General features: G+C 37.4%; 2 protein-coding genes across 2 annotated transcripts; both read right to left on the reverse strand.

Annotated features, from left to right (window-relative positions):
* Positions 1-9,232: 9,232 nt before the first annotated feature.
* On the reverse strand, positions 9,233-36,442 carry LOC129275773 (uncharacterized). The gene is made up of 5 exons (XM_064109136.1): positions 36,389-36,442; positions 34,364-34,487; positions 19,752-19,877; positions 13,568-13,896; positions 9,233-9,292 (listed from the first exon to the last, which is right to left on the reverse strand). Exons 1-5 carry the CDS (start codon positions 36,440-36,442, stop codon positions 9,233-9,235), a joined length of 693 nt encoding a protein of 230 aa, XP_063965206.1.
* Positions 36,443-37,400: 958 nt separating this feature from the next.
* Positions 37,401-43,180, reverse strand: LOC129276547 (uncharacterized). The gene is made up of 3 exons (XM_054912924.2): positions 42,977-43,180; positions 39,646-40,243; positions 37,401-39,206 (listed from the first exon to the last, which is right to left on the reverse strand). Exons 2-3 carry the CDS (start codon positions 39,778-39,780, stop codon positions 38,526-38,528), a joined length of 816 nt encoding a protein of 271 aa, XP_054768899.1. The 5' UTR covers positions 39,781-40,243; positions 42,977-43,180; the 3' UTR covers positions 37,401-38,525.
* Between the last annotated feature and the right edge of the window lie 28,909 nt (positions 43,181-72,089).

A 72,089-nucleotide genomic window follows, 5' to 3' on the forward strand; every position in this document is an offset into this window, starting at 1 on the left:
AACTGATCCCATTTAGCTGATGACACCTTCCACACAACGCCAATGCTATTGATTCAACATGATGCTCTGCTATGAACTAGTTAGTCAACCCCCCCCCCAAAAAAAAAAAAAATGGAAGCATTAGCAAAAGCATAACAAAATGAGGTGTGCTTGATGCATCGCCTTCAGACAAAAATGGGAATAAGAGCTTCGGAGAAAAACATCATTTTCCATAAATTACCACTTCAAACCTGATGTTGTATAATAATCCCTTTCGTTCGAAGTCCATTAAGTAATCTCTATCACTTTCTTATATTTTCTCCCCTTCTTTATTCCATCTCTCCCTTGTATGCTTCTCTCTTTTGTTTTCCCTTCCTCCCTCTTATCCTTTCCTGCAATCCCTCTCTGTATCTTTCTCTCTCTTTCCCTGTCTCACCCTCTCCATCCCATTTCTTTCACCCTCACCACATCTCTCTCTCTCCCCCCTTTTCTCTCCCCATTTCCCCTTCCCTCCTCTTCCCCTCATCTCACCTCCCCTCCAGACCTCTCTCCTCCCTTCCCCCCTTTCCTCCTCTTCCCTCTTCCCATCCCCTCACCTCATCTCTCTCTCCCCTTCTCCACTCCCCTTTTCTCCCCTCCTTTCCCCTTTCCTCATCTTCGCCTCCCCTCCGGACCTCTCTCCTCCCTTCCCCCTTTCCTCCTCTTTCCTCCTCTACCCCTCCTCTACCCCTCCCCTCACCTCCCCTCCAGACCTCTCTCCTCCCTCCCCCTCCCCCTCCCCTCCTCTCCCCTCCAGACCTCTCTCTTCCCTTCCCCTCCCCTCCTCTTCCTCTCCTCTTCCCCTCCCCTCCAGGCTTCTCTCCTCCCTTCCCCCTCCTCTCTTCATCACCTCCCCTCCAGACCTCTCCCTCCCCACTTTCTCTCCCCCTCCCTATCTACCTTTCTCCCCTTCCCTTCCCTTCTCTCTCTCCGTCCCTCCCCTCATCTCCCTTTCCCATTTAAATTGTTACCTATTATAAAATAAATATTTTTTCCCTTTTAAATTATTCATGATCTTCACCTGCATCTGATAATCGACCTAGTATAGGTACATGATCTGAGAAAGAGTAGATCTAGGGTTGAAGTTTTGCAGGATTAAGGGGGATTCTGAATGCAAAGCTGAACTTCTTCCCCTAGAGGCAAGACTAAACTAAAATCTTGAACAGAACTTTGCATTTTTCTCCCACATACAGGGATAGAGGATTTGATAATTTCCTATAAAGCATAACAAATAACAAATCTATCTACATCTTGTTTGAAATGGAAAATTACTAGTACATTAATGCTTTGTATATATCCTTACATGCACATCCACATAGAATACAATAAGAACTTTTAACTGCTTACATTTAGAACATGCGCCTCTTTGCTAGAGGTTTTCTGATTTAATGGATTTCTTTTCTACTCCAAAAGCACTCTCTTATATCTGGAGCATAAACCCATCCACACTTAATGCAAAACAATAGCGCAGCTCAAACCTAAACATCATATTTCTCCTGGGAATTTGTATGTCTAGACATAGTACAAACATTAGAATTGCATAAGAATGAGAGGGAGAACAGAATATGGACAGAGAGAAAATTAAAGGAATAGGTTGGCTAATGAAGCGGAAGGTAAAACAAAAGGAAATTTGACAGATTTGATATGCGAGAAGAGTGGAGGGGGAGGGGAGGGAGAAAGAGGGGAAAGGAACTATTTCTTTGAAATGCGAACATATCGAAAGAAAGGAATAGGGCTAATGGTAGGAGAAAGAGGGGGGAAAGTACAGGGACAAGGGGAAGGGGGGGGAATGCCCCCACCTCATTTCTGCTTAAACCCAACTTTTCCATGATTTTTTTTCTACATGTACTACCAAATTCACTAAAGTACAGTCAAATACAAGTAGTCAAGAAAGGTGTTAATAGCAGTACAAGATGTCAGGCAACCACTTTCATTCCAACAAAATTTACATGCATAATCATATTCTCTACTAACATTACCAAAAGTATACTATTCAAGTATTACATCAAAATAAATCTACATTTACTTTATAAACAAATCTTTGGCCACTTTGGCAAATACAAATTACCTCGTCCAAAGTATGATGAATTCAAGTTCACACAAGCGTATCTTAGAAGTTATTAACATGATCTTATTTTTCTCCTGATGCTCATGTTCCCTTCTTTCAACAACGAAAGCACTAGCAGGCAAATGGGTGAAACTTGTAAATGTAATCTTGGTTATAACTAGGTTTCCGAGTGGATTGATAGACAATGTGGTCAGGGCCAGATTGACCACAACTGTTTGTGTGTAGAATTCAATATCATGAGGAAATTGATGGGAGAGTTTTGGCCATCTATTCATTTGCATCTTTTATCAGCTCTTGGGATGTGTTCATACATTTAACTAATATTGAATAAAATAAATCCATAGGCCTGTTTTTGTACACCCTGGTTTAATTCAAACTCTAGTCTAAAGTTGTGGTTTTAACCATGGATAGCCCATTGTGACGCAAGTACAAGTTCAATTTATGAGTTCATTTGACACTCAAATAATTTGTAACTTTCTGGAAATAATGAGTAAAATAGTTTTCATCTTTTAAGCATGGGAAGAGAATACAGTAAACATGATTTTAATCAGAATGTAATCAAATTTGTCACGTTTGGCTTCCATTAAGAGTTTCACAGAGATGGGCTATGACACAGGCCATAGTAACTGTCTGGTCCTACGACCTATTTGGTAAGATATCCATTTATTTTACATATCTAGTAAGAAGGTTGGTATGTTCACCAACCTCATCTGTATGTTTAATGAGTTTCAAATATCAATATTAGTTACGATTTAAAAAAAGTGAATAATTCAAATTGTTTATATTTCATATTAGTCCTTCCAAACAGCACCTCTTATCAGCGTCCCATTTCTTAATTTCTTTCATTCTTGCTCCTGCTCTCTAAATCCCCAATTTCTTCACATGTGTCCATATCACTGGCATCCCCACAAAACAAGTTTAATATCCAAGAACTTTATAATAATGAAGCCCCTGTCTCATTCAATTTAGAATAATGAAGTTAACAACTTATCAATGCCATTTCAAATTTCATTTCATCCCATCAAAATTTTCCCACAATTCCAAGAAAACAACCCAATTAAAGTGTTCTCACTCCGCACAAAGCACGCCCTGAGAACGTGCCATCAACCATCTTGCACTCATCATGATGTTCTCCTTTACCCTACGCATCTGAACAAACCCCCTTTTACAGCCTCGGGAGGGAGGGCGAAGAAAAGATCCTAATTGAATCGATACCCGCGTCCCACCCCGGGGGCAGGAATCAGAGCTAGGCGTCGAGTTTGGGATCGGTTGCGCCTTGCCTGACGCGGTCTGAGCTCACTGGCCCCCAGATAGTGCGACATCTTCATCATCGAATTCCGCAGAGCCATGTCCCACTTGTTCAAGCAAGTGTTTAACATGCAGTGATTTAACCGTGGTCAATTATCAATGGTCAGTATTATGCACTTTCATTAGTTTACTCCTAATGCACTGTTGCTCTAACTTGCTAGGGCCAAAAAGTGGACCAAATATATGGATTGCTGTTCAATTCAAGAACTCTTTAGTGCCCATATTTCGAAAACTAACATATGAAGATAGACTTAATATGTGATGCACTTATGTGTAGCTAAAATATTACAATATTATTTTTTTCAGTAATATGATCTCATTACAGAAAAGTAACATGTAATTAGATTAATAGAAAATAACAAATTTAATCACTGTATGTTTCAAATTAAAAAAAAATCAAAATAATCTTGATTTCACATCATTTTATTTGGTCAGAGATCTCTGGAACATACATTAATATATATAAAAATGGATTCCTTGAAATTAATCGCATATCAAGGAATACAAAGAACTTATAAATACTATCTTTAATGTACTTTTATTATAATTTTTTTTATTCGGCACTTTCAGAAATAAAAAACAAGACAGCATAATTTTGATTTCACAAACATTAAATATATTGAATTATACAAAAATACTTTTCTTGCTACAAACAAAATATTTTGCGCTCAATGGATTTTGGGAAAAAAGGCGGACATACGTCTCACATAATACACCAAGCGCATGTTGCATCTATTTGCTAACAGCAGCCAAAGTAGAAATTCAAACACAGACAACTTTCATTGAATTATTCCGATTGTTAAAAAGGTTAATTATATATGTCCTTATTTGATAATCCGAAAAGCACATATCAGACTGATAGCAAACATACAAGGTAATCAATTATCAATCCAGATTAAGTACTGGATAAATAGGCTACTGAGCACCCCCTCTCTTTCTCTCTCTCCTTCAAAATTTATCTATCTCTTTGTGTATGTTTTTATCTTACCACTTTTTCCTCTCTCTCTTTCTCATATTTACTATCTCTCCCTCTCTTTCTCTCCTCCTTCATCTCACTCTCTCACTGACATATCTTCTTCACTGTTCACTTTGCTTATCTCCTGCAAAAATCATTTCCCAATTTTATTTTTATGTATTTTACCAAATCTTTCTTATATTAAATGCTTTCTCCCATTTCCCTTATATTTCCACATACTTTACTCTTCTCTATCCTCATATTCGTAATCATCCACGTCCCCCCCCCCCCATTCCATTTGTATTCTTCCAGATACCCTTTCCTCCCCTCCATATTCATTCTTCCACATTTACCTTCTTTTTTTTAATTTGTCATATTTTCACATCTAAAGTAGATGACAGGAACCAAAATCATTACTTCCCCCATTTTATTTCACTATCTCTACCATACATGTAGTTATTCTCTTCCCCCACATTCTCTTCCTCTCTTCCTACGACCCTCTCCTTTTTCTTCTTCGGGTTTCCCTTTTTTCCTCCAATTCCCCCTAAGACACAGGAGGTTCATATCTACAGCTGATAACACAGTTTATACAATTGTTAACCCACATCTCCACAGCCACAACCCGATTTAACAACTTTACGACATGTGATTTATATTGTAATTATGATGTATTCATAAACACTTGGAAATAGGTTTTGAAACATGGTGCGTGAGAGTTACCATATTATACATCAATGATCTTGCTCATGTTTGGATGAGTAAAGGGAGAAATAATAAATTCTGATTATTTTCATAGATTTGCTATTCATACAATACAATGCTGATTTCAAGCATTTGGGGGCTTTAATTTTACACCACATGAAAAAGATTGACTAGGAGTATCTATTTTGCGGTAGTTTTTTTTCTTATTATTAACCATTATCTTTGATAGGGTTGACTAACTATTTTTGTAATGACCTAAACAGTTAAGTCTCCTTACGTGTTGGATCACTAGATAATAAACAAATATAATGACAAAAACTTTTCATATTTTTTTAACATTAACCCGATTCTGCATGCAATATACTAGAACACTGCTTGGGGTTGTATTTTTTGTGACATAATGAATAATTCATAGCTGGCCGACAAATCCCTTCCAATTTCTGCTTACTTGTTCCTTTTTCCTTTAAGGAAATATACCATCAAAACACAAATTGTAACTGTTCTGTCCTGTCTTGTCATATGAGTAATAGTAATAATATATAGCATTTATTAGGCACTGATTAACTAAGTTGCGTATTCAATTGCGCACTATATATATTACCCGGCTTTAGCTCCAGCTGCTAAAGGCGCTTGGTGCATTCAAGGAATTAAATCCTCAATATGCTGCACTCAACCCGGGTTCGGTAGATGGGTACCTGGCATTCCTTGAAACACAGTGCAAGTAGCAGCTGCTCTGCTAAAACCGGTGTAATTACGCTGCATTACTGTAGAGCGCTTTAATTTTCTGAAGAAGTGTTAGAAGTGCTATATAAGTATAATTACTCTGTAATTTCATGTGGAATGTTTGTTTAACTGCAGGGTGCCTTGTTGGAGCAGTTTTTTAAACAACTGAACAGGCTAACCCTGCAGTACAAAATAAATTTAATAAATAAATAATAAATAAATGAATAAACTTAATTAAAGCTACTATAAGATACATCAAAAATAGTCACTTTCAACGTGGAACCCTATTTGGGCATTCAGCAAATACCAGAAATAATCATGCAATCTTAAGAAAATATAATGAATTTATCATGGAATGAAAGACAGACTTTTCAATAAACATCAAATCAGTACAATAGATTAACTAGAGATAATACCACTCAAACATGAATTACAACATTCTTTTTGAAGGAGTTTATTTCTTTAAGCCCCAGCCAGACTTTTCGTCTGTCAATTACACAATTTCCATCCATCGGGTCTGTTTGCCTATGCTCTTAGGAAAATTTGCCCGGCTGTAGCGAGGGCAAACAAAAGACTCGGTGGTGCGGAAGACATACTCGTGTCATACGAAGCAAAAGGGGAGGAGCGGGCAATTTTCATTTTTTATTCCCGACGACAACCGAGGCATGAAGACAGGGGTTTAAGTAGGGTGGAATGAGCAGTTAATGTCGGGTTACCGTGATATGCGCAAACACGGCCGACCGTTGGCACGCAACGGAATGATAAATATGTATCTATGAATAGCGAATGCTACAAAAGCATGAACAAGTGAATTGTATTGGTGATGATGTGACTTTGGGGATGGAAAATTTATGTTGACAATGAAAGGTATATTATTTGTGCTAAATTCGAATCTTTTGAAACTTGAAAGCAGATTGATTACAATGAAACTTTGGGGATAGGAAAACCATCGTTGACGATGAAAGATATATTATTTGTACAACGTGAGTATCCATGGGGGGGACTCAAAATCAGATTGATAACCATAAGAATGTGCTTCATATAGATCTGTGCAAATAAAGTTTGATTTAATATTTTCTATATATATTTTGCAGAAGAATGGAATATCAAATTAATATTTCATAATTTTTTTCAAACTATATTTAGACATGGATCTCAAATCGCATTAAGTTTTATATTGCAAGGCCTGATTATTGAATACTCAAATGGTAAATTTTCAGTGATAATAAGTGCAATTTCACTAAGGCTACCAATAAACCACCATGAAAATAAAAGTCAGAGAATATAGATAATAAATCCATCAAAATTAAACAAGGTTGATGAAAAGCTATCAGTGATTAAAAACATTAATAGCAAACCAAACTTCTGAATTCATCTCATGCAAGCTTCAACTTTCGCAAAATGATTTCTCGTAATGCAATCTTTGTAACATAAAGAAAAATTATAGTAATTAAGTGATGCTGATTGATGAAGGCAAATAAATGCACCTTTCCTCTGAAAAGAAGGATGAGAAATTATCAAAAGTGAAAGGCTTTCAGAATTATTTCGTTAAACGATGCTTCTAAATGCCTGAAGAAATGGCTCAGAATACACTGCCTGCCTGCAGCAAGATCTTGAAGTCCAGAGCACAAGATGGACGGCGATGTCATAAAATAAGTGTCTCATTTTTCACTCTCAGACAGAGATTGAACATAAATATTTGGAGAATGTTAACGGATGTGAGGTATGAGTGCATTTGTGCAGGTGCAGCATGTAAATTACATGTCAATTCTCATGATCGTGAATGACTCGTAATGTACAAAAGACTCGTAATGTACAAAAAGGGACCAAAATGAAACTATTTTCCATGTAATATAGGATTCTAAAGAATTTATAGTGCTTATTTTAAGGGGAGGGGTCCTACTCAAGTATTTTTAAAGATAATGTTCCAATCAAATAAAAAGATAAATCAAATTAAATCACTTTAATTCCAAAAAAAAATAACTCATAGAATGAAATAAACTGGTCAATTTTATCCATACTAAGAAGGGAAAAAAATATTTGTTTGTATTTATCTATAAACTAAAAGAGCACATTTTGAGGTGTAGAGTCTTTTGCAAATTTCTGATTTACTGGTCTATTATTCTATATCATGATTTTCCGAGTATTGAAATAATGATTATATAATTTTTCCATGAAAATTAATTTCAAGGTACATAGCTAAACCACTAAATTAGCAAACTGCAAATACCAATCACGGGTACATTTGTGTAAGACAGACAGACAAAATTGTGAATACATGAGATTATGAAATTAGGAGTCCATTTAGTTTTCAAGGTTTGCATGGAGTGGCTGAAATCACCTTAAATGGTATAAATTTCTGTATAGAGGTGCCAATATATATCATACTGAGATTAAAGTGTACGTGGTAAAAATTGCTTAAAGGTCTAACATGCATTCAAAGGGCATTTAGATCAATAAAAAACAGAACATAATTAGATGTGATATTTGTGCTATTTTCTGTGAACATCATTATTGAGGACTGTATATAAATACAATCCATGTATTTATGTGGGAATTAATTTTTTTTTAAGCGTGCTGTTTATCAAAGTAAATCAACTTACCACAATAGATTGTTGACAGTAACAAAATCCAATACTTTTAACCATGAGCAGGTTCTATGAATAAATCAAACTGATTATCTTAAAAGTTTTTCATTCTGAAACTGTCGTGTGATACAAATCTAACCAATCAAATAGTGTATTACAAACCATTTAAAACAATTTTTTTTTAAAACTCAGATCACAAATAATAAAGGAGGGATATGATTAAAATGTATAAAAATAAACATTTTTTTCTGTAAGTCATTGTAAATCAATATCAATTTTTTCTTCAAACTAATGTAACACATGTTTTGTAAATCATTTTCTGACCATAAAAGCTACCAAGACCGAAGATTAAAAAAACAAAAAAACATTGTAATTGGATAAGATCGTATATAAAGCATTTGGAATTGAATGACTACTCTTCCTGATAATCAAATTATGATATACTGTATGTTGCACAACTACATATGATACATATGATGTTATGATTGATTATATGAATTTGAAACTGAAAATGTGAAGATATGAAAAGCAGACTTAACAATGAGGGCATATATTATCTATAATAGATTATAATGATTTCTCTATGTGCAAAGATTTTAATGGAAGCCAAGGTTCTGATATGAAATGTTGTACCAATTCATATGATATTACGATTTCATGATTTCTCGTAATGCAAGAGCTACTGATACCATTTTTCACATGAAATATGAATGCCACGCCATATAATACTAATATTTAGCTTTCATGAGGATGACGACCAGTTTTATACATACAATACATATGACAAAACAATGATTTGCTAAAAGCAAAGACTTGCTTCAAATCATAAATATTGTTCAACTTCAGATGAAATAATTTCAAGGCAATAGATTAATTTTCAAACGATCCAATACTAACCTCACAAATTACAGCACCCATTTGCATGTCTCTCTTTAATAAAATGAATAAAATATTTGAACAAAAATTTAAATTCTATATCAACAATTTTCCAAAAACAATTTTGAATAAATCTTCCAAATGAAATATGACTGTTTTATAACAGGAAAAAAATCTCAGAAATTAGTGGTTCCGAACTTAATTTATCATTCTTCTCCTCCTCAGATTAACTTTTGTAATTTGCTATATATTTTTGTAATTTCATCAACATCTCTATCAAGTTTTCTTGATTTCAACTCTACAGTATGGCTCAAAGCATGCTTTCATATTCATATTTAATTTGTGTCTAATTTTAAAATTTCTCCTTCCTCTCCATTTTTTCTCCCTCTCCCACATTCCCCTCTCTCCCTCTATTTCTCTCCCCTTACCATCTGTTCTCCTCCCCTTCCACATTCTCCCTCCCCTCCTACCCTCCTTCCCTTCCCCCTCCCTCCCCATCTCCTCTTTCCCCTCCCCTTCCCCATTCTCCTCCTTCCCCTCCTTCCTTTCCTCTCCCTTCCCCCTTTCCCTTTCCCTTCCTTTCCACCCCCCTCCCCTCCCCTTCCCCTCCCTCCCCTTCCCTTTTCCATTCTCTCCCTCCCTTCCCTCCCCTTCCAATTCTATCCCTTCCCCTCCCTCCCCTTCTCCTCCTTCCCCCCTCCCACTCTATCCCTTCCTGAATCCCTCCCTCCATTTATCCCCCGCCACCAATCTCATGTTTTTGTAATTTTATCATTCAAACTTCCATTTCCGTTCAGGTTTAATTCCATTTTATTCTCTTTATTTCCAACATCTAACCCCTTCCTTCCTTTATGTTATATAATATTGTCCTGATTTAGTTCAACCATCTGCTTCTTTCTTTTATGTTGACTAATTCCATTTCCACCCGTCTTTGGAAGACACTTCTTCATTGTAACTCAATATGAAAACTAATTTTCAGTTTGCCTCCCAATAGCGACTTGATACACAATGATCCTCTCCGATTCCCTCTCAGTTTCTTTGACAAATCTGTTGTCATCCTGAAAGACGGAAATGGCTAAAAAAAATAATTAAGGACTATCAGAACATCACCTAGGCAACAAGTATCTACGCATAACAACATTCAGAGGTAGATAAAAAACAGCTGGCCAATGCAGGAGTCACATTATCGGGCTATGATTTTGCTGTATTTTGGGGGCTTTTGATCAGTCCCAGATTGCTTCCATGGGGAAAACAGATTCCTTGCATTTCATGCTCCGAGTCCCGGTCTAAAAATAGAGGTTTTATTCAACAGCTTAACAGGGACATCCAATTGTGGCTTGTGGCGTTACATGTAAACAAAACTCGTTTGGCCAGTTGTTGTCTTAAGAGCGAGAGTACGGAATAGACTGAATTGATTTTATTACTGAATCAGCAGCTCAACACTTAAAGAGGTTTAAAGAACAGTGTCGCTTTCAGAGAAGCCATTTACCAGTCTGATAAATTCAGGCAAGCAATCTTATGCAAACCAAAATTAAGGGATTTTCTTCCAACTTAAATATCCACAATTGAATCAATTTTATTGCTCAGATTTTGCAGTAGACTGTAAAAAAACTTGAACATGGTAGAACTTTGACTCTGGTAGCAAATAAATGACTTTCTTATAACGTTGAAATACCTCTAAAATATAACTCACAATGGAGATTTTAGATTTTACAGACATCACTAATCTTATTGCTGCCTGTGAACACTCTAAAGGCCTTCCTAGTCTGCAACCCACCCCTTTCAATTTTGCATTGCTTTTCTCTTTCAAAAGTAACGCATGTCCAAAACAATAATTATGACAGTTTTTCATGGTCTACTTTACTGTCTTGTCATAAACCACCAAATTATGTCAGAAAACTTTGATTAATTGGAAACCAGGGTCTTCATGACATAAAATCCAGGAGAAGCTCCTCCTTAGATAATCACCATCAAAATGTCACTATCAATTTGACTCAGATACCCTGACACTAACTCTCTCTCTCTCAGATTTGAAAATAATTGAAAGAAAAGAAAAGACTTCTTCAAAAGAAACTAGTTCTAAGATTTTTTTACACAAGAAAAAATGAAATTGGAACATTTTAAGTGGAGAGAGATGGAAGCTTCTCCTACGTAATGAAATTTGTATTTTCCTTTACTCTGCAATACCGGCAAATAAAGGCACAGAAATGAGAGCGATGCAAAACTGGAACATTAAGGTCAAACATGCAGCTGAATTTTCCAAGCCTGCCATTTGCAAGCATGAATCGCTTCAGAAATTCATTCCGCAATCACATTACATTGCTAAAAGAGCCGTTAACTGGTGCTTCGTGACTTGCACCATGTCACGGGTGATTCTTAGCGATTTCAAGATGGCTATGGTTCTATTCAGAAGTAAATGTATATCCGTGAATGCATTAAAAATCATGATTTCCATAAATAGAGGGAGGAGTATGCATTATGCTTATCAAATTAGACACACAGTCAAAGTCGTTTTGAGCCTGGTTCTTAATGCTGTTTATTATATACAGTATGCAGTATGTTACATGACAGTTTGCTATGCCATCAGCATTAAGTAGGTCTGCAAATGTGCATAGCCCTGGGGGTATGTGCACATCATTGTAAATTTCTGGTCAATGAAAAGAAAGTTGGTTTATCAAAGAAAGAATATTCTTATTCAAAAAGAGATACACCACCCTTTCACACGGTAAAAAAATTGTACTTTGAATGATGATTCCAGTGAAAAATATGGCTAATGGCGAATATTTAGCACGTGTGAAACCAAACTAGAACATGATTAGAATCACGAACGCAATCATTATTACAATGATGATTAAGATTCACATGTGAAAAGGCCCATAGATGCATTGGTAAGGACTTGACTTTTCTTTATAAACAAGCCTTACTTTAATATATGGTCAGTACACTCTTAATGGTAGTGATTTTTTTTGGTGATTGCTAAGAAAGCATGGATGCTTGTAAGAAAGCAACCAGAGGACTGACTGCTTAAGGTCCTCTCTGAGGGACCTGGTAAGGAGGATTTAAATGCCTTACCAAAGGGCACTAGCATACCAATTTGGAATCGTACACGGGTCACCGGAATACAAAACCCCTGCTCTACCAACGCAGCTATCGTGCCTACTCAGTGAGGTTATATATATAGTAAGTTACATAAATTGTAGTACAGAGTAAAGATATATTGAAGATTAAGTATAGTGACAAAACAAAGGTAATATCAATTAATCAAATAAAATAAATGATGCATGTAAATAACATGCCATTAAACTCCCTATGTCTGAATATTAAAAAAAGAATCTACCCAGCTAAGCTCTATCTGAGTAAGAATTTGGAATAGGTGAAAATAAACCAAAAATATTAAGAGAAAGCAGAACTAACTCAAAATTCTGTTGCCAATATTGATGGAAAAACAAGTTTTTTTAATTTTTTTTTTGCTTACCGTAGCTTTTCAATACGGTAGCTAGCATTTAGCAAAGCAGCAACATAGAGCAACTACAAGCATTTATCAAGTTTCTGCTTTTCCTGTTTGCCATGTTGATAGCAGAAGATTAACATTAAATGCCTTCTCTAATCACATGCAGGTTTTACTTTCACCCTCACATCTTGAAAAAGCTTATCCTAGATCCCATGCCAACGCTATCCCAACGCCAGTTCCACTGTATACGCGTATAAAGAAATGAACAGGTGCACCTTTGAGTGATAACATTAGGCAGTGCAGATCCAACCCAAACGGACATAATACTTCGGTCAGGTCTGCCGACAAACAATATGGACTATAAAATGGTATGTGTCTTACCCGTTGGATCTGCCCCTAACATTAGAAGGGCATTTCAAGAAGCATCCTGTCTGTAACTTTCACGGACACTGTTGCTTTCAGCCAATCAGATGCAAGGATTTCAGTGGCTTGTAACAACTGTCCAAGGATATAATCACTGACAACACACTTCATGAAATGCTCCAGACACTAGCGTACCTACAGGGGTGGGGGGCAGACTGCCCCCTCTGACGAGTCACAACCCTTGCAAGGGACATATCCCTGCCCCCCCCCCCCCCGACGAGTTTGGAAGACTTTTTTTTTTTTTTTTTTTTGCTTGTCAAATTTTTTTCTGGTACAAAATCCTTTATTTGTGGTTGAAGACCTTTTTTTTATTTATTTTTTTTTTTTTATTATTTTTTTTTTTGCTTGTCAAATTTTTTGGCAGACGAATTTGCCCCCCCCCCCTGTGGAAAATCCTAGGTACGCCACTGGCTCCAGAGTATATTCTTGAGGAGCACGACAAGGATCCAGCTTACCTTTGCCTCCTCCCTCTGCGGAGCCTTCTCCATACTGTACGTGGAGACCATGGATCTCCTGTGGGAGCTGCCAACATGATTGCCTCCTGCGCCCCCTCCACTGCCCCCTCCTTCGCCGCCCCGCTCAACTGCTCCCTTGGGGGAGTGGTCTGTTGCATCCACGTAGCTGTGGACCATCTCCTCCTGTTCGCTGTCATAGGTGTCCCATTCCTCGGAGCCCCAGGAGCAGTCGGAGCAGTTGTCCGATTCGTAGAAGTCCTCCAGGGGAATCTCCTCCTCGGGTGGACCAAGAATGTCCTCGTACAGGAGATCGTCATCGATGAAGAAGCCTGCAGAGTGAGAGAGTTGGGCAAGAATTAACTTCAAATGGGTTTGATAACGATCAAAGTGTTTTGATATGGATTTCACAAAATGTGCAATACAAGACTAACTTATTATTATCATTACTACTGTTATTGATGTTCCATGCCCTTTTATGCATAACCCTTGGCACTAAACATTGGGTGAAGTTTATGGCCCTTTCTGTAAGATAAGCATTCATTAGAAGTTATCAAGGAAATATGTTAGCTTTGTCAGTGACTTAATAACAAAACTTACACCCCAAATATCATGATTGTGTCATAATTCTTCATAATTTTCTTTATTCTGTTTATTAAACTCGGAAAGGAATGTAGTAAATGTATATCAAAACGTTCTTTGAAGGTCGAAGTTCTCTTTCTCCCTCGCTCTCCATCTCCCTTTTTCCATCATCTCTTCCACATAATTTGTATCTCTTTTTCTCTCTGCCTCTCTTTTTTTTTCTCTCTCTCTCATCATCTTTCCCTTTCAGAGTCCCTCTATCTCTTGTGCTTTTATTACGTGACTGGAGGATGAAGTTCCTATAAGCTTGACGATTCATCACTTTCTGCGCAGTTTAAGTTTAATCAGCCCTCCAGGTGTTTGTATCTACGTGTCTCTTTTGAGATCTGTGATTAAGCCCATGTCGTCTTCGCTGAGCTCTGCCCCACTTTCTCACCATCTTTCATTTGAAATCCTCTCATTCTTTATCTTCTTTTATTTGTTTTCTCATGTCGCTTTCCTATAATCCTTACCACCGTGTGTCTTCAATCAAATATCCATGGGTATTATCAATGTCTTCAATGATGAATGGTTCTCTATTTCCATTTACCTCACCCCTTACCCTAACCATCCCACCCTTCCCTCTTCCCAGCCATCTCCCTCTTATTTCTGGCTCTCATTCTATCTTCCATTCTTCTTATCCAACCCCCTCCCTCTCCAACTCTCATTACTCCTCTTTTATATAAAAGTTACATAGTGCTTCTGCAACTTTTTGTCCCCATCATTCCCACATTTCCTATAATAATTATCTCCTGATAGTTTCACATTTCCAAGATGTATTTTTATGTATTTCTTTTACATTTGTATTTGTTGCCCCCCCCCCTCATTCTATCCTTCATTCTTCTTTCTTTCTCTTCTCCTTATTCCTCTCTTTCTCTTTCTTCTTGCTCTCCCTTCTATCCACCTCTCTCTATACCTTCTTCTTCCTCCTCTCTCACCGTTTTTTTTTCTCCTTCTCTCTTACCTCTCTTCTCCCTCTCGTTCCCTATCCGATTTTCCCCCTCTCTGTCTTCCTCTCCCTCTCTCTGCCTTCTTTCTCTGTCTCTTCCTGTCTCTCTCTCTCTCTGCCTTTCTTTCTGTCTCTTTCTGTCTATCTCTCTGACTCTGACCCACCAACCTACAAACCTCCTTTGTGAATTTCCCTCCCTCCCTCTCTCACCCTAAAAGCTCCGACTGCTTCAAGTTTAATCAGCACTTGCAGTGTTGATTTATGAACTTCCATTCCTCATCAATATTCCCGGATAAACAAACTATTCCCTCCTCATCCTCCCATACAAAGACAACCTCCAACGCAAAAAGATGGCATCCCTTGTACATACCAGTCCTCCATGTTCTACCATCTTCATCGTCATGGCGATGGAGATGTAAAAAGGGCCTTAAGGGACCTGGCAGCGAAAGGGGAACCCATCTACATTTCCCATGCGGTTGTCACGTCTTGTCCGATGTTTAATTGAATTTTCGTGGAAAAGTGAAACGGAGTTGCATCCCCGCAGGAAGCTTTCGGCCAACATAATGACATAAAAACTAACCACTTTTTGTTAAATTTCAGCCTGCCATCTCTCTTTCGAAGAAAAAATACAGTTTGGAGAATCACAAATATTACCACATAATTGACTAGTTTGTCTTTATTTGCAGATATTCAATATCTGTGAAGAAGATAAATTCTGTGGAAATGTCTAGAAACCTTGCTGATTGTCCATTGTTAGTTTTCATGTCCTAAGGCATCATCAATCAACTGTATTTTAATGAAGGGATTGCAACACAAGAAAATCATTTATTGTTAATTGTCTCTTCTTTTTTTTGCATTTTGGACATAATTCCCTAACAGTTTTTAATCTTACCAAGTTTTTAATAATATCATCTCACTATAGCAAAACCATCAACAACAAAAATAGCTAGCAAATGGATCTTCTAATTTCACTAAGCGACAACATATCCAGCCAATGTGCATGTTCTTAAAATGAATGATTACTGTGAAACACTGCACCATTCTTTTACTCTATAAAACTCTTGGTGATGAGACACCTGTAAAAATGTGTATAGAATAATGATAATAATAATAGGCATTTATATAGCACCATCTATCTAGAAAATATTCTATTCCGAGGCGCGTTGTTAATATTATTATTACCCAGGCTTTAGCTCGAGCTGCCTTTCAGCGCTCATGCATTCAGGGAATCAATCCTGCAGGGTACCCATTCACCTCACCTGGGTTGAGTGCAGCACAATGTGGATAAATTTCTTGCTGGAGAAAATCACACCATGGATTCGAACCCACAACCTACTGTTTCAAAGTCAGAAGACTAATCCACTGGGCCACAACACTCCAGAATCAAATATCGAGGGGGAAATTTAATATGCAATTTCATAATCATTTCTTCTTCATGCAAACGAACTATCATGCAGTGCAGAGAGCAAGCAACATTCTCTATACAAAATGCATTATGGAAATGAGAAATTTTGTAAGCTCATTGTAGCATTAGGGAGCTCATTGCTTGGTTTGGAGAAATTGTGAGTCATTAATAACAAATGCTCTTGGAGCCAACATGCAATCCATGGAGAAAAAGAAGGGTATACGGACTGGCCCTGTTAGCTTCATCTCTGTCTGGCATGCTCCTAATGGTATAATGTATTCCATATTATGTGGTATATTGGATTATATGCAATAGATATGATTTTCTGGACATAAACTATAATAATACATCCATTAATCGATAATTCATGTGAGCGTGTATACTCTAAGGCCCGTATTCTGAAGTCAAGTTTAACTTAGACCATGGTCTAACTCTGTGCTAAAATTATGGGAGTCAAAAATCCAAAAATTCTGTTTATATTGTATATTTCCTATGTTTACTTATTTTGTTTCCTTTTGCTTTCATAATAAGGAAAAATACTTCACAATACTTCAGTTATCATTCCCAGACAATTATGAACAACTTGGATGTCACATGAGTTAATAATAAATTGGATGTGCACTGTAAGGGATTTGTGCCCCATTGGCTCTCCATAGTTAAACCACAACTTCAAACCAGCGTTTGATTTCAGAATACGGGCCTAAGAATATATATGATGAATATTAAGATGACAAGTCCCCTTTCCTGGGATTTTGAATTTTGTATAGTTGCTCAGATTGTCAGACAGGGGGGTCATGCGTAAATTGTTAAAGCGAAAATGCTTATTATTATTCCTATAAAGCCCAAAGTATTTACTGAAATTGAAGTTCCATGATGATTTTTTTGGGGGTTATTTCCACTGGCAATTGTTATAAGCTACTGATATCTGATTGGCTGAGAGCATAAATGTCAACAGAAAATTGCAGACAAGATGCTACATGAAAAGCTCCGTTAAGGCTAACCAAAGAAATCACATTGCACGTTTTTCGCACCTCGTCATTTAGTGCCCAGTCTTTTACGGCTCCATGATATATTGTTTTGTTCTAGTATTTTATTAATTGATGTGATTTAACTCCGAGTGTGTGTCGAAAAGCTTAAAGGTGTTGTTTAACTTTGTGAGCAGCCGATTTAAAAAATTATCAAACCAAGATGAAACATGTGTACAAGTGCATGTATTAGAACTAATAAACCCTGAAAACAACCATTATTGAGAATGAAAAGCTAAAACTACAAGGCAAACCCCGATTTTGTAAATAGGCGTCAGTACACATAAGTGTATGGGATGAAATTAAGATGGTGTTTTCGGTCACTTTATATTTCAATTTTTGAAGCACTAAATAATTATTTTTGAACGCAATTTTTTCTTGGCTTCATTTTTGTAACATATCACAGACACAGGTGACAAGTGTGACCTTCTAGCTCAGATTTTTTAAAAGTCAAACCAATGTTAACCAATCACTTTAAGTATATCGGTTTTTAATGCTATTATCCAATTTTGCAGTACCAAAACTTAGTTATTTACACTAAAATTTGTGAAAGATTAAGACACTGATTTCCAAATGAAGGAAAGCATAATTTCAGCAAGAGGAGAAAGGTGGAATCATCTAATCAACGCCATCACACCCCCCACATGTAGACACCATGGGGGCGCGGTTGGTTATTCCATCAACATAAAAACACCTTGCCGCAGGCTCACAGCCGATAGCCAGGGAGTGGGGACAGTCTTCAAAGGTATTCTGAATGTCAATTACTGCGTATCACAACGTTCTCCTGATGGCCCGGCACTTTCTGCCACCATCGGGGCCGAGGCGTCGCCTTTAGCACCTGAGACATTACACCAGAATGTTACAAAGGGCGATATCACACCTAGGTTGAACCCAGAAGTGTACTTTATCATCCACGATACCCTTTTTCTCTGTCTTTACCCCCTTCCATAATTTCATTTCGATCTCATGTGCTCTAATGCATCGAACCTCTCGCGCCTATCCGGCAATTAATCTGCAATTTCATTTGTGCGTCGACCTTTTCCTGCTATTCCCCCTCCCCCCATGCCCTCTTGTGCAGGTTTGCTCCCGGGGCCAGTTGCACAAATAGTTGCGTTCAATCACAACATGAAAATATCAATCACAAGTGCCTAATACATGTGTTTCATTGGTTGAAAATCAAGTTGCACTTGATTGTTAGAGTTGCGTTTAATCGCAACTCTCGCTGCAACAGGCCACTGTACTCATAAAACCTATTGGAAACCACTTCAAGAGTATCTCTGCTAAATATGTTTAATTTTAAATTATTTTGGTAGAGGAGGGGGGGGGGGGTGACAACCAAATCTTATTCCACAATTCCACTCATGAATCTACTTTGATATGAAATAAATCCCTCTCCATTTCCTCTTCCAGTAATTAAATGTCATTTTCATCTTTTCACCAAATTAAGTCCCCTTATCAATTTATTTCCTTCATTTTTGCAGATGTATCATATATTTTATTTCAAATCTATTTCCATTCATCTTTATTCTTTTCCCCCTTTTGGGAACATTTACAGTATAACATTTCAGTTAAAAAATAAAAAGCTAACAGTAATACAGTACTGGCAATTAGAAAGTAAACAAAATCTTTCACATCCTTCAAACACCCATGATATCGTTGATTTTCTCTTTTTAAGAAATTGATATATTTGATTTTTCATATCATCATCTTGTTTAATGTCAATTAGTATTTCTGAGCCTGAAATCTTGTCGAAGTCTTTCAAATTTTAAACAAACCTTCAAAAATTTTCTTTTCAATCCCTATTCATATGCCTTATCCCTTCCCCCATTCCCCTCCCCTGGTTTTGTTTTTGCAGCTGTTACGTATTGTAGGGATTGACCTTCGAAAGATCTTTAGGCCCTTTTCAATCCCACCACTTTCTGTTATTAATGTTTTTACATATTTATAATGTTGTACCCTTTTTTATTTTAATGTATTTTGGTAGTTTGAATGTAATTCTGTATTTATACTATTGTACTTGTATTTGTTATCAGATTGTGAAAAATACATTAACTTGAGATATGAAACTGAACTCTGTATAGAAAGGTCATCATACTTCAATACATAAGTCACCTTGTCATCCATCACGCATTGAGAATCAAATATTTAAACATGAAAACCCATGAATATGAAACTTGGTGTTCTAACCTTGCTCGCTCTCGTCAAACTGCAGATCCTCGTAAACACCGCCCTCTAGCATATTGACTTCAAGGGCATCAAAGCGGTGGGCTAGATGAAGAGGAGAAGCGGTGTATTCATCAGAACGGGCGGTAGCTGGACGGAGAGAGTGAAATGAAATGAAAGGGGGAAATAATGATGGATGTAAAGGATCGGGCAAGTGTGTTAGTATATAACATAAACATGAAGGAATGAGTAAAATATGTAACACAAAATTTGAATAAATAATAAATTGTTTTGTATATAACAAGAATGCAGAAGAATATAAACAAATTGTTTGAAAGAGATGAGTAATTGGGTTAAATGTTTAAACATAAAGAAATAGTGGTAAGATAATGAGACATTTATTGTTCCAATCAAAAGAAGAATAAAAGAAAAAGATGTTTATAAAAAGTACAAAGATCACCTGGGTGGTGTTTCATAAAGCTGTTTATAAAGTTACGCACAACTTTACTCATGACTGGAACCCTTTCTTAGGTGCTAAATCAGTTACATAGGAATATCATTTAGAACAAGAAATAGTCACCAGTCGTACATAAAATCATTTGTAACTTACGAACAACTTTATGAAACGGGCATCAGGTTCTATTTAATAGGGTATTGTCCTTTCAAAAATAGACATTCTTCATGAATTCTTAAAAGAAAACGATGTACATTTTGAAGAATTGTTTAGAGATAAAATTACTAATTCTTCAAGAATTCTTTAGAGAAAGTACTGAATATTCTTCCAGAATTCTTGTGTATGTGTTCGATGATACTCCTTTTATCTCACAAAGAATTACAATATTAATTAACTTTAGATTTTCACATGAATTTAACAGACTTGAACAATAGGTCAAAAACAGATAGCATGATATAATAGATGAATATATGACTGCATGTCCAATATCATTACAGGAATTGAAAACAAATTATTAAAATAACAACTGAATAAAAAAATATATATTTTAGTGTAATAATAAGACAGTGTATTACAATAATAACATTAATGTGAAAAAAAATAATTTTGAATGAAATATAAGTAAAACATAGAAAAAATAAACCCAAATGAAAAATAGTGACATGTTTAATGGAGGTTATCTGAGGCAAAGACACAAAGAAACAAAGGTAGTTTCAATGAATAAAAATACAATACAGGATGAGAAAATAAAAAATAAAACACATGATGGAATTACTTAACTTACTGATGTGAACCCCCCCCCCCCCCCAAGACAAATGTTTTGTTGACAAGACTTCAATTTCATTGTAAGAGTTCACTAAAAATGATTCATTTTTCATTTAAATAATTAAAACGAATTTTTTTAATTTTCTTTATTGTTGCAGAAAGACAGAAGTATAAGTATTTGACATAAATGTGAAACAAAGAAAACTTCACAAAAAGCAACACTCAAGGCAGGTAAACATTGGGTTTGAAAAAATAAAGCACAAGTACATTATAATCATAAAGCCTATGGGTGAAATTTCACGAGAAGGTCGATGCCTCTATCCTGAATATTTGCTCTCAAAATTTCTAAATTTTGAAAAATGGGAGAAAAGAAAAGCAACTTTACGGAAGAAAGATAAGTTTTTGATGATTCTTGCCTCTAAAAGGAGGTATGGCCTTTATGTGGGGCAGTTCATTGTATGGAAATGGGGTTTATGTAACATGAGAATGGTCCAAGTATCTTACAGTATCTCTTCCTGTGATGGTCAGAGTATCTTATTACTACGGGGGGGGGGGGGGGTAATCTCTCACTGTCTCTTTTTCCAATTATCTTCTTTCCTTCTCTCTCTCATTCCCTCTGTCTCTCTTTCCAATCATTTTTCTTTTACTTCTCTCCTCTCTAACTTCCAGATAATGTCTTTCTCGGAGTTATGAATCAGAACCTTTTTTCTTTTTGCTTACAGAGATCTGTACAGGAATTAGGAGACAATAAGAGGTTTCCAGCATTTCAATATTTCAATATAAGAAGATTTTGAGATCTTTCTTTATCTCTCTCTCTCTCTCTCTCTCACACACACACACACTCAAACACATCCTCCATCTTTACTATATCCCCCCTCTCCCCCCACCCCATAGACACAAACCACATAGTTCAACCTCTCTCTCTCTCTCTTTCCCCAATACCCCTTCAATGTAACCCAAATCCCAGAGGCATATAACATCTACTTTGCCTAAGTGTCCCTAGAGGGGAGAGTCCGTCTCATCTTTTAGATTAAAATGCCACACCGGCAACCATGCAGAAAGAGAAAAACTGTACACCTGACATCCGAGACCCACGCCTATTCCATCATCTCAACGCCCATTGCGTATCCCGCGACCTTTTTTTTTTCCATCGGTATTAATCTCACATTCTATCTCATAGGGTACGACAGTCCCGCCAAACGATCAAAATCGTTTAAAGAGGTAAACTTGTTAACACAGTGATCAAGGCAAGTGCTGATTTAAGGTCATCTGGTAGTCTCAAGGGAGGTTGCCATGGCGATGGGATCGGATTTCGAATTCCATCGCTTTGGAGGGTTATTGTGGCAAACTCCGGTTGCATGCAAACAGGAAAGGCCTGGAAAGATATGATCTGTTTTTGCCGTTTTTCGCGCAGTTTCCACGAAGATGGGGTTAGATTAAGTGATGATTTCAAATCATATCCCAGCGCGATGGGTGAAATGTGGATCAGATGGAGGAATATAAGAATGGTGGATAATCGAAGCAATACTGCTGTAGGCCTGGATGGTGCACTCTGAGATGGAGAATAATACATTCACATCTACTGCAGATAATGTGATGCTGGTGACAATGATGATGGTGGTGTTGATGATGATGATGATGGTGGTGATGATGACTATGATAATGATGATGATAATGACGAGGACAATGATGGTGAAGTGGATTATATGATGCTGGTGACAATGATGATGGTGATGATGGTTATAATGATGGTGATGATGACGACTATGAAGATGGTGATGGTGACAATTATGATGATGGTGATGATTATGGTGGTGATAATGATGATTATGATGGTGATGATGATGGTGATGGTGATGATAATGATGATGATAATGACGAGGACGATGATGGTGATGTAGATTATGTGATGTTGGTAACAATGATGATGGTGATGATGATGATTATGATGATGGTGATGATGATGAATGATGATGATGATGATGATGATTATGGTGATGGTGATGATGATGATAATGACGACGATGATGATGGTGATGATAATTATGACAGTAATGGTGACAATAATGGTGATGATGGTGATTAATGGTGATAATGATGGTGATGATGATGGTGACAATGACAAAGATAGTGTTGATTTTGATAATGGCATTGGTGATTGTGATGATAGTGCTGATGATCATGATGACACTGATGATGGTGTTAACTGTGAGGACAATGGTGATTACACCAATGATGATGTCAATAGTAATTACGGTGTTTGTTGTGATCATGATGAATATATTGATGACAATGATAATGTCAACAATAACAATAATTGACTTTAGTAGTGTTGATAACTCTAAAGAAGAATAAAATTTACAATTGACATTGACTCCATAAACAGTTGCACCACCCCCCCCCCTTCACTTCCATCAAACTCGAATCGATCTGAAATATTAATGTACATTTAACATATAAAAGTAGCATTTTCTTAGTGATAAGAAATTAAAGAACAAGTAAATCTGAAGTCACTTTAAAATCTGATCCTCAATCAAGTAAAAAATGAAAATATGAAATTGAAATAAAAATCAATCCACCCAAACCAGCTGCATCCGTAACATTACCCTGTAAGGGTAACAGAAACTAACTTCTATGACATCACAAACTCATCTGTAAATTTATCTCTTGGATGCTGTAAAAAAAGTCAAGCGAATAATCACCAGACCGAATCTTCCAATTATCCTCCGTGGAGATGAGAGACAATTTATGCCACGAAGAGGGGGACACGATATGCAATGTCACGTATTTCACGCAGCGCTAGCATCATCCCAGATCGTCATTCACGACTTTTCCTTCATCCCCACATGACCTGATCTTTTTGGGGTGGATTCCCCAAAGAGAATTCTGTCATTCTATACCCTCTTCTTTGTTTCTCTTTCTCTAAATGTCTTTATCTTGTTCTCTGTGTTCTCTCTTTCTCTCTTTCCAAAGACCTTTCTATTTTCCTGACCCTAGTTCCTATCCCCTCTTCCAAGTCTTTCTTTCTCTCTTTTGTAGGAATTCTTAAATGTTTTCCAATATGCTTTAAATTCTGTTCCCTCCTCTCCCTTACCAGGGGGGGTGTTTCAAAGATTTAAGTATGACTTAGAGTCGCACTTAAATGCTGACGCGTACATGATATGAAACACACAATCTTATTGATTAATACGCAGTAGTGCGTGTCCTCTTGGCTTGATCTGACCAATGCAGCATATCGCAGGCATCTAGGCACTTAAGGGTGACTGTAAGTCATTCTTAAATCTTTGTGAAACACCCCAGTTCTTATTTTAGTGGTGGTTGCTTTAGTTTTATCTCCTGTAAAATATTTTTTTATACATGCCATTCTCCCTCTTTCTTTTGCTTCCATTCCACTTACATGTACTCCTTTTAGAGATGGCCGCTTAGTACTACCCATTCCTACAAATTTCCTTTCATCATAACCCATCTAATTCCAATTCACACCCCTCCCCTTTGTGTTATTACCCCACCAGTTTTTTATAACTAACCAAGAACCAAAATTGAAAATAAAGGTTTACTTGGTTCCACCCATCTTTTGAAATTAAAAAATCAGACTTAAATTTTTCATCTAAAATCAATAGCCCCTTTAATACCAATTCTTATTACTAACAAGGACTCAAACCGGAAAAAGGGTATTCATTAGTTTCATCCATCTTACAACATATAAACTGCCCTTGCTCTTGCCACAAAAAAGTGATTATTAGTTTACAGGGAGTTCATTGCCATACTTGTTTCATAATAAATACCCGAGGCAAATATACACCTGCTAGCTTGAACATAAACAACTGCTGTTTTTCCATCATATAATCCATCATTACGATCTTGAAAACAATGTTCAGACAACTCATCCCTTTCTGTCAATAAATGTACAATACGTGATGACTCTCAAATAAAAAAAAAGAATTTTACTTAATAATAATACTAACAATAACAACTTTAACAAATCAGAATGAATTTTCTAAGCTCTTTACAAACACATTATCCAGATATAGTATACATATTTTAAAAATTGATTGGTCCAAACTGTTTTGGCATCATGGACCCTCTTTCACAAAGGTTTGCAGGTACTGAAAATCTGAAAGCTCAAAATCTGATTGGTTCCTTTACACACTGCAAAAACTGCGGTGTTGATTTAACACCAGCCCGGAATCTATATATGTCCTCACCAGAGAAGTATTGAAACAACACCAGTTTGGAATCAAACCGATGCTGTTTTAATACTACTTGGTGTTGTATAAACACCTTTCTGGTGTTAGACCAAAACGAAACTGGTGTTGTTTAACACTTCTCTTGTGTGGACATATATAGATTTCGGGCTGGTGTTAAATCAACACCGGGGTTTTTGCAGAGCATGCTTGACAGTAGGTCTACTTGACAGTGTTAAAAACAAAAATATATATACCAGTGATCCTGACAGGCCATTACCAATTAGCAAATCGATAGCAAATCTTTGTATTATTAGGGGGATCTGGGGAGCATTTTATAAAAGGACGTTTTATCCTACAAGTCCTGTTTTATCTGACAGTTACCATAGTATAACATTGCCTCTCAGCCAATCAAAATCAAGGAAAGTTGTCAGATAAGGGGCCCGTTGCAGAAAGAGTTGCAATCAATCGCAACTCTAAAAATCATGCGCAACTTGATTTCAACCAATCAACAGCGCCCATTTGGGACTTGCGATTTTTTTTTTTTTTTTTGCATTCAAGCGCAACTCTTTCTACAATGGACCCCTGACATTTTGTTGGATGGAAGTGTTGATGAAACACCCCCAAGGTGACGAAAAAGAAGCTCATCTCTAGAAGGGAGCAATTTCAAAAAAGGACTGTTTCATCTGACAGTCACCATAGCAACAGTCAGACACCTGTGCATCTCAGCCAATCAAAATCAATGAATGTTTGATGAAACACTTGTCCGTTGCTTCTTTGACTTTGTATAAAAACTGTGCTGAGCATTGTTGCTGATAGTCGTGTCACGTCTGAACGTGCCCTAGATTTTTCCACCGATAAACTATCCCAGACTCACCCTCGATCATCATTTATTTTGGCTTGGTATACGAAGGTGGGGGATGCAATTATTCCACAGAGGGGATCGTTCCATTTCACACTTTGGAAGAATACGCTTATTTATTCACGAGGTCGCAATGGCGTAATGCTCAAATTATTCATGACCCGGTCCCATGTTGGCGATAGACTATTCACAACTTAGATTACACCATTTATCAATCAGGAATGCTATTGTTTACTCAATAGACCTTATGTAAGGTACTCAGTAGACCCTACATAAGGCTGCAAGCATGCCAAGGATTCGGTCAGCATGTACATAACAAATGTTTAGCTTTCAAGCACAAAACCTTTTAAAAAAACCAAATACAATGAGTTAGAGAGAAAAATACACTGGGATACTAGCTATTTATGGGAACTATTTCACCTAAGTGATCAGTGTTTTTTATTAAAAGTATTCTTTGTATTATTCAGGAAAAAAAAATTCACGGTCAATCAAATCCACCGGAATTGTTACAGCTTGTATTCAATTTTACAGACAGCTTCCAAGAAACATTGTCCAGGGCCCCATCTTACAAAAAGTCTTACGATTGATCCAATCTATCTCAAGTATATGGAAATCCATCAATGTCATAATTTTTTCTTCAGGAAATTTGCCCAATGCCCTTTGAAAACAGAGAAAAATATACAGCATTATCAAGTAAACAGTGAATGTATGAACATTCATGATTTCTAGAAATTATTTTGAACAAACATATATTTTAGACTTTGACGTTGCTGGCTTTCCATAGTTGTGATTGATCAGATCGTAACTCTTTGTAAGAGAGTCCAGAAAACTATTAAACCTATTATTAAAGTTTTGCTGGAAAAATAATTATACAAGGAAAATAGCAATAAAAAAACTGGTTCACATTTTCTTTTATCTGTTGAGTTATTGTATACAGAAAGGGGAAAATGTAAAAACCAGAAAACTATTGCATTTCCCTCCAAAATTGGGGGCAAAGCTTGAAACTGCGGTTTTATATCATGATTAAAGAAATAAAGGAGACCGGAAATTGTTATTTTACCTCCAAAAAAGCAAAGGTTTGATATTAACCAAGCTTACAGTCAGAGTCTCTTTTTTCTGTAAAATAAGACAAATATATTCAAACGATGCCGCAAAGGATCACGCAAATCCCTCTTTCAAGGGTGATATGGGTGATGGAGAGCCAACATGGTTGTAACCTTCACATTAAATCCAGAGAAGGTTCAGGATTGTCGTTCATTTCAAAACCAAAGGGGAAACCCCCTGCTTTGAAGGTACATATCAACAAGTGTCACATACACATCCTGTATGAAATGCAGATAATCTCTACTGATATTGGCAAAGAGAATATGTCCTGGTTTTGTGAGCGATGCACAATTTTATTGACTTAAACATGCCATATACAGCAATCCCTCCGGCTTAAATTCACCTTCCTTCGCTTTCTATATTCTTTGTTTCCTGCTTTTCGGAAAAGATTTTTCGATATGACAAATAAGTGCCAAACAGATATATTTTCTCCCTTAAACTGAAGTGAACTCGCGTCATGAAATCTATAATCTATAGTAAAAACAAATAAATTTACTGTAAAAAGAAAATACTGTTTTTCAAACTTTAAATACAGTTCCTTCTACTTAAAAAAAAATCATTTGCAGTATATCTGTTAGTTTATGGAGTTCAATTTCTGTTCTAGGGCATTCCATATTACACACACACAAAAACTAGGTCAATTTTTTTGGAAGACTTTTCTTCAATCTATAAGATTTGCTTTATAGAATGTTTATTGGAGTTCCATCTTTTTTCTAGGTAATTCCATATACAAACCCCAAAACTAGGTCAATTTCTCATAAGACCTTTCTCCCATCTATGACAATGACTTGCTTCATGAAACGTAGGAGTACTAAAAAAATCCCAATAAAAAGAAATCGTTATTTTACGAATATCAAATACAGTGTATTACCTTTTCTTCTTTTCCTTAAATATGCAAATATATATTGAGAGTATCTGTTAGTTTTTGGAATCTATTTTTTTTTCTAGGGTGCTCTACATACAAACGCCATAACTAGGTCAATTTCTCGTAAGATCTTTCATCCATGTTTGAAAATGACTTACTTCATAAAATGTATGAAGCATAAAAAAAGTGAATTCCCTATAAATAGAAATTGCTATTTTTAGAATTCCAAATACAGTGTATCAATTTCTTAAGTTGACAGTGTCGGTTGGTTTCTGGGAATCCATTTTTGGGGGTAAAGTATCAAATATTGACTGAATCTCTTTGTTTCTGGGGTTCCATATTCTTTGACAGGGCACTCCATATACAAACACCATAGCAATCCATATACAAGCACCATAACTAGGTCAAATTCCCGTAAGACCTTTTCTTCAATGATTTCCTTCAACACCTTGGCAAACCCTTAGAGCAATAGGAAACATTCATTAGTTCAATGATTTCCTCTCATATCCTCTACTATTTATTACCCCGTCATGCTCAAATGTGCAACACGATTGACACGATATACCCCCTTTCAGACAGGTGAAAGTATGTATCGTAAAATAAAAAATGATATGAATGACATTTGATACTCTCCTGGTTAATACAAATGGAGTTCAAGTGCATAATTTATTTAAAGATGATGAAAATAAACTGACAAGATATTCCCTATTCATTAATATATATCACATGAACACCTTTTTAAAAATCAAGACGACTGACATGACCCCCCCCCCCCCCATTCAGATAGATTAAAGTTTCCTGTGTATTGGCAATTTAAAAAAAGAAAAATATGGCATCCAGTACTCTCTTGGTAAATCCAAATAAAGTATATCAATTATACAATGAAAGTGTGACAGACGTGCTAATCCCCTTCCCTTATTCACAAAAGAAAGTATCACCATTTAACTCTTGCTGCGCGGATGAAGCAATATTGCACATTCGTACAATTAAATTAAGAAATCGTAATAATTAATTTTCTCCCCTACTGTAATACCGGGGAATGTGATAGATAGCTATAGTTCTCGGGTAGCATCTATTCAATAATTATCAATATCGATGGTGAGGTTTGGTACTCTATATTCAAAGAAAATATCATCAGTACAATTGTCATTATTATTCCCCCAAAATTAATTCAGCGTCCAAAGAGTTAAGGACGTTCCACAGTAATATTTGTGCGCATTATGATCTGCGCATAGTTTACACTCTGCGCGCTGACGTCACAATGGATGAACAGGTATTAATTAGCTGCGGGTATGAGCTGATTTTTCTCATCTTCTGCACTTTAACTGCAGATCCGATGCGTTATTTCATGAAGATAAAAAATGGAATTATTCCATGGACCATTCAAAAAAATATTCTCTACAATTTCAAAATACTTTACTCTGCAGTGCTGCCAAGAATCACGAATATTAGCCCGAGTTTGAATAAATGGTAGAGTGGTTTTGATTTTTTCTTCACATAGATACTAAGCATTCGGCCCATTTTTGGTGTTTTAAAAAGCACATTTGCTCTAATAAAAATGCTGATAGTTTAAAAACAAGCACATGAACCCCTATTTTTTAATGTTTCTACCTCTTAGGTATACCTTCATCTACAACTCTGCAAATTTTGGTGAAAATGACATGGATTTTAAATAAAGTGCAGCATTTATTGTACGTTTGTAGTTTGTTACTGAAATTTTACATTTTTCAGATTGGGATTTTGTTACCTTTTACGCCATTTTTAAGAACTGACAGTGCTGTTAAACTTAAAATTGCAAACAAATAGCACTATTAATAGATTCTCCATTCTAACGATACAATTATTAACTCTCTTGCGAAATTTGATGACTTTTTCATGTATTTTGAATGAGTAATAGAGGTTTAAACTCATTGTAGTAATCTTGGGCGGTCTAAAAATGCCAAATTCTTTTGAATGCGCAATTCTTAAGAACATCAATTTGGGTGAACTTTGAAGCTCTATAGCAAAAAATCAAGCACATGGACCTATGTTAATTTTTGCATATTTCGAATATTAAGGTTCTAAAGTATCTATGTGCAAAGTTTGGTTAAAATGACATGGATTTCACTTTAACTGTGGAACGTCCTTAAAAGCATGATAACTGACACAACCTGACCTCCCCCCTCCCCTTCACACTATTAAATGAAAGTAGATGTGTAGCAACATTTGAAATGACTTGTACATAAGTACACAATGGCATTATAATGAAATTTTAAATATTTAATTTCTGTGGAACTTCCAAAGTAAGATACATACTTGTAAATGTATGTCAAGATTGGGGCACGATACCTTTTTCTGTACCTGTGCCTGTGGTTCAATCATGGAAATAACTGTGAGCGCAATTTGTGCAATACTATCATATTCTTGTTGCCGTGTTTGATGCAAATACCTTCAGGACAAAGTATGTAACTTTTCTTCCATTTATCATATACATGTACAGTATGTACGAATTGCAACACTGCACGTTTTGTGATTGCATTGACATAGTTCCTCTTTCATTGTAAATCAAATCATCAGTTTACATCTTTATTTTCATCTTTGGGACTGTACATACAACACTATAAACATTTACCCATTAGTACCAAGCCATATGATATGATTTAAGAAAGACAACAATATGAATTGAGAAAGATAACAGAATCTTATCATGGATATCCACTAATGGAGCCCCTTTAGGAAATTGCCTGACATATCATCTGTTTGTACCCAGAAGGCATATAGGGTAAACATAATTAAAAAGAGAGACTGGGTTACAACTTTTTGACAAAGGTGTCAAACTAAAAGCACTTTAATCAATGATTCTCATTAGAGATAACTTGGTTTGCAGATCAAAGAACTGATAAAATTGGTTTCAATTTCTTTCCTTGGTGAGAAATTCCATCTTCCGATATGCATTCATCTTGAACAAGGTATCTTATCTCTACTACATTTCTTTTTTTTTTTCTGGTATTCTCGTTCTACTCTCTGAGCTATTTTAGGTTTGTTTTCTCCATATTGGCTTCATCTTTAGAAACTTTTCTATTTAGTTCATAATTCTATATGCGTCTTTAACGCTTTATTGAGTGCATTTTGTAAGTTATATTATCACTATCTTCACTGCAAATTCATTCACCATATGTAAAACTTAAACCTATTTCTTTTTTAGATTTTATTTACTTTATGATCTTAGAAAATTAATTATCACAATCAGTAGGAGGCTCACTTCCTTCCTTTGTTCGTTCATTTGTTCATTCATCCATTGTCCATTCATTTATTCATCTTTTCATTAATTAATTCATTTTACATATTCAGTTTTCATTAATTTACTTACTTAATTCAAACATTCATTTATGAACTCATTATATACAATTTTCTTTTTTTTGGGGGGAGCAGGCTTCACGATCTACTTATATTATTAGGCATCAACTCAAATGTCTTCATCACCCCCCCTTGTCAAATCATTCACTCCTCACTCTTACCCCTCCCAACCCCCTCTCTCTCATCCATCTCGTGTTTCTTTTAAACACTTCTATCCCCTCCAATTGACACCTCTTCTCCTCCTTCTCCATCTTGCACTCCCATCTTTCACTCTCTTTCTCCTCCAATTTCCAAGCTCGCATCCCTGCCCCATCTCTCGTGCATTGCAAAACATTGTCTCAAACATGATCTACCGCTTCCCTCGTTTCTTATTCCTTCTGACCACTGCCCGACAGTGAAGCCAAAGGGTCAAGAAACATCTGCCTGTCCAGTCGATCCCTTTAACCAGGTTTCAGAGACAGCAACCTTCTTTAAAGGTTGATTCCATTTTGGTCGCCAGTTACAAACAATACAACAGGGTCCTGTCACCAAACGCTTCACAATCGATCAGATTATTGATTTTATGAACGATTGCATGTGGAAACAATATTGTAAGGTTCAGGCCAACGATCAATTCCTTAGGCCTTGTGTTTACAAGTCCAATATTTCATTTTGTCCATTTGATCCATAGCTAGACAAGGACAAACCTAATTAGCATTTAATTTCTTTCCTGATACCTTTATCACATTCCAGTATCTTTCTTTCTTTCTCTTTTTTTTTTCATTCTCTGTATGTCTGTCTGGGTCATACCTATCAGCCAAAATATCTTTGTGAGTCAACCATGCTAATCAACAAAGCCCTGCACAGGGGCTGCGGAAAGGTTTTGAAATTAGGGGCGCGTTTTGGACCCTCACCCACCCCCCAGTTCCGTAGCACCTGCTGAATTTATAAACCAATGAGAGTTTTTCCTCCTTATACCTCAGACACATTTGCATTACGGCGGCCTTACGGGGAGCCAAAAACAGCCGTTTTAACATTTTTTGTAATAGGTTTGAATAAAATGGCTGTTTTCAACTCGACATACGGCCGCCATAGAGCAAATGTGACTGAGGTATTAGACATTAAGTGCAAGAAGAACTATGATGGGAAGTAGTAAGCATGCAATGGTCATGTTAGGGCAGCATGTGTTTACACTCAAGCTCAATCCAAATATATACAGCATGTGAGAGGAAACATGAAATACAGTATCACATGATCTCACAAGCTCTTCATGCACAGGTGACATTTTAAAAGAATAACTACTCAGTTTCATGTCCATTTCCTTCCTGCTGCCAAAACTGAAAGAAAAAGAGTCTTTAACCCCATTTTCTTCATAAGTAGCCCAGACCTGTCAAAAGAAAGTGCGATTAAGAGCAGGAATAGCCTACACATCGATTACCCAGAGACAGGCACTTCTAAAACGGGCGTGACAACATTTTGTAGCCTAAACTATCTTGGTAAACCACAGAACGTTTGATTGATGCGCATGATTTCATCGAAGACAAACTGGTTCGTGAGCTCAAGACGCATCGCAGCAATTGCTGCTGAGGATTAGAGGAGTGGCACTGTTCTGAGGGTTACCTAGAAAGACATAGCAGGCCAATGACACCTAATTCAGAGTCTTGTAATTGATGGAGTACATCTTGTATCGCAGGTTCCTTGTTGATTAAACTTTGGTGGTAACCATAGCTTTGTGAAGAGGGTTAATGCAACTGATCTGCATGCGAAAACAGAGCCTTGTGGAAGGCGATCATGATCAAGAGTTGACCCGTCTTCATGACGGGGCTGGCAGGATTCTTGGTTTTTGGGGTCGACACGATTCATCTTCGCTGAGACCATTTGAGTAGGGAAGCCTGAAGATGTGTTTTGGTGACATGACACACTTCTGCTTTTATTTTTTATTTCAATCTCCCCCCCCCTTCTCCCCCTTTCTTTATCTCTCTTGCTCCATTATTGTTTTAACACAATTTTTTTTATTTCTCTGTTCCCTATACCTTCATAACCCATCCTTGCCTTCTCCACCCCACCCATAGGTGACAGGGGGGGTCCTGTCCCCCCAGAATTTGAGGTGGGGGGACAGACCCCCCCCCCCTAAAATTTCAAAATTTCTGTTGATAACCTTTTTTTTTTGCTTGTCAATTTTGTTTCCTACGTCCCCCTCCTAAATTAAGGTGGACCCCCTAAAATTTGTGTGGTCCCCCCCCCCCCTAAAATTTTGGTTGATAACCTGCCCTCCTCCTCCTCCCCCACTCACCCTCATCTCCCCTCCACCTTCCTACCAATCACCCTTTGCCCTTCATTCCTTGCATCTTCCATCTTCTTTTTATTCTACCCTCATCACCCTTCCCTCCTCCCCTACATCTCCCCTCTGCATTGGTTTTCTCCTCCCCACCACTCCTATCCTTCCTTCTTCCTCTTCTCCAACTCCCCATCTACTTGTTAAATGTCATCTCCCCTCTTCCTCCACTTTATCTCTGCCCCCCTCCCTCTTCCCTCACTCATCCCCATCTCCCCTCCTCCTCCACTCTACCTCCCCTCCCTCCTCCTATCATCAATTCTATGTTCCTGCGACCTCCAACTCCTCCCATCTCTCTCCCTCCTCTCTCTACCCCTATTCCCCTCGATCTCTCACCACTCCCCTCCCTCCTATGATCATTTTTATGTTCCTGCAACCTCCCTTCTATTGCCCTCTATCCCTACTCCCCTTCCTCCACCCTCCTTTCCACCCCCCTCCCTCCTTCTATCATCTTTCGTCCATACAACCTATTTCCTCCTACACTTCCCTCCCAGTTCCCTCCTCCTTCCTCCCTCCTCTCACCATATGTATAATCCTGCAACCTCCCTTCTCCTCTCCTCACTCTCCCAGTTACCCTTCCTTCTTCATCTCCCCTCCTCCTCCCCACCTCTCCCCTTCTTCCATCCCCCACTCAGAAACTCATCCCCCTCCAACTCTCCTCCGCCCCTCCACCTCCCCTTCACTCCCTCCCTCTTCCTATAACTTTGCATATGTTCCTGCAACCTCTTTTCTCCTTCCCTCCACCTCCCCACTTCCATCCTTCATCTCTCCTCCACCCCTCCATCTCTTCTCCTTCATCTCTCCTCCGCCCCTCCATCTCTCCTCCACCCCTCCATCTCCCCTCCACTCCCTCTTCCTCTCATCTTGCTTATGTTCCTGCAACAGTTGCAACAATAATCCGTTAGATCTGAATGAAGTAGGGCACTGATGAAATTGATTCTGGTAAAGAAACCACCTCTTCACCGGTTGGTTTAAGAGATCAATCTCTTGTCAAGTGATGGTAAGGCGAGAACAAGACGGATAGCCTGTTTAGCATCTCAAATGGGATTGCTTCCTTTTTCATTTTCTTCTCTGAGATTTCTACTTTTTTCTACCTTCTTCCTCATTCTCCTCCTCCTTCTGCTGTTCTTTCTTTCTAATTCACTTTTTCCTCCTTCAGTAGTAGCTCAACTGAGATGTGACATGACTTTATTTTCTGAGGATCTTCTTTTTCTCTTCTTTGCTTCCTCCTCCTCTTACTCCTATTCCTTGCTTCTTCTTTCTTCTTTTTGTTCTGTTCATCGTTAATTCATTCTTCTTTCTCTCCATTTTACTCTTTTTATTTCCTCTTCAACTTTTGCTCATCCTACTCCCGATGGCTGAAGGTCCTCTCCGAGAGACCTGGTAATGAGGATTAATGCCTTACTAAAGTACCATGTTGAAACAACACCCTTTATGAAACAAAACAAAAAATGCAAAAGGAGCACTCTAGGACAAAGGCAATGGATTGCACCATTCACAGAAGTGGATGGAGTCAACGTGGGTATCCCAACATCTAACGTGAAAAATATTTAGAAAAATCAAAATCAAAAGTGATGAATTGGGAAAAAAAAAAAAAACAAGATAAAAAAAATTGTGAATACCACCTTATGACTTTTCCTACATTAAGGAAAGAAAAATATAACAAATTTGCAGTTTGAGAAGAAGGTTTAAAAAAGGTTCATTCATGCAAAAAGATAATGAATGATAATTAGGTAAGTAGTGCCATGAGCCTCCATAATGAACAGGAAAACAAGCATATAAACATGATTAGGTAAAAACAAGAATGGAAATAACATAAGACACAGCAATATAATGAATGTTAGCGACACTAATGAAAAACACACACAAATCAGATGTAAGTACAAAGAAATTGACAATGAGACATACGAGTAGAGTCTTAGAAACACACATGTATATGAAACAGATCAAGAAAAAAAGGATCAATCATATACATGTTCATGTAGGTAATAATATCCCTTTGCTAGCCATATGATTTCATCTAGAAGTTATTATAATACCAAATGTAAGATAATCTGCATATTAGAGTGACGACACAACATTAAAGAGACAAACGATAATGGTACAAATGAAAGTTTCCATCAAATATTTTCTGAACATAGTATCAAATTAAAGACCCTGGTTTAAGAAATATACAAAATCAAACTGTGACATAAATTGCCTCAGGTTAATTACTTATTAATTACCTATTCATATCTATACTGTTTGCTTCTTATGAGTTCCGGGGGTCTTCTTCCCTTTTCTCATGGTAAGGAACATTATTATTATATTTATCATTTCAAGATGGTGCGAAATGCATTAAGTACCAAATGTGCTGATAAATTTAACTTTCACTGTTTGAGAGGTTTTTGTCACCAGTGGCTTTCCATAGTTAAACCACAAATGTAGACCAAGTTCAGAATACAGGCCTCTCGTATTTTCCTTCTGAGCTTTGTCACACCTGGGGCCCATTTCATAAAGGACTTGCAACTGTCGTAACTTTGCTATAATGGGAACTACAATGGCAACAGGGCTCAGTAGCCAATCAGAATCAAGGTTACCATGGTAGTTGCCATAATGGCAAAGTTACAACAGTTGCAAGTCCTTTATGAAACGGGCCCCTGGCCTGAACAAGCCGTAAATAAATATCCTCTTGCGAGGAATTTCATGGAGATTGAAATCAAAGCCCAAATCTTGCCCGGATCCTCCGAACAAAATACTATGCCGGCTTGGAACCATTCTTGTTTTACCGGCAATACCTTGCAATCCGATTGTGATCGGCTACAGGACTTGGCCCGGAGTCGGGTATCCATGTTGTCATTTTTCACAAGATTTCACGAGAGACGGTTGGTTATTGATACTCTTACAGGAGGGTGCTGGTTGCACAAAACTATGCAATCAAAATATAACTCAAAAAATTGAATATAGTTTGATTTTTCAACCAATTACAGACCTTCATTCAGGGAATGTGATTGATCATGTTAAAGTCACTTTTAGTTATGTGTAACCAATATAGGAGTAGCTTCTTCTTGCATTACTGTAATGTACCGCTTTTTTCAATGACATGGTCATGCAACCCAAGTCAATTACTCAGGAAAAGGCAAGAAAGTTAACACACCTCAAAGAGCAAATGCAAACAATATGTACAGCCAGTCCCAGGTGATTGTTATATAATTTAACACTGCTGATTGAGATTGTTATGTAATTTAACACTGCTAATTTAACATAGCATCATTTTGACCAGTCTATTAAAATGTTCACATATATCTATTTTTCAATAATCAAGGGCACATTGCACATAAATTTGTAAGCACATCCCTAAAAATCATACACAACTTGAACTTTCAACCCAAATCAAAAGTGCATAGTTTGGACTTATGTTTGACCTTTATGAGTTGCATTGATCTTTTTGGAATGGACCCCTGTTTTTCCGATGCACAACAAAACTTGGAATCCTGTCTGCATACCTTACATGTTGCTATGCCAGGAAGCCCTTTGTAGATATCTGTCAAGAGGAACATTTGATTCAAAAACATGCTCAAAGTTTTGATATGTTAATAAACTGGTTTACTGTTAGACAGCTGAATAATAAATAGAACACCACCAGATAACAACAAGAAGGGCATATCTCCATGTTAATGATGGGATATTGTGCCTTTCTGGCAATAAAAAAATAATGATTACAGAATGACGAAGTGAGAAGAAATACACATAAAGTAGCACAGAGATGAGTGGCAAGTGATATTATTTACACAAGGTTTTTTTTTTTTTCAAAGCTCCACATGTGGCATGTGTAAGTTGACATTTAACCAAATCACAAAGTTTGGTGCGGTAGTTTGAAAATTGAAGACCGATATAAAACATCCCTTTGGAATACCAAGACAAAGATAATTGGCATTAGATTTTATTAGAAATTATTGTTACATATATGGATTTGTTTGTTGTATTGCTTATATTCAGTATGGAATATATAATTTTCTTAAGATATGCTCTACTGAAACTACATCTATCATAACTTTTCTTTTTTCTTTTAAGTGCGGTATCTAACATTTAAAAAATGGGTTATGATAATTGAAATTTTCTCTACAGACAAAACTATAATCCTCATTTTCCCACTCGAATCGAAAGCTTCTATAATTGAGAGTTTTCCACTGAAGGAATTTAATCCTATTTTTTTTCTTTCAATTTCAGTTTCAGTCAATGCATTAAAATAATGTTTTTTCTCTCTTTCCATCAATTTTTTCTTATTTTATCTATTTTTTCCTCACTTACATTTCTATTTAAAATACAAGCATATTCTTCCACATCAAATTTGAGTGAATATTGCAAGCTTTCTTTTACCCATCAGTTTTTGTATTTGCCATGCAAGTGTGAAAGAGTCAACAAACAGACACTAGAAGATGGCGAGATTAAAAGTTAGTGTAAACAGGCCAGTCACAAAATGCACAGTGAGTGAAAGACAATGCAATAAATTGGTTGGCGGCACCAAGTTTATGCTACAAAAAGCAAGATTCGTGAATTTGGAATAAATGTTTGATGAGGGGAAGCAAGAATGCAAGATGGATAGAAAATTGATCAAAATTTGAATGCAAGATTGATAGAAATTGATAAGAATTTAATGGAAAAAAATTGGATGGAATTTGAGAGAAATTCAGAAGTATATTTAAGATGGAATGTGAGTCGAGAGCAGAAATGCATGACGAGACTGAATACCTAGCAGATTTTCAAAGTTACGATAAAATCATGATCTGAGAATTTGATATGGCGAAAGAGGGATGAAGATATGGTTGGATTGTAGTCAGTTTGGAACAAAGTGTTAGTACATGCCAACAAGACACAAGCAACACGTGCAAGAATTGTTTTATTAGTTTTTCGTTGAACATGATGCATTGATAATCAATATCTACCTTGGTAAATCTCATTCTCTGTCCACTCAGTATATTCCTTCCCATCTTCATCATACTGAAGCTCACCTCCGCCGCCCAAGATCGGCTCTCCAGACCGCATCTTAAATGCTGCCTTCGGCTTCTCAGCCCTCGATGCCGTCGGCTGCGAAGGGCTACCCACAAGAGTTTGCCCGGGGTTGCGGGAATATCCGCGGTACGGTCCAGAGCTGCCGATGGTTCCGAGGGGTAGTGACGTCGGGACGGGGCGTGCCCCGACGATCTCGGTCTGGTTGAGCTTCCCGATGAGTGATGTGATATGCGACCCAACTGGATGATCGCCGCCACCGTCCATCTGATCCGGGGATGTCTCGCTCCCCAAGCTATGAGTGCTGTGGATACTCTGTGCGTCCGCCGTGCTTGACGCAGACTGGCTATGCACGCTCTGCGCGTCAGCCATGCTTAATGCTGACTGGCTACAGTCATCGTTATCATCGTTCTCATTGGTTCTTTGCCAGTTTGGATTCCAGCCGTGCTCGGGGCTAGACTCTAGTCCTCGTTTGGGCTGGAATGTTGTAGTCTCGTAAGTACTTGGTTCGGGGACCTCTGAATGGATTAATTCGGTGTAATTTGATTGGTCCAGTTCAGGTATCACTGAATATTCATTATCCTGTTCCATGTGTCTCCTCTCATTCTTCAAAGAAATTCATTAAAAAAAGATACAAACAAAACATAGTTGACATTCAAATCTCACATTACACAAACCTATATAAAGTTTCAGGATAAAAGTTAAAAGGACAACTTCAGATGAACAATCAGCAGACATTTTCAAACGAAAATAAAAACATCCAAACGGAAATCCTTCCATTACAATTCAATAAATATTCCTCGCTTAATGTATGACTACCTTAATGCTTCAGCCTGGATATTTAACAATACATTTTTCTTTCAAAACATCGTAACTTTGATTTTTTTTCTCCTAAAAAACATTAACTTTTTTTTTCTAATTTCTTTCCTGTTAAAAGTCATTCTGCATACTATGTAAACAAATATTGAAAGTGACATTGATCATAAAAAAGTGCAACGACACAGAGCATATAATAAAGTTATGTTTGTTATATAGTCCCACTCACTTCGTTTGGCATGAGGATCTCATACGTCACCTCACGTGATTGGTCGCTGCTCGGAGTCGTTGTCGTATCGCTCGGTGAATCAAGCAAGATTGGTTTATCCTCGTCTGCGTGAGTGTCATCCATGGCGTCGCTCATCGTGATCCGGTCACCGCTTTTTTGTCCCCTAAACTCTTCAGTCGCTAATTCGCTTATTTCTCTTCAATAACACACAATCCAGTGACTATATGATAATTTTTCCTTCAGACGATGGAAGCCGTGTAAGTTGCGATTTTTAATCCATCAATGCTCATTTTGTGTTGTCCCGTAGGAGATTACAACCATTTTGAGTCTGTCTCATGTTGTTTCATACTCTACTGCTGGTAGCTTACTGGAAGATCCATTAGCAATATCGAAAACCTCACGAGAAATGAATGCATCCACAAGTGTTTTGGCTATCTTGAGGTGACGAGGAAACTATTCAAGCGAAAGATGGGATCGCTCAATTATTCAGAGGGTCCGGATGGTAGGTGGTAGGGTTTAACTAGGTGAGGGTGTTCTCATGGCATCGCATCTATCCTGGACAGGTCTGCAATGAAGGTTTTCCAACTGAAGTGTGCACCTGTAAGATGTACAGAGAAATTGAATGAATGACTCGTTATGACTTTCTGGTGGTTAAAAGCTGTTGTTTATATCAGCAAAATGCCAATTTCATATACTATTGTACAGTTAAAGAGTACAAAGAAAATATTTCATGTAAACAATATATTTTGTTAGCAAAATTCAGCATTCAATTCACAGATCTGTTAAAAGTTCTCTAAAAGTATCAAGATTTCAAAGACAAATTTACGTGAATCTATCAGTTTCTGTCAGTATCTAATAGAAATAACTGTATCATTATTTACTTCTTTTGTTTATGACCGCCACTTTCTCGTTCCTACCTCTCTCTTTGTCTCTCTTTCTCCCACTCTCCCAACCTACGTCACTCTTTTTGTCAATTTTATTTTTGCTTCAATCTCCATAATACTCTCTATTTATACATCTAACACATCTTATCCAAACTTGTTTAGGTCTCCACACACAAGTACACACAACACAATAATATACTAACTTTGTTATCAGGCATCTTTCAAACCTGCATTCCTCTCTCTCTCTCTCTGTTCCCCCACTTTCACATTGTCTTAAAAATCACAAAAATTATATACCAAAACAGCCCCCCAAAAAACAAACACTTGCAACCAGAATGTACCCCTTCCTCTCTCCCTTTTTCTCTCTCTCTCTGCCAACCGATCGGGCCACCCCCGGCAACGCAAATGAATCAATAGCCTACTCTTACTTGTTGTTGTAGTTGATTGCGCCACACTCCGCAGAGAAAATATTGGCCCGAGATGCGAGATTTGGCGAAAATCAATGATGTCAGACACGAGTGGAATGACGATAGCGGGGCAAAATGCGCAGATTTGAAAATGGAGGGGAATCAATATTTCGTTTGTGCTTGCCGGATTGGATTTCGACCGTGAGAGGGTCATTAAGTTGGGTTGCCATGGTAACAGGTTGGTGTAATTATTGGGAGGGTATTTATCCAAATAATTCAAGTTCGGTGGATGCGAGATGTAATGACCACCTTGGAGCAGTAATCTTGGCACTGAATGAAAGCTTTTATCAGCAGCTGCCATGGCACTGTAAATTTATAAGCAAAAATGTTAGCTCAGTCAGTGAAATGTGGTATCGCAATCCACTGAGACATGTTCATGACCTACTTGGTGCGCTAGTGCCCTTTGATAAGGCATTTCTCCTCACTACAAGGTCCCTTGGAGAGGAGCTTAAGCCTTGGTACTCTGGTTACTTCCATATAAGCATTCATGCTTTTCTAGCAATGAGGTAAAAAAAAAACCATTTAATATCACTATACAGAAGTTGCACAAGATATCATTTTGACAAGGGTTTTAGTTCCATATCCATTTTATTCCAAGTAAACATAGAGCACATTAATTTGTCAGGCACATCGATTGATGAAGCAGATTCAAATTCAACATTCAATGGAATTGAAAGACTTGACCGCAAGCCATATGGAGAATCTAATCTAGCCTTCCTGAGTCATTTTCCACTGCAGGATTCCCCTTCATAATAATAACACACCAACTCAAGCAACAAGCGAGGAGGTGACACGATTTACCCCCCGTCTCTCATTCCCGAATAAATCACACGTGAAGAATTCTCCGGTTCGCGATTGACTGAATCATCCGAGCGAGAGGAGAATCCCACTACACCCTACTCATTGACTAATAACAGATTCTGATCTGGGGAACGTTTCATGGAACAAATAGTCACTGACATCTGTTACAAGCTACTGGGATTCCTTGCCTCTGATTGGCTGAGAACAAAAACTAGTCAGTGAAAATTACTCACTGTTTGTTTTAAGAAACACTCCCCTGGAATCACTTTCATTGTTCTTTTTCTCATGTTCTTCCAAGTCCATTTTTTTTTTCCTTCTTTTTTTGTGTGAACCATTTAAGTCCCATTCCTCTTTGCTTTCACTCTGAGTTATTTTTATCAGATTTCCATTCTTTTATTCTGTGTCTTCAAAAAAATATGTTGCTCCGCTCTTTCTCTATCTTTACTCTATCTCTTGCTCCTTCTCCTCCACCTCTTTCCTCTCTCATACTCCTTTCACCTCTCTTAATTTATTCTCAATTTTATAAGCTTCTCCTTACTCTATCTTTTCAAAATTCCCTGTTCCTCTTGTTTATTCATCTCCTTTTCCTCCGGTTCCTTCTTATCCTACTTCTATTTTTATCGTTGTCCTCCTCTTTCATTAGCTTCATCCTTCTATGTCTTCATCTCCAATCCTTCTTGTTTCCTCTCGCTCCTGTTTTTTTTTCTCTTCTTTAAATTTCTAATCTCATCCCTCATTATAGAGTACCAAAGTGATGACGTCACAAAAAACTTGAACATTTCAGCGTTTTTTAATACCATATTTTGGTAGAGCATGATGAAAACCCCCACAACCAAAATTTGGTCGGAATCGGTCCACGGGGGCCTTAAATATGACCTCATGAATACACAATTAGCCTCATTGAAGTCAATGTATTATTGGCCTGGTTCTAAATGTTAGGAACCAGGCCAATATGATACATTGACTTCAAAGGGGCTAATTATGTATTCATGAGGTCATATCTTGGGCCCCCTGGACCCATTCCTACCAAATTTAGGTTATGGGGGGTTTTCATCAAGCTCTACCAAAATATGGTATCAAAAACCTGATATGCAAAAAGTCAAAATCGATGACGTCACACTTCAGTACTCTATTCCCCCACCCTGTCTTTCCCATTACATTAAAAAGAAAATTACCTACCTTTATATAACGGGTCCCAAATCCAACTTCCACACACCCAGATTTCTATTCATGCAGATGCTCTCAGAGGCATAACGGTATCAAATGCAGATTACCAGATGAAGGAAGGGCACAGAGCTTTAAACAGCACTCTCCATGTATGTATGATGATGTCTATGTTGTGTTATTACTCAAGTTGAACTGCGTAGCTAAACAGAACACCTGCAAAGATAGAGCAATGAGATGAATGTATTGATCTCCCGTACAGAAACACAAGACAAAAATACATTTGAGATTATCAAACTAACATATATCAAATCCACTGTCAGGGTTTAAAAACTTAGAAAAGCTCATTCCAAATTCAACTGCATGATTTTTAATAATATAATAATACGACATTGCTTGTATAGCGCATATCACTACCCATGGGCGTCTCTATGCGCTTTTGCACAGATAACTTCATGAAAGTTGGTACTAAAGTTAAATACCAAGGATTTCTCTTTATATGAGCTCTAATAGAAGCTACTGTGACAAATACATGGCTTAAAATTATCATGGCTCCACACTAACTTTTTTTCTTCGTGGCCCGATCGATCCACCAAAATCATCAATTTTCATTTTTTTGGTGGCCCGCAAAGCAATTTGGTGTCCTTAAAACAACAGAAAACATTTATCAAAACTTTGGTAGCCCGACCATGCTACTATAGGTGTGGGCTTTTACAGAATTTTGGTGGCCGGACTCTCAATTTAGGTTGCCCCGAGCCCTGTTTAAATGGATCCTAGGTCATTGAAGGACATGTCCTTGGATGTCATGTTGACTGAATATTACAACTGGAAGCCCGCCCCCTAAAAAACAAATTCATGATTTAGATTCATAACCATTCATCCCTAATTTGTCCCTACTTGCTGAATCAAAACCTTGATAACTATGACTTTTTGTTAAATGAGACAAATGAAAAGACATCCTGAAGCCATGATTTGAAATGTCACAAAATCAAAACATGGAACAAGAGTTGGCTAGTTGACAACCCGCTTAATCTAGAACACCAAAGGTTAAGAGGAGGAATCCTAAATCCTAATTTTAATCTGAAGTACATTTAAAAAAAACCAAGCTAGAGACAGAGAGAGAGTTAGAGTTAGAGAAAGAAGCTAAAAAAAAACATCTCAAAAGGAGGCAAGAGGAAATTGAAGTGTTGGCAGTGACGACGGGCAGACCTTGTAGACGGAATGAGTGATTGAAGGGGATCGCGCAAGGGCGGGACTCTGATTGCGATATTTTCATTTAGGAGGCTCCGCGGAGGTGGTCAATACATGGGATTATTTCATTTTACAGAGAAGGCCATCGTTAGGTAGACAAGGTAAAGACAGAGAAGATGGAGGGGTGGATTCTTTGTTATATTCTAGGAGGATGCGATCGAGGTAACTTTGAACTTGAGGAGTAATGATGCGGCTCGGTCTGATGACAAGCACGCTCCCAGACAACTCGGAGTCACGACGAAGCAACGTCGGAGGTCAACATGCAGTTATTGCAATGATGTCCCTTTCCCTATCTTTCATCCTGGCTCAACAAAGTATTGGTATGCATTGCATTTCATCATGCATTCGAGACCAATCTAAATGGAAATATCTTGGACTATTTTTATCACCGCGACATCATCTAAAAAAATGGATGATTAGAAAATGAACAATATTGGCAGAGAAAAGGAATCATTTCCATTATGGCTATACACAGGTTATAGGAATATTTATTTCTAAGACGAGGAATATCAAAACAAAAATGGCACTTAATTGGCATTTATTCTATTCTAAGATACGGAGAAAATCACATTAAAATGTAACAAATCTTCGTGGAAAAGTTCAGAAATATACAATTTTTATGAAGAGAACTAATTTGTATTCATTGCAGCAAAGGTCTGATCTCCATATTGTGACTTACAAAGGCTTATTTTTTATGTTATGAAATATAGACATCACTATGAAAATGAAAGATAAAGACATATCGATTCACTTCTTGCATGCTATAAAATCATTAGTGATCATTTTGAATAGATGATCCTTGAGTAATGATTTTTTTTTCTATGGTGCTTTTGAATTTTAGTAAAAAGACAAGTTTTCTGGAGTCTAAAAGTCCCAACAATTGCTAATTTGAAAGTTTTGAATATAAAATAGTTTTCTCTGATAAATTGAAGAAAGAAAAATTGAATCATTGGAACAAAATGCATTCAACCTTTGATGGCAAAAATTAATTTAATAAATAGCAAATTAAGTGGATTAGAAAGGGAAAATAAGTTTCAGAAACAAACATAAGAGCATGGTTAATAATCATCACCTTCTGACTCAATTACTTCAGTTACGGCTCTATTAAACAGTTCAGAAATATTGGTCAAAATATTGGGATCAAAGTAATTTATAAAATGAAAATGCCAAGCAACTCAATTTCAAGGCTAGATTTAGCGGTGCGGATAGATGCCATGCACGATCTTAGATGGCACAGAGCAGGGACAGACATGGTGGAGGCCAGCATTCATTGCTGTGATTTAATTACGAATTTGGTCATGTTAATTCACATCCCCCAAAATGAGTCTACTAATATTCCTTTAGGAGGTAAAAAAGGGTGTAAATGAAGTAAGGTTTAAGGATTTGGATGCATCGATAATAGTAAGGACAATTCATGGAACAATATTGTATTATAAATGTGAAGAGAATATCGATTCCAATAAAAAAGAGATAATTTGCCATGTTTTTCTGTCTTTCATATGCATGACAGAATGAGTGGGGGTGGGTAGAACTATTACAGAACAATACAACCAACTTGTAAAACGACACCGATCTTATGAAATGAAAGCGACAAGTACATGCTTAGCATGCAGAGTAGGGATAATACATATCGCTAGCTATTGAAGACAAATATAGGGCCGAGGCTTTTTTTAATATTTGCATGAAGAACGGATATCTTTTGAAGTTGAAGGCCAATAATTGAGCGGTACATTTTGATGAGAAGGATGGCCTGAGATGGCTTGGAGCCTGACTTGAAATAATGGAGGTCAGATCATAATTACTGGATTATAATTCCTTTTGGTTCCCTCTGGAGGATTCATTTCAAAGAGATGGAGATCTACTACCTTTATGAGATGGAAGGTCAGTTTATAAGAAAAATAACTTGGAGAGTTTTCCTGGAAAGTTAAGAGCGAAAAAAGTCAGATATAGATTTGACAGGATTATATCATGGACCTACTTCTCCATGATTATATAAAGCAAATTGGAATTCATTCCATTAAAAAAATGCTAAAATCTCAAAACTCGATAAAGTAAGGAAAACTGTTAAAATAAAAAAAATTCTCAAACCTTATCAACATGAAGACACAAAATTTGATTGTATTACTTTTATGCAACAATTTTTAACTAGCTATGATATAGGCTACCATACAGCATACTTTTTGATAACGAAATGAAAAATATCTCTAAAATTCACGTCCTGGCAATTAAACCATAAATTCTGCTAATCAACAGAATGACTTATTCAACATTTTCAATGAAAAAATACAGTGCGTCCCACAAAAAACGAAACCGAGATTTAGCGATGATTTATCATATCTTAATCACAAATACAATAGACAAATGACCTACCATTGTAAAGCTTAGAATCTCTTCTTTCAGCTGGTATATAACATACAAGATTTCTCATCCACGCATGAGTGAGTAAAAACAATTTGAAGAAAGGATAGCAAAAAGTCATTTGGCGGGGGTATCAAAATTTCAAAAAGAAAATCACATGCCTAAAAAGTTCACTATTTGCTCTTTATTTTTATAGCTAAATCGCAGAAAATGGTCAAGAAATAACAAAGTTATGGTTCTTCAAAGAATGCTTGTATTTTTATAATTTTATGAAACAAACATGTTTTCACCGTTTTCCCACCTAAGCTATCGCACGGTTAACAAAAGACTCAATGCATGGCTGATCGTAAACAAAACAGAGTGTCGAGTATTCTGAAAGCTATCCTGTAAAAGCTCTTCATTTTATGTAATTAACGAAATTCAAACCTTATTTCAGATAAACAGAACTTTGTTATTTCTTGACCGTTTTCTGTAATTGAGGTATCAAATTAAAGAGCAGATATTGAACTTATCAAAAATGTGATTTTCTTTTTGAAACTCAAATACCACCCACCAAGTGACTTTTTGGTTTCCTTTCTTAAAATTGCTTTTGCTCACTCATACATGAATGAGGAATAAACTAAATTATTTTTAATGAAAGAGGAGACTTTACAGTGATAGGTCATTTGTCTATTGTATTTGCGATTAAGGCATGATAAATTATGGATAAATCTCGGTTTCATTTTTTGTGGGACGCACTGTATAATCTTATGAAATTTTTCTCCCATTTTGTTTCTTTACCCCAAGGGTAAAAAGAAACATTTTAAAATAAATCTTTCTATTTGTCTTATTGTTCCTTTAATTCCTCATGAGTTCAAGACCTTTGCATTAACAAGGCTCGAAGCAATGTAGTTTAATCTCAGTTTCTGTTTCTAATTTGGTCTGCATCAACTTGAGATAAGTGGTTTAAAAGTGATGAATACCCGCTGTAAAAACATCAAGTAGTCCATTAGCAATACATTAGACATGCTACTAGAAGGGCTTTCCTTCAGCTCCATGTTAAAAACCTCCAAACTGCCACCCCCCCCCCCCTCCTGCTACCCTACTTAAGACTTCCTCTTCTAACTCCATGTTCAAAATATCCTAGCCCCCATCCCACTCCCCGCCTTGAAGGCTTCTCCTTCACCTCTTTGTTCTTCTCACCCCCACACCACATCCGCTGTTTTTATTCTAAATCATCATTCGGCAAATAACTGGGCAATTTGACACTACCGATGACAAAAAATGATACCAGACACTCTATCACAAAATGTAATAACCCCACCAAGAAAAAAAAATTGATTAATATAGACCTGTAATTCTGCCCTTTTACTTGCCGAATGATGAAATGATCATTCAAGAATTTATCTCACTTTGGGGGGCGACCATATGCTCTTTTAAAAACATTTAGTTCAGGACATCAATTTTTCACTAAAAAACATCACTGTGTCCTTAATATCAATAATAATAATAATAATGATGATGATAATGATAATACTATTACACTTTAATACAGTGCCGATACCATCTGAATGGCATCTTTCAGCGCTTTACACATACATTGTTAATTCAGATTAATGGATTGTGGTTTGACAAGAGAAAGCACAATCTCTACTCCCTGGGGAATATTTCAGTAACGAGCAGTCACGTCGCTCAAGTTGCTAGACTAACAATATTCTCATTCATCAATACCCATTCAACACCTGCGTCCCGTAACACAAAGCTTAGCAATTTATCGTACGCTTGATTTCTACAATTGTACATTGTAGTCAATGCAATCAATCACAGAAAAATGTTCTACGATCATTGCTAAGCTTTGTGTTACGGGCCACTGGTCGGAGAATTTAGTAATTGATTAAATCATTCATAACATTGCATCCCTTCATGTTATACAACCCTCTTAACTCACAATTAAGAAAACCCAATCATATTGGAAAAAAAATATCAACAAGAAACACAATTTCTATTTCTCAACGATCCCTTTAAGCATCACCTAAGAATGCTAGCACATATCCCAACAATTCTGAGATCATTCCGTTACGCCATTTCCTTTCCATCAAATGGCCTCTATCTCACAAATAGACCATTACCTCCCAGCTGGATGATATCGTCCAAGTCGTTTCAATCCAGATGAAATGATGCGTAGTAAGAACGAGTCGTTGAGGCGATATCGTTATGTCTTATTGCTCGAGGTAGATCTGGGGAGTGTTTCATCAACATTTTCATCCGACAAGTTGTCAGATCTGACATCTTTCTCTGATGTTGATTGGCTGAGAGGTACTGTTACTATGGTAACTGTCGGATAAAACGTCCGACAAGTCCTTTCATGAAACGCTCCCCTGGGATGGTCTATGACATGTAGGCGTTATGGTGTAGTGGTTCTGAAACCTGACTCTTAATGAGGGGGTCGTGGGTTGAAATCTTATTCCATTAGCAAGAAATTTATCCATATTGTGCTGCAATCAACCCAGGTGAGGCAAATTGGTACCTGGTAGGAATCTACTTCTTGAAATCCAGTGTGCTCAACAGCTGCTCTGCTTGCCAGGGTAATTATGCTGTATTGTGCTTTGAGACTTCTGATAAAGTAAAGTGTAAAATGCTATATAATGCATGTATACTTATTTTCATGGTTATTGTTATGGAGTATTTTTAAATGCAAATCCATCAAATGTTAAAAACTCCTTAAGTCAAATGAATACATGCACGCCTGAATTTGAAAATCAATACAATTTGACCTCCATTGATAAAAGTCTCTTGCCTCCATAACAATGTGTGCAGTGTATTGTTACTGTTTGGAAAAGGTCCTGACATCTGACAGGAATGCCACACTTATTTTACTAATTTCTAAGCAACTAAACAATTTTTTCCAGAATCATTTGCCACATATTTTTCAATTACACATACGAGTCCAAACACTTGGATGGTCATTTTATTGGATTCTGTGCAAACTCAATCTGGAATCGTTAACACAACTTGCATTCATCTTTTTAAGGTATTGCCAATTTGACGATGGTAACCTAATTCATCCTCTGCTGTGATGTACGTCATCATCATCATCCGGTGTCGAGGGTAGGATGGAGGGGACCACTGTCAGAGGTAGAAGATATAAACTGAATCATGAATGATATATGGCTCTCACGGAGACAGGATAGTTGGCCCATTAGTTGAACATTTGCTTACGTTATAAGTAATGCACCTGCTCCCGTTCAGCTAACACTCGCTTCATCTTCCCTTCTCGCTCCATCTCTGACATTCGCTTGGGTGTGTTCGATGTCCATTCTCAAATTTAAAAAGCAACATGAATCATGATTCAAAACGCAATTACAAAATACAGAACACAAACTCAATCAGCGGAGCACATCATCAGCCCACCTAATGAATATTCATGATGACATGCATATAACTATTTTCACAATATATTGATAAACTTTAGAATTCAATAACTTCATTATTTGTTTTCCAATTTTGATGAAATTTTCAGCATTTTGCTCTGTGAATTTTACTCCATTTATTAAGATATACATATATTCAGCCTGGAGTACCCCTTTAAATTCCCTGCTCCCAAAAACCTATATCAGTGCAGAAATCCACTGCTCTAAAAAAAAATTACATCAGCGCAGCTTCCACTGCAATGACGTAACATTTAAAAAATCAAGAGTGTTCAGTGTCGCATTCGTAATGCTGAAGGTTAAAAAAAATTGTTTTCAAAAGTATCCCTTTTCAGCGTTTAAATTTTCCCCCCAAATCGCAATCTGACATTTTCTTTTATGAACAGGAATGGTAACACACCCTTTGTTTCTCATTATATCTGCGTTTTGCAATTGCATTTTTAATCATGATTCATGTTGCTATTTGAATTATAAAATTGACATTAAACACACCCTCAATCCTCTCCACACAGTGCTTCATTGTTCGTTTCATGGCATCTCAACCCCATCACTACCAGTACCAGGTAGTCCCTTCATCAAACATATGGGAAATTGACAATTCAGTATTCAATGGGTTAAATTAACATTTAAACAGATTTGTAATTAAGAGGCAGTTGCAAAGCTTCAGAAGTGAGAACTATTATCATCTATCTACAACATTAAAAATTGATACTAAGACAAAGAAAGGAAAATTGGGGAAGGTCCCCCCCCCCTCCCTTCCCCTTCCATATTCCATGTACAAGAAATAAAGATAAAAGCAACTAAAGCTGTCTTTGCATTTCCATTCTAAACAGGATAATTTGGCAAGATATATTTTCCTTATTTTTAGTGGACAATCTAAAAAATAACAGCAGTTACACCTATTTTCCCTTCCAAGAAAAAAGAACTATCATTTTGGAAGAAATGAAGTCTTTTTTTTCGTTTACTGGTCAATCATGAACAATAGGAAACAAAAAACAACACTAAAAGAAATCTCAAAATCCACTACATCATGTCCCATATTGAATAGAAATATACTTTTCCTGATTTCTTTTGATGGGCGTTTCATTATAAGATGCTAATGAAATCACTCATCCTCTCCTGCTCTGAGAGCCGGTCGAAAGAAATCCAAAATGGAATTTACAAGAATCCAATGAATCCATCTTCCGCTGGCCACGGCGGCGTTTCTGACATGGTAATTTCCAAGGTGAAAATGACAGGAAAATACTAATGTTATCCCGAGGCAGTGAAATAAAAAGCCAGGGAGATAACCGCCGCTTGCTCCATGGCTCGTTTGCGGAAAGAATCGAGGCGATGCTCCGATTTTCTATCTCTTTATCTCTTACCTTTTTTTAAAGAATATACTTCTTTTCTGCCCCTCCATCCTTCTCTTCTATCGATTTCTCCTCTTCTTCTTCTGCCTCTTTTCCTCACTCTCTTTCTCTATATGTTTGTGTGTTGACAACAATTTACCCACTCGTAAAAAAATCCTCCTGATACCTAAATATGCTTGCCAAATACTAAACTATTATATTTCTAAGATACTGTTGACACAATATAACTCCAATTTAATTTAAAAAAGGGACAAAAACTTCAAAATATGCAAGTAGGACATCATAGTGGTGCAGTATTCTTCCTTCATACTTCATATGAGAACGTATACCGACCGACTGCTTCTTCCCCACTGCAATCACATGACCAGATCTCGACATTATCTTAAAACCACAAGGCTGGGGCCATGCTTGGGACTTGATCTCCCTCTAGCCCCACTTCACTCCGTCATTAACGACTGGTCTCGCTTCTCGTTTGTCGCCCTCCTTGCCTCATCGGCAGAGATCTCATACATACGTTGCCCTTGGAGATTGCATTTTTACGAGTGGCTAGAGCTTTCGTCTTGATCCCAGAGTATACCTGATGCTTGGATAATGACCTTGGTCGAGTCCTTCATGTTACCGACCCTGTTAGAGCCGTGATAAAATTGTAGGGACTTTTACCCCTTCAAATTTAATCCATTCGAATGCTTACCAAATCCTCTAACATGAACAAAATGAATTCATAGAATTTGTATAACGACCAAACATGAGTTTGACCATCTCTTAATGGGGAAAGGGCTAAATTTGATTTTATTGTTAATGAATCTTTTTTGTTATCTCTCAGATATCCTACTACACCAGGAAACGTTTGCTGCATTAAATGCATTTATTGCTTTGCTCCTGAATAGGGCTGGGACTAAAACCCGGGTACCCGGGTCCCGCCCGGAAGCCTCGGGTACCCGGGTAGAAAAATCAATACCCGATACCCGAAAATTGCTCACCAGTAACGTACATGTATTTTATTTTTATTGCGTAGTGTAAGACATGATTGTAACTCATCACAAAAATACACAATTCTCATTTTGAATCTCACCAATTACCCTCGAAATATCCATAAATATACAAGTTTTTCAAGTGATGATGATGTGACTGAGATCGTTTAATCGTCGCCATGTTTCTTTTGCAGCGCAGTGATGTCATCTAGCCACTGCGACGCAAGCCAATTTATGAATGAAAATATAGTAAGCATGCGCATCGCAAGCCTCCCGTGCCCACGCAGTATTCCATTGAAACAAGTCTGCAATACTCTGTCACCTCGTACCAAAATCGACCTAGAATTCCACTTTTCTATATTTAATATGAATTATGAAAGGTATTCTCAGAGGATCTGTTTTCTCACCGATACCAAGCAAAGTAAGCAAAATTTTATTACTTCTTGCTTTTCCGTCAAAATCTTACGAAGTAGCGTCAATATTACATCGTGTTCGTGAGTTTGTAGAATCTATGGCTACGTGAACAAAGTCAATTGATTTCCGGGTTTCGGAGCATACGAAGCGCCAGCCAATCACGATCGTGTTATCATTTTCGGTTTACGTGGGGCACGGGAGGTTTGCAATGCGCATGCTTACTATATTTTCATTCATAAATTGGCTCGCATGGCAATGGCTTGATGACGTCACCTATGGGGTTTTTCCACCAGTCATATTTCAAGCGACATGATTTTCGGGTACCCGGGTACCCGCCCGAAAATTACCACGGGTACCCGAAAACAAAAAAACCCGAAAGTCCCAGGCCTACTCCTGAAGCAAGTATGGCATCTCCCCGCGTTAGTTGGCTGACCAGAATGGCAAGAAGATAGTCATGAAAATTCTTGATACTACGTAATAATCATCTTGAAGAGAAAAGAAAGACTGTGTCATGATAACAAGAGTCGTGTAATCCCTGCAGATGTTTGCTGATCCGTACTGGAAGAGGACAAGCCTTCCTTTGGTCATGAAAATGGCCGACAAATACAGGGTATCCAAAATGGCCGATAGGTATAAAGGGTATAATATATCATGCATGTGACTGAGATTTAGAGAAAAACCATTGATGTAAAATAACAGGAGAGAGAGAACAGTGTTGAGAATGAAAGAAAGTTGGAGGTTGCGAGATGGGAGAAAAGGAAGTGTTTCTCAAAAAAAAACATACAGAGGTTTGTATACATGGGACTGAACCAGTTTCAGACAATTTCAAAGTTTAAACTAAATAATCGTAACCAAATTCTTAAAATATATCATAGATTTCCAACTAGACATTTTAAATTTATAATAATAACTAGAGATGCTCGGCGGGTCGCGCAGCCGAGCACATGTATCCCCGAACCCACCGCGTCATCCGTCATTGCGATATATAGAGCACACACAGAAATTTGACAAATAAATACAATTATCATGGCAACAATGACCCTAGCATGCAGGTCCCCCAAGCCAATCTACCATCCAAGTGTGGTTGAAAAGTGACTTACGGTTGCGGAGTTAGGTGTCATAAGAGAGTCTTGCATGTAAACTATAACGTTGACCTGAAAATGACCTTTGACCTTACCATGTGACCTCTGACTGCAGCATAACATGCAGGCCCCCCAAGTCCATCTACCATCCAAGTTTGGTTGAAAAGTGACTTACGGTTGCGGAGTTAGGTATCATAAGAGAGTCTTGCATGTAAACTATAACGTTGACCTGAAAATGACCTTTGACCTTACCATGTGACCTCCGACTCCAGCATTACATGCAGGTACACCAAATCCATCTACCATCCAAGTTTGGTTGAAAAGTGACTTACGGTTGCAGAGTTAGGTGTCATAAGAGTCTTGCATGTAAACTTTAGCATTGACCTGAAAATTACCTTTGACCTTACCATGTGACCTCTGACTGCAGCATGACATGCAGGTTCCCCAGGTCAATCTACCATCCAAGTTTGGTTGAAAAGTGACTTACGGTTGCGGAGTTAGGTATCATAAGAGAGTCTTGCATGTAAACTTTAACGTTGACCAGAAAATGACCTTTGACCTTACCATGTGACCTCTGACTGCAGCATGACATGCAGGTCCCCCAAGTCCATCTACCATCCAAGTTTGGTTGAAAAGTGACTTACGGTTGTGGAGTTATGTGTCATAAGGTTTGTGACTGACGGACGGACGACGTTTGGATCCCTCAGTCTCGCCTTCACCTCTGGTGGGCGAGACAAAAACTCTTGTTACCATGGCAACAATGTCTCCGCCCACACCAAAATCAATAGGCGGCTTTGCTTTACCATAAAGGACCTTCATGCCACATTAAAAGATGATCGGAGAAGAAATGCAGCTGGTAGAGCACTCACTAGGACATCTCTGCTATATTTCCACAAAAACTCTTGTTACCATGGCAACGTTGTCTCCGCCCTCACCAAAATCAATATGCTTCTTTGCTATACCATACTCAACCTTCATGCCAAATTTGAAGATGATCGTAGAAGAAATGCAGCTGATAGAGCGCTCACAAGGAAATCTCTGCGGCGGACGCGGTGGCGCGACGAGGCCAAATCCATAGTATCCTCCGAACTCTGTTCGGGGGATACAATAATATGCAACATTTATATAGCGCTTACTACAAATGTTTCTAAGTGCTGCATACTATTATATGTATCATTGAGTATAAATTGGTGACTTTGGCATTAGAGTGAAGATAAGTTCACATTGGGTGCAACAGTTTCAAATTTTGTCAGTTTCGTGTGAACTGACCTAATGTTTGCAGGTGTGAAGAAGAGGGGAAAGGGAATATGAGTCGAGCGAAAATTCCGAGAAATTGATCTCGATATCATTTGGGGAAAGAGAATGAGAGGTGCTTCCCAAAGTGCAAGAAGGAAAGACATCCATAAATGGAACAGAGAAGAGGGGAGAAATTGGGGGAAAATCAATGAACTCTGATTTCATTCAATCCTATTCTACCCAATGAAATTATAAACTCTATTTCTAACATACAGCAGGCATAAAAATGCAAAAAGTGGATGACCCAGACATACTTTAAGATTTCTAATAAAAAGTTAATCAAAATCATACATGTGAGAACATGATTAAGATAACTAAGTCAAGGGCATATCTTGCTATCTGTTTCAAGTCCGAGTGAAAATTTGTTTAGGTTTGTAATACAAATCATTCCCAAATTTCAGAAGGCAGTGGCTGTAGTAAAAGTACAATATCCCATAGACAACTTTAACCTGGCAAAAACGAAAGAAAGAAAGAATGGGAGACAGGTACAAAACAAGGACGAAAACTGGGTTAAGGGAAATAGAAATTTGAAGGAGTTCCAAAAGAATTGAAAATTGCGGTTTCCGTATCCAACCAATTCATTCCGTCAAGTACTTGAGGCTAAATGGTGATACAGATACCCCTCTTTACTTATTTTTTGCGTGGGAGGGAGGAGCTTTGCTCAGTAGAGATATTTTCTAGTTGTGAAGATTATGCGAGGCTTTAGAAAGAAATGAATGCAGAATTAAACTTGTTTGAGACATATTTCAATTCTTGATCGACTTAAGTTCACACAGAATTTTTTCTTTTCGTTGTGAAAGAACGGGTTATGTGGGAGAGAAAGAGAAAAGGAGATTGGATCAATAAGCTGGAAGTGTAAAAATAAAGTAACAAATAAGATATAGGTAGGAAAAAAGGAAAAGAATGAAAATAGCACAAATATAATTGGAAATTTGAGGAGATTAAGAGAATGTGGAACATCAGAAAAATAAAAACAAGAGCCAATGGAAAGGCAGTAAGAGGAACAAGGGAAAGAGCATTGCAGAATTACCAATTGACAGAAACAAGCCCTAAAAGGAAAAGTAGATAACTAAAGATCAAGTAAATCTCTGTAGAGAAAGACATCAGACCCCAAAATCAAGATAGGCAAGATGATCTCATGTCTTCACATCCACAATGGCTGAAGGTCAGGGTCAAGGTCTTGGCTGGATCCAACAGGTTGGAAATGTCACATCAACATCAGCACTGACATGCCACATAGATTTATCTGGCTTAGATCAGGAAATCGAACTGCAGAGCAGCAAAGGCAATTGTGTAGGCAGAAGGAAGGGGAGGGGAACAGACTGCCCTCTCAAAATGAGTTTCAAATGCATCCTCTGGATGATAATAGTAATAATAAACATCATTTATTATACTCCATCTATCTAGTGGACTATTTCGATGAAAGAAGGACGTAATAAGTTACGCATAAATCAATTCTTAACCCTGCAGATCAGGTAGAAAGGCATTGGATCTCCCACACACACTGTACACTCAATAAGCCAGCACTTGAGCTATCGCCCTTATATCAGCTACATAGGATTTGAAAATTGCTGCACATGCACAACTTACCACCCTTTCCCCACCCAGGTGACTGACGGATGACACAAAAAAAAAGAATAAGAAACAGAGAGAAAAAGAGAAGAGAGAAAAAATTGTTTTCTCTTACACTGACAAGACATTCAAGGTATGCTAGTGAGCTCAGACATCGAGTATGCTGTCCCACAGGGGTCAGTTTTGGAACCAGTGCCCTTTTTTACAAATCTTACATCAAACTTAGTTTTCTTAAAGACTCTTTCTGTATTTTGGAATTTTCTGTGACCAGTGAGGGCCTTGATTGATCCTTGTTTATGTCGAATTTTACATAGATGACATTTAGTTATCATCTTAAATAAGATAGCTCATCTTAAAGCATGGTGTATTTGTGAAGGGTTCAATCATAGAAGATTGTGATATTATCAAGTAATCACAACATGTCCATTTACGAAGCAGGTTTTTACATAGCAATGTCACAACTTTGTTCCAATCTTTTTTCTCCCAGACAAAAATGCTTATCAAATTTGAGAAATAAAATTATTCCCTACTTACTGTATTCTTAATTGTGAATTGGCTCGTAGTTGGTGTTCATAGCTTTATATTTAATAGAAATGATGTTGTTATATGGAGGGAATAGCACAAAATATCCCACGGGCATGGGTGCAATAGCCATCCACATGCATTTGCATTTTCATTGAGTTAGCTCAACCAGTGATACGAGATGTGATAGGGGTAGCTGAAATGGGTGTAATAATCATTTATTTCCAGGCTCAATGTAGAGGGTTATTTTGACAACTTGGGCAAATGGCAACACATCCACTGAATGACGATTGTAATCTAGTCAGCTACAATTACGATAAAGGTCATGTTTTTATCACTCTCGATCTGCCCTTCTCTGTTTTTCTTCCTAATATAATCCAATACCATCAAATCCGGTTCTATCTCTGGGTCTTTTGAACGAATCATCACCAGGCGCCACATAGAGATGAGACTTGAGGCAATGACATCATAACACTTAGAGAACGCCCTGATGGTGATTACTACTTTCTGGAATAGTACATCAATGACAATGTAAGCATATCAGAAACCAACACAACTACAGTTAAGGTAAACAGTTTTGATATCTGTGGAGTGGTACTGCTGATCTATTGCTAAAGTCCGTAGTTAGCGTAATGCTACGGTCGCACTGGTGAAACCGACTCCAGACCGATCAATGTACAAGCTATTATGTTATTTCCAATGACACATGGGTCGGTTTCACTGGAGTGACTGGAGCATATAGTATGTTGTAACCCAGTGTTTCAAGTATGGATGCTCCTTACCATTCTGAATGGAGTGCAAAAGGGTATCTTTCCTGGATTCTCTTTCCTTGGGGTTTAGTAATACTACATATACTCTAGATGTCAGGGATTGGAAATGAATCCAAAGTTCGGCTGGTCACTACATCCGGCCAGTCTGGGTTTATTCGAAATCCTCAAAATGTTGAGTGTAATTAAAACAGATATTGTCTAAACTCCTGTGTTTGGTCCACAGAGTTGTGTTTGGTCCATGTTTGGTCCTGTGTTTATTCCAGGAAGGTTGTACCACTGGGCTCTGTCTTACAAAGAGTTACGATTGATCCAATCAATCTCACCTGCACGGAAATCCATCCATACCATAATTCTTTTCTACCTGAAATTTGCACACTCTCCTTAGTAAACAAAGAGAAGCACACTGAATCTTCAAGAGAACTAAGAATGCATGAATATTCATCATATCCAGAAAATATTTTGGACAAATTTTCTTTTTAGACGTTGCCGTTGCTGACCATCCATAGTTGTGGTTGATTGGATCAATCTCAACTTGTAAGACAGAGCCCAGTGGTACAACATAATCTGCTCCCATGATCAAGTGAGTAAGTTACGAACCCCAGGAAATATCCTAGCGACCTGAGGCAATTTGAATATCATGATTACCAGGTACCTCGGAAAAGACATTACTCTGTCAGTCTGCTAGATCCTTACTAAAAAGCAAAAAAAAAAAATTCAGTCGGTCGGTCGGTCGGGTTAAAAACCAAACAAAACTTCCAATTGAAGCTTTCATATGAAGTATACAAAACATCCGAGAGGTTATATATGCTTTAAAAATGAGTCAAATTGGCACCAAGTGCATGCTACATCCACCTTTTGTGTTTTATAACAATTCTATCAAGCTAAACGCTGACTTGAAACAAAAGAAATGAGACATTAAAGTGTTTTGTCAGTTGCAATCAATTTACGTCATTCTGTTAATCCTTGGCCTCAAGACACTAACACCGATCTCATCCCTCTTAAAACTACTTTACAAATTTCCCAAAGGCTAAAACCAATTCATTTCTTCAACTGAGAAGGATCTTTTCATAATCAACTTGATAGCTTGCTATACAGGTTTAGTCCAAATTCCGTCTCAGGCTACAGAGTTATGTCTCTCTACTTTTGACATCTGCAAGGGGTCTTTGAAAAAGTGTAAAGCTCACAACTTAAAACATAATCATTTCAATCCCTAGATAGTAGAATTTTTCAGGAGCTTTGAATTTCATGGTCTCAAACAATATCCTAAGTCCCATATAATCAACAATCAGCAATTCACAGGCATGGAGTTACGTCCTTTCAATGAAAGGGGCCTATTTACCAAATATACATCAATTTCCACATATTTGAGTTACAGCCTTCTGCGGCTGAATTTTAGCAATGTCTAAAACAAAATCTCCAGGCCTAATCATCCTCTACATGCAATATTCAGAATTTAATCTAAAGGCTTAGAGTTAAGTCCTTGTTACAATGGAAAGAGCCATTTTACCACATATACATAGATTTCAACAGCTTTGAGATAGAGCCTTTTGCATCTGAACGGTGGCAATGTCTAAAAACAATGTCTCCACCCCTTATCACCCTCTACACACCCCGAGGCATAAGAACGTGCCAGAGCATAGAAGATGAAAATTTTCTATGTTAGGCAACGAGATGCTATCGCCGTGGCGACCGCATCAGACTTGGGACCGATCTGACGTGACTGAGACGGGAGCCGGGGTAAAACGAGGGTAGCCAGAGGGATGAGCGATGTGGACAAGCGAAGAGTGGGATCGCGGATGGGGGAGTTGGAATCGAGGTCAGAATGACGGATGAGGCTCTGACAGTTATGAAAATAATGAATAGTCATAAATAAAACTTCTATTCTCTTATTAATATTTATTTCAACAAGAGTTCTTTGATAACACCATATAATCCTACCTACTGAAATACACAATTTAACAGTCTCTGAAGGATCAACTTCAGGCAAAGGTGTCATAAATATTGTAACTAGAGCCATTATCAATCGACAAAGTGATAAAGGGCATTTCCATCTTCTGCATATTTAAATTTTCTTTAAAACATTTAGATACTGACATCCAAATGACCTCCAAATGAGACTGTGTGCAATTCTTTGAATACTGCTTTGATTTATGACTTACGTTGGCTGTGAAGGTACAGCACATATTGTACAGTACTCAATTGTTTTGATATATCCTGCATTACATTATGTGGTGTACCATCTTTGACAAGCCTGGGATAGTTTTGTACATTTTCTTTCAAACATTTAGATAATGCAATCTAAGTGTTCTAAAGAGATCAAGTACAATCCTTTGAATTATATTTTGATTTATGACACGTTAACTGAGAAGGTACAGTACTCAAAGTTTTGATATATCCTGTATTACATTATGCAATGTACCATCTCTGACAAGCCTGAGATAGCATATAGACATTCTCGGTGAAAATGACGTTTCATATTTGATTACATGATATCAAAGATTGCATTGATACCTGTCTTGGATAAACCATGCTTGAATTAGAGATATTGCATGTTTGCTTGGATGGCAGGATGGAAGACAATGCCAAGAAGCCTGTCACGACATCAATGCCAGATATTATCAGTAGTGGTAAAAATGTAAATATTTGCCAAGATAAGAGGCTCTACTTCTTCCAGCCTCATCTCATCAATCCCTCTCATCTTGTCGCCTAGTTCTCCCACCCCCCTCCCTCCCTCCCTCTCTCTATCTACATATCTCTCTAACCCCCTCCCCCTTGTCAATCATTCCCCTCTCCCCCCTCTTCTCACCTATTCTCTCTTTATACTGTTCTTACTCTCCCCTTCTCTTTTCCTTTTCTTGCTCTCTCCCCCCTCCTACTATTCATCTTCCTGCTCGTCCTCTTATTCCCTCCTTGATTTACCATTCATTCATTCATTCATTCATTCATTCATTCCTTCATTCATTCATTCATTCATTCATTCACTCACTCACTCACTCACTCACTCACTCACTCACTCACTCACTCACTCACTCACTCACTCACTCACTCACTCACTCACTCACTCACTCACTCACTCACTCACTCACTCACTCATTCATTCATTCATTCATTCATTCATCCATCCATCCATTCCTTTGTTTATCTCTCTCTCCACTTCCATTACCTGATTCTACACTATTTTCGTTGATGGGTCTGGTACACTCTAAAAACACAAGAAGAAAAGGGTGGTAAAAGACCCGTCGTCGAGGAGTGATGCATTTTCCACCCTCATTAAAAATGCTGTCACTCCCCGACCCTTTTAAAGGTTAATTTGCTCCTTTCCACCCATTCAGTTTTTAGAGTGTATTACCATGACAATATACTTCTCTTTAATTTGCAATACCTTAACCCCCCCCCCCTCCATCCTGGTTCCCCTCACATCCTTTCCATTTCCTCCCACCCCCACCCCCTCTCTCTCTCTCCTCAATTTTAATTTCCCCGTCTTCCCAGATGATTCAAAGTCACTGCATGCCTAGGAGGCAAGGTAAAAGGCTTTTCTGGGAATTCCGACAAGAGTTTCATATCAGCACAAGATCACAGATAAGCAAATACATGTATTTACAGAAGCCTATCCACCATCCTACTCTTCACTCAAATTCCCTGTCTGTGGGTGTGCGCATTTGTGTGTGTGTTCTCCCCCCTGTCTCCCCTCTCACCCCCCCCCCTGTCTCCCCTCTCCCCCCCTCTCTCTCTCTTCTATTATGGGAATGAAGGAGATGGGAAAAGATGACAACTCAAGGTGACCTTGCATTGTCTTACAGCTCGCGCTTCTTTTTCAAAATACATGGCCATGTGGTAGGTTAAAGATCTCGCAACCACGTGACCAGGGTTCAAGACCCAGCAAGTTGCTGCACTTGAGGTTTTGAATCCCAAGCCCATCATATCAGACCTGAAAAAAGCCTTAAAATTGTGAAGTTAGTGGCCTTATTGCATTGATGTGTCAAATTTACATGTGGTGCTAATAGGGTCTTCTTTCACAGAGAGGTCCATTTGTAGGAGCAATAGACCACAACGTGGGCTTACACTGCAGAAACATAGGAGTTAATTTAACACCAGCCGAATACCTATAAAGGATAAAACCAGAGAAGTGTTGGAACAGCACCGATTTAGAATTAAGTCAATGTTGTTTTTAAGTAAACCAGTGTTATTTTAACACTGACAGAAGTTCTCGTTGGACACCTATCTGGTGTTAGCCAAAGGCTAAACTGATGCTGTTTTAGCACTTTTTTGGTGTTTCCCTATATTGATAATGCACTGGTGTTAGATTGACACTGGCATTCTGAAGTGTACATATCAGCTACCCTTTCCATCTGTAGTCCACCTTACTTCTGCCCTCTATCTCCGTCCTTACTACTTCATCGATCTTCCATTCTATAGCCCACCATGTTCCACTTCCTAGTTAACATCCCAATAAACATCCTGTGACAACGACTCTACTCTATCCCCAAACCCTATATCCCCTTCCAAAATTCCCTTTCAATATTCGGGGCACCCGGGAGCCTTGTTGGTCTAGCCCTGCCAGCTATAGACCTAACCTATTTAACAGAGGTCTCGCTGTTCAAAAGAAGACACAAGCGTGCACTCCAGATAATTATCCTTGTCAACATCTCGATTAACGAAGCCCTGTTTCCCAATTTGAGCAGGGGCGTGTCATGAATTACCGCGCTCTTAACTTCTCGATCTCTATTAGTTAGCGAGTAGAAGGAAGATGAATGGGAAGGAGTGCACTTGGTTTGGTTGTAACCATTAATATTTACTTGGCCTCTGCCCTCCTTTTGCTATTCTCTGTCTCTCTACTTTCCATTCCCTTCCTCTCTTCCTTTCTCCCCCCCCCCCTCTATCTCTCTCTCTAACACACACACATACTCAAACACACACTTAATTCCCTATCTTTCTCTCTTTCTCATACTCTCCATCTCCTTACTCCCACTCTCAAATGCTTACACATTAATTCACATGTACGGTGCATACATTTAATCTCTCTCTCTCTCTCTACCATTCTACACATCTTTTCACCCCTCCCCCCCCCCCCCACCCTCAGAGGAAAAAAAGAATGATATGAAGGCTCAGTGCAATTCCAATTTTGCCCCGGAAATACTTAAAAAGCTGCTACCCCCTTTTCTCCCTCTCCTCTCTATTAAAGGTTAAAGCTACACATCCTTAAAAAATATTTTTAAAAACCTAGAGTATACTCTCTAATACTCTTTTCTGTTCCAACCTAACTGTGGATGATGGCTCAGTTAATTCATAGTGTGTCATATGAACAAAGCCTCCATAATTTCAAAGTTTTGAAACCTAGTCTATTTGTATTCATTTCAGCATATATCAATATGTTCTTGTCTCCTAAACCCTCCTCTATCTCATATCCCCATCCCTCCAATGAAATTTATATCTTTTAGCGATGTCAAGTGCCAATTGATCATGTCCTTAATGTAACAATCTGGGGCCCGTAACACAAAGCTTAGCAATGATCGTAGAAACATTATTCTACGATTGATTCCATTGACTACAATACACAATCAATCGTGAAAATCAAGCGCATGATTAATCGCTAACCTTTGTGTTACGGGCCCCTGGAGTAACTTTGCTGAGTTTGCGGTTGGAAATAGTCGGCTTACCGACACTTTCATGAGAATCTCCTCTCCAACCAAAATTTAATGCATGAACATGCATTGCCGCTCATACAACTAAAGCCATGAACTTCAGTGGGGGCCCCTCTTTGAGTAAAATCTTTTTATCAAATGAAATGCAAGCGCACATCTCAACTGTACTTTATACAAAAACAATATAATATTCTTTTCCATTTTGTTGGATACACACATAAATGTAAATACTGTTTGCTTTCTGTTTTTTGTATAAAACAATCCATACTACATTATTTTTACAGGGGGACCTAAGTAATACAAGCTCTACTTTTAAATTGGCAGTCCCTCCCTTTCAAATTTATATTTTGTTTGAGAAATGTTTATCGTACTGTCTATATTGATCTATCATGATCTTGCATATTAATTATATAATACTAATAATGAATCATTATCATAAATATTTTTAAAAAAATAGCCACATATTTCAAAGAAATTCACATTTAAAGTTAAATTATTATACAGCTAATTACAATTGATATCAATATTACAATTCTTCATATATCTTTCACTTTCTTTAATATATTTCCTGTTTAAAATAATAGTCTTAATGACGACTCCCACATGCTCATAAATATGTTGGGCATTTTTCCAGAACTAAACGGCACTTCAACAGACAATATACTAGCAAACAGTGAACAACATGTCTAAAGGTCCTTTCTATTAGATTACAAAAACAAATTTGTGTAAGGAGGAAATTCTTTATTCGTTATGCGGGACACATGTTACCTTTCTCTCATAATCCTTGAAAATAGATTGCTTTAAGCACATAACAATAAAAATCTCATAAAACTTTGATATCAATACTGAGAACATTCACTCGGCAGTTAATGGGAAACCTTGATGAAAAACATACTTCGAAACATGGAATCTTCGCGGACAATTTCGCTCGGCAGATTGGATGAAAGCCTTTTCACTCACAATGTGACATCTTTCATTATATGAAACATCTCTGGCAACATTCAAGGAATTAACCCAAAGCGGAAAGAGTCACATTAGTTTCAACCAGATGATATACTGTGATATGTTTAGAATGTTTTCACTAAAGGGTTACCTCAATTTTTAGACATTTTTTTTTCAAGTTTGGAGCCAAAATAAGAAAGTTATGACATTTTAAAGTTTCGCTTTAATGTTTTTCACAAAACAGTGATATGCACAACTTAGTGATGTGCAAATGAGACAGTCGATGATGTGTATCACTTACCATTTCTTTTGTTTTTTATTGTTTGAATTGTACAATATTTCATTTTTTACAGATTTGACATAAGGACCATGCAACTTGATTGAACTATATAGTATTAAACAATGCTAATTCCACATGTTCAGGGAGGAATTAATCGTTGATTCACTTGACAATGAGGAGAAAATTAAAAAATTTAATATGTCATATAATAAAATACAAAAGAAATAGTGGGTGGATGACGTCATCAGTCGCCTCATTTGCATACTGACCAGGATGTGCATATAACTGTTTTGTGAAATTAAGCGAAACTTTAAAATGTCATAACTTTCTTATTCTACATCCGATTTTGATGAAATTTTCAGTGTTATGCCTGGTGGATTTTTCTCTTTTTATTAAAACTTTTTGTTGGGGTGGACTTGTCCTTTAAAGTTACACATTACAGCACAAACATGGAATATAAATATATAACTGAATAAGTTGCCCCACAAAAAACACTGGTAACCATGTGAGACCTAACTTACTTAATGGTGAAATATACTTTCTATTAACATTTTTTTTTAATATAAAAAAATCATACTTCAACTTCAGTGCAGCAATTCAATTTCAATGTGATTGACAATCAAATTTTGGTGAGCAATGTTCATGTCATTCATTAAATCAATCATGAACTTCATCATCAATCAACTCACAGGATAATTAATTACACACATGCTGAAACATATCCATGCCGACATGAACAGACAAACTTCAGATCTGGAATCAGAGCCATTCAAACCATTGGGACGTCTCGTGATTCATCCCTGATTATGCAAAGAAATGTCTCCTCAACATCTTCCCTGCATGGAGAGTACGTGATTCACGTCTGATGTCATGGTACTGGTAGAAATTCTACAGCTCATCCCTTTCTGTGCATATCTCATTTTCTAGTATTGTTGTTTTGTTATAAATTTTAAAATGGGAGCCATCAAATTGTCTTGAGCACTGTGTGCAGTGGCTTTGCACAGTATGAAATAATTTCATATTTTTATTAATATACAGAAATGCCCTTATGATCTTAGAGAATAAAAGCAGGAAGGAAAAGTTTATGACTTTTCGCTAAGACTCAGATCTGAGGGTACGGGGGGAATTATCCTAAAATGTGGACGCAAAGGAACATTTTGTCGGCGTACATCCGAACCGTCGTATCAGTCAATTTTGGTCAAAAAATTGATTTTTGAGATTTTTGCAGAATACAAATGCACAAGTCCTATTCTATTCATAACTAAATTTCTAGGCATCAATTTATTTTAGTTTCTGAGATATGAGGGGATTTTCACGGCGATGAAATACAATTTTTTAATAAAATGCGCAAATCCCATTGGGAACGTGTACTGTAGCAGAGCGATATGACATTTTGACCGACCATGATTTCAATGCCAAAACGTCGTTCGCGGCCATCGACACTGCATTGACTTTGTTGTAAGGCTGGGGAATTAAGTGTGAAAAATATAGTTAACTTTGAGGTCGATTTTCTCTGAAGTGGGTTTGCACCGTCATATGTGTGATACAACGGTAAGGATGACTGCCGACGATATGAAGGCCTATAAGAACTGCATGAATTTATGAGGTATCACAAACACAATCAGCAGCCGTAGCAGGAATGAGACATCAACACAAATGTTATCATAACTATCATAATTACCACCATCATCAATATCATCATCATGTTCATCAATATCATTATAATCATCATTATCATCATCATCATTATTGTCATCATCATCGTCACCATCATCATCATCATCATCATCATCATCATCATTATCATCATTATCATCATCATCACCATCATCATCATCGTCGTCATCATCATTATCATCATCATCATCATCATCGTCATCATCATCATCATCATCACCATCATCATCATCATTATCACAATTCCTCGTTCTTCATCACTCCCCATCTGTCACCATATCATCAATACAATCATAATTATCCTAACCATCACACCAATAAACCAGGATATACACCAATGAGATTTTGAACATATATTGATATTCTCAAATAACTTTACATCTTCCAAAAACACACTGGAAGATGTCACCATTAATCAGACTCCATTTATCAAACATTCATACATGAAGTCCTTGGGGCTAAGCAACATAGATTACATCCATTTTATCATGCTCGTAACAAATAAAATGAAACATGAATGTTTCCTCATCCATCAAATGTAGTACATAAGTCAATACCAAAAAGGACCCTAGTGGCAATGAGCATGTCACTAATACACTGACAGCCAGACAATTAAATCCCCTTTCACACTAGAAATTTATGCCTATGATGAAAAGGTTATTATATGGTAATGAATGGAACGCAGTGGGGTTTGCCCCATACCAACAGCTAGTTTCAATGTATATAGGTATAGGCCTACATCTTAATGTTTATTTCAAAATACCGGTAGTTCCGTTACAAGTTTCTTGTTCCCTTGCAGTAAATCATTGTCATGTAAATCAACCAAAAATATAACAATGAATGGATAACATGGAAAAAAAGAAGGGGAAACAGAAAAAGATTCTTGCTATTTTGCCTACTTCTTTTTTATTCTGATTTCTGAGTAACTTTTTCTTTTGAAGATGATAACAGTTTATACAGGGGATTTTGCATATTACTTGGGGCTATTTTGGATGTTTTGAAGACTTAATTGTCCTCAGCCCCTCATAATTCTTTTTCTGCTGAAGAGAAGTTTTAGTGGAACCCATAGCAGTAGAGGAAGTAATTAGTAACAGAAAAAAAATAAAAAAGTAGCAGAAATAGTACTACTAGAAGTAAAAGTAGAAGTAGAAGAAGTAGAAGTAGTAATAGTAATAGCAATATTAGGAGAAGAAAAAGAAGCAGTAATAGTAGTAGAAGTAGTAGTAGTAGTAGTAGTAGTAGTAGTAGTAGTAGTAGTAGTAGTAGTAGTAGTAGTAGAAGTAGTAGTAGTGGTAGTAGTAGTAGTAGTAGTAGTAGTAGTAGTAGTAGTAGTAGTAGTAGTAGTAGTAGTAGTAGTAGTAGTAGTAGTAGTAGTAGTAGTAGTAGTAGTAGTAGTAGTAGTAGTAGTAGTAGTAGTAGTAGTAGTAGTAGTAGTAGTAGTAGTAGTAGTAGTAGTAGTAGTAGTAGTAGTAGTAGTAGCAGTAGCAGTGATACTGATAATAAAGATAAAAACAACATTAATAACTATATCAATGGTATTAAAAATTGAATTATCTCTTTTACTTCCTTTCTGCAGTCTAAATGGTTCATATTATAAACTATATTGATATTAATGATTGAATTATAACTTCTACTTCAATTCAGCAGTGTAAATGGTTCGTATGGTGGACTAGCTGATTAGACTGATGTGCAGGAGACCATAACATTCTCTTGTTGTTGGGATGATGGAATGAGATGCCATATGGTCTACCGGGAGGCATCGTGATGACAGGGGGTTGTCAAGAAGTGTGGGGGATGAGCAGGGGATAGGTAATGAGATGAGCCCATTGGTGTCTATCTACCACCCCCCCCCCCCATGATAGGGGGTTGTCAAGCAGAGTGGGGGATAAGCATGGAGTAGGTAATGAGATGAGCCCATTGGTGTCTATCTACCACCCCCCCCCCATGATAGGGGGTTGTCAAGCAGTGTGGGGGATAAGCATGGAGTAGGTAATGAGATGAGCCCATTGGTGTCTATCTACCACCCCCCCCCCCCCCATGACAGGGGGTTGTCAAGATGTGCCAGGGATGAGCAGGGGATAGGTAATGAGATGAGCCCATTGGTGTCTATCTACCCCCCACCCCCCTGACAGGGGGTTGTCAAGATGTGCCGGGGATGAGCAGGGGATAGGTAATGAGATGAGCCCATTGGTGTCTATCTACCCCCCCCCCCCTCCTCCATGAGATGGGGTTGTTAGGCAGATTGAGAGGAAGAGTAGAGGGTAGGTAATGAGACAAGACCATACGTACCTACCCAAACCTCCGCCCCTGATCACTCTTCAATACATGCACATACATCTTTATAAACCAACACTGACATACACCTAACTATTGTCAGAAACTGGAGAGGAGAACAAGCATGGCACACTAAAAAGTGCAATTAGTATTATTCTAAATAATTCATGGCTGTACTTGATATAACACAATTCCTGTTACTACAGTATAATAATGACAACTATAAGATGTAAAGCTAGAAAAGATAGCAAAAGATTATAAATAATCAATAGCTTTCGTTTCAGAGTATATTGGATAAATTGCATTCGTCTGATATATTGTATGCTATCCAAGGCCAGTCAATAGAATGCAATTAGTATGACACTTTCAAGGACATTATAAATTAAATTTTTTCTTTGAGTGGTTGTGATTAGAAACAAAACAAAATGAATTGTTTACTACCATCAAAGAGCTGATACAATATATTTTGGTGGTTTTATTTCTATTTTTTTTCAAAAAAAAATTTGATTGTCAGCACACATTCTGGCAGGTACACCTCCAAGAAACAAAATTTGAAACCAGATTTATCTATGAAAATCCCTTTTTGTACGCTAGTGCATTGGAGACAGATCCTCAAGCTCAACTAAAAAAGAAACTTCAACGCTCAAATAAAAATATCGAGATATTTCCTACAAACCGAGAAACATATTACATCCTAGAACAGGTCGCTCATAGAAATCACTTTACTAATAATTCCATCAATATGCAAAAAGGAGAAAGTATTCCTGTAAATCCAACGATAAGATTTCACGTTCGCTGCCTCTCTTTAAAAAAATCTTTGAGAGTCATGAATTATTCACACGCACAACCGATTCCCCCAAAGTGCTATTTACACGCTGGATGCACACAAATCGACAAATGTGGTTTTGCTGGACCTTTTCCCCGACAAGATTTCACCAGACACAGAAAGAGGAGGACCCATCATACAACCGCAGATTGGAAAATATTGGATTATGGAAATCTATTTTGGGTGCAATTGACCATGGACCAATGACTAGTCTGATTTGAAGGGGGGGGGGAAGAAGGTTTCCTTCCGTCAATGTAAGCGCTGCCTGAACAGGAGACTATCCGATGAGTTGGCACAAGATATCGTTCAATAACTGAACAAAAGGTTTTACTAACCCAAATACGAAATACATGAGGGATTGTGACAGTCAAAATCGACGCTCAAATTTGCAACATGGCATGCTTTGGGGTGACCACCGTTTTCCAAAGTTGCCCCAAAATCGGCAACCGACAATATCCAAGAACATTTAGAGTTGGACAATAAATATTTGAGTTAGGGTAACAGATAGCAATGTTATGAGATGGTATAGACATGTATTATGCTAAGCAGAAAATAGAATATGTTCCTAATTGTCTGCATCATTAGAAACTTATGATGGAGGGGATAAGTCGTGTTAAAAAAAAATCATGTGAAAAACTTGGCAAAAGATTTCAACAGTAGCAAATCCTTGAATACCCCCATTAGTGTTCATCCTAAGATATAGAGATCCTATTATATACTCACCAAAAACAAAATAGATATCTTTCTTCACTTTGCTACCATTCTGGCCAGTTTTGTAAGTCCATTAAATCCCCTCGGGTTCTGTCAAATATGAAATAAAATGAAATACAAGAGAATATCAATGCAGCTGAAGATTGCCACAGCTTCTGTTGCAAGAGGCAGTTGCAGTTTCACAGCATCAAATTTTGAAAATATCAATATTGCACAACTCAATTACATGTACATCAAGGCTCAGAATTCTATCATTTTTTCAGAATCGTATGAAACTTCACAGGTGCTTGCTTAACAGAAGCTGCTATTCAACATTTCTTTTAGTTTCAGAATGTTGAATTAATTCTTGGGGTAGTTAGAAATGGAAAAGTGCACATTTATCTATAAATTCATATTTAGGGACATAAGATATATTTACATTAATTTAATGTCAATGATTAAATGTCATCGAACAAGAATACTGTACGAAAACAGATCTAGGCCCCATCTTTCAAAGAGTTATGATTGATCCAATCAATCGTAACTCTATTAAAACGTGTCATCCCACTGAGAGCGATTCCATAGCAACAAGATTGCTTTACGTGAAGTGATTTTGAAAACCGCTTTCATGTGATCAAGTGGGAACGCTAGCAAAGCGATCTTCCAAACTGGTTTCCTGAACCGGTTTCCAGTGAACTAGTTTTAGAAAGCGAAATGAGAACGGCCTAATTGCATACATATCAGTTGCATAAATATATAATATAATGTCACAACTCATGAGTCTATCTATAGCATACAATGGAATAATTTTTGTGCTTCAAGAATATAAAGTGAAACCTTCCATAAAAATGCTACACAGTTATATGCTTGTGGGACTACCCTTGAGTTACCAATGCACATACCAACTACCAGCACACACAGAAAAAATTAACATGAGGCCTTGTCGGATCAGGTTTAATCCCGCAAATTAGACCAATTACCCGACTTCAGAGCATGACTGGATTCTCTTCGAGTCAACATTCATGATGTGATGGTGTATGTATGTATGTGATTGTTATATTCCTCATAAGGCACATTTGGCCTGTACAGTGTGTCCCACAAAAAAGGAAACCCGTTTTCAGAGATAGATTTCACAATTATCAAATATGTGTTATACTATAAATTTGATAACTCATGGCAAGAGTGGAATCTCCTCTCGATTTTGAAATAAACAGCTAAGAAAATCTTTCACGCATGGCAGATTACAAACAATAAATATTGAGGCATATCCATATCAGAAACAATTTGCGCAGAAACTGAATCTGAATCCACTATAATTTCAAGGATCAGCGAGAGAAAGTTAACAAAGAATACAAAAGAAATGCTAATGAATCAATCGTCAAATAAGCAAGGTCGTCATATCTTGAACCAATCTTGTCCCATTTTTCGGTGCAACCTGGTTTTGACATTAAAATTTCAAACTCATCTCGGTCATTAATGTGTGAAGTGTTTGTCTCATGTTAACCATCAAAATAAAGAGGAATAATTTAATTATATGACTATGTAAATGAAATATCAAAGTTTATTTGCCTTTGAAGAAAAAAGACATGGGAATCCCGTTTCCTTTTTTCTGGGACACACTGTATTGGCGAGGGCAATACCCTCATAAGGAAATGCATGTGGATTTAAAAAGTGCTTCATTTCGTGCAAATTTTTATTCGATGTGGTTTTTAATGGGTTTCAGAATGATAGTCATGTCATGGCCCAAAGATGAATGGGGAGATATAGGGAAGTGAATTGGCATGAAGCACCTCACATTCTTA

The sequence above is a fragment of the Lytechinus pictus genome, chromosome 14 (genome assembly GCF_037042905.1).
Source record: "Lytechinus pictus isolate F3 Inbred chromosome 14, Lp3.0, whole genome shotgun sequence".
NCBI classification, from domain to species: Eukaryota; Metazoa; Echinodermata; class Echinoidea; order Temnopleuroida; family Toxopneustidae; genus Lytechinus; species Lytechinus pictus.

What these genes read in the sequence shown, in the direction of transcription:
- LOC129275773 (XM_064109136.1), bottom strand. Translation starts at nt 36,442, where the DNA reads ATGGATACCCGACTCCGGGCCAAGTCCTGTAGCCGATCACAATCGGAT. An exon ending in GTTTGACGAGAGCGAGCAAG is followed by an intron (nt 13,897 to 19,751) that starts GTTAGAACACCA and finishes CTCACTCTGCAG; the next exon opens with GCTTCTTCATCGATGACGAT. An exon ending in CGCAGAGGGAGGAGGCAAAG is followed by an intron (nt 9,293 to 13,567) that starts GTAAGCTGGATC and finishes ATTTTATTAAAG; the next exon opens with AGAGACATGCAAATGGGTGC.
- LOC129276547 (XM_054912924.2), bottom strand. Translation starts at nt 39,780, where the DNA reads ATGAGCGACGCCATGGATGACACTCACGCAGACGAGGATAAACCAATC. An exon ending in AGATCCTCATGCCAAACGAA is followed by an intron (nt 39,207 to 39,645) that starts GTGAGTGGGACT and finishes ATTTCTTTGAAG; the next exon opens with AATGAGAGGAGACACATGGA.